Below are 71,701 nucleotides of genomic sequence, written 5' to 3'. Positions count from 1 at the left end.
AGTGTCACTTTTACAGAACCTTTCCCACAATAGAAGTACGTATTAGCGGCTGAAAGCTGAGCATCTCTTGTCTCTTATGATGAGGTGTATCGGCGCAGCACATATTAAACCGACCAAATTCAACAGCAACTGCAAATGTAGTATCTCTCCCGCATTAAATGCAAATCGTTAATGCTTTTCCATCTCATGGAAATATGAACTCCAGCACAACCTACATACATGGAGCAGCTTTAAACATTGCTTGGCATCCTTAGACCTCGCATCCCTCAAGTTCTTCTGCCCCCCCACAACCCCATTATAAAAAAACTGCTGATTGTTGAACGATTTACCGATCATGAGCCATATTCAAAGATTTCGGAGCCCTAAAACCATGAAATGGCAACAGGTATAACCGGACTACCACAGGACTGCTGCCTTCCCTTATATAATAAAACATTACGTTCGCCTTGACTGCTGGGAATGGCACCTTTAAAAAAAGATCTCATTGCAACAAACTGTGTTTTTCATGTATTTTTGCTTGAAATATTGTTTATAATTATTTAATTTCCTATTTTTAATATATAATTTCCATTAATAACAAAGAGATTTATTTCAGGTTATCCCCTGAATTGCTACCAATGCACATCTGACTCCAATGGACAATGCACACAGACTACAGTGAGTCCATCCTGTCCAAACACTTGTCAAAGTACAACAATGACTCTCTACGGAGGTAGTACTGCAGTGTGACACTGAGGGTGAAAAAGGGCAGTGAAAAGGGAATGCTCAAGTAAAGAAAGCACAATTGGTAACTGCTTGGAAACATTATGTGACAAATTTGTAAAATTTATGTTTATATTTATTAATATATATTTGTATGTTGCCTAGACTTTGAAAACAGTAGCTAGGAAAATCAAAGCCATTATATTTTTGTTTAATCAACCTTTTAACATGGTTACTCCATATAATAATTAATAGCATGTAGAAACTGATTGTAGTCCTTCATTATTTAATGTCAGCCCTTACAGTAACTTAAAATTAATATTTTCTTTTTCATCTAATTTTGCCTTTTTCAATCTGACAAACACAACTGTAGTGATCTGTGTGTTTGATTTTCAGGAAATTCTGTGCTGACTGAAACATCAGCAAAGTCCTGCACAACACCCCAACTGTGTATCTCTGATTCCATTAATTTTGGAATTGACAGGACAACAGTTAACACCAAGTGCTGTAGCACTGACCTTTGCAACAGTCAAAGCGCTCCTCGTATTTGTGTGCTTATGCAGACAAAAATCGGTCATATACATTTTATAGTGTACATGCCACGCCCACACCTCCGGGCCAACACGGAACACCTGTGACCCAACGCAGACCGCAGCATAAAAGGCTGCGTTGGACAACCAGCTGATGCGGAACCTTGATCTGCCTCCTCGTTAGCGACCTTCTCCAGCCATTTCCTGTTCCTGAACGCCTTCCCCGAACCCGTCCCTTGTTCCCCCGATCTACTGCCTCCTTCGGATTATCGACCTCTTGCCTGCACACTGACCTCGCCTTTTGGATCCTCCTTGTTACGACGTTCGCACCTCAAAGACCCTTTGCCCGTCCTCTGACCTCCTCTCTTGGATTTCCCCGAAGACACCACGATTACTGCTCTGCACTTGGGTCCGCCGCTTCCCTCTGACGCGACCATGACAGAAGGTTCCGCCTGTTATATGGATCCAGCGGAGCTGAACCATCTCCAAGCGGAGTTGGACTCGCGTGAAGCACGCTTGGCAGGTACGGAACAGACGCTGCACAACCTCATCGCCTCTTACAAGCAGGTGGTAAGCGTGCTGAATACGTCGCGTGCGCCCACACAACCCATTGAGAAACGCGCAGCCGGTCCTGCAGCGCCTGACTCGTCGAACGCCACTCCTTCTCCTTCACGCGGTTTCCACTTGTCTCCCCCGACCCGCTTTGACGGGACCCCAGCACAATGTGAAGGCTTCTTGCTTCTATGTGAGCTCATTTTTTCCAGTATGCCCCCAGTTTACAGCACAGAACAAAGCCGGATCGCCTACGTCCTCTCTCTGCTCACGGGCAAAGCACTTGAGTGGGCGACAGCAGTCTGGACAAATGGCCTCCCCAGCACTTATGCGCAGTTCAAGAGCCGGTTCCTCGCCGTTTTCGGACTGGCTCAACCGGAGGAACAGCTAAGTGAAAGACTCCTGAATCTACAGCAAGGTAACCGACCCGTGGCAGATTACGCCCTAGAATTTCGTGTTCTCGCAGCACGCAGCGATTGGGGAGAGAAAGCCTTGTTGGCTAGTTTTCGCCGTGGTCTAAACCCATGCATCCGTGGTGAAATGGTGTTCCGAGGAGAAAGTTGGACCCTTGATCGGTTCATAGAAACCGCGGTAACCTTAGATAATCAGATCAGAACCCAGGGACCAGCCTCCGAACCGGCTCCAGAAAGATGCGGTCCCAAACAGGAGGAAGTAAAACCGATGCAGCTGGGGCTGGGGCGCCTGCCCCTCCCCGAACGACAGCGAAGACTACAAAATCGCCTTTGTCTTTACTGTGGTGACCCTAGTCACTTCCGTCTCCAGTGCCCGGTCCGCCCTGAGATCAAGGTGAGTGGCACCCTCTGTTGTAACCGCCTCGCGGTACCTGTAATGTTATCCTGGGGAGCAGGACAGGTACAGACGCAAGCACTGGTGGATTCGGGAGCAGCAGGGTGCTTCATGGACATTGGGTTTGCTCGGTCTCATAGCATTCCCTCCAAACCCATTGGGGGGCGTCCTAGATGGCCAGCCCCTCGGTAAGGGTTTTGTGGACCACCAGACAGCCCCTGTAACTGTGAGAGTAGGTGTATGTCACCAGGAAATGTTGAGTTTTTATTTGATTTCGTCTCCGGAGTTGCCCCTGATTCTCGGGTTCCCTTGGCTCTCCAAGCATGACCCAGTGTTTCAGTGGAGTACTGGGGAGTTGGTGGCTTGGGGACCCCAATGTGAGAGAACCTGCTTACAGCTACCCTGTCGAGCTACGTCTATAGAAGGCTCAGAATCGGCACTGCAGGTGCCAGTTCCTCCCGAGTATCAGGATCTAGCGGAGGTTTTTAGCAAGAAACGCGCATCCGAGCTCCCACCGCATCGCCCGTGGGACTGTGCAATTGATCTCTTGCCGGGTACCACGCCTCCACGTAGTCGCATTTACCCGTTGTCCAGACCCGAACAATCCGCCCTCCAGACTTATATCACCGAAGCCTTAAAGACAGGAATTATTCGACCATCCACGTCCCCCGCGTCTGCCGGGTTTTTTTTCATTGAGAAAAAGGATGGGGGGTTACGCCCCTGTATTGACTATCGGGGGTTGAATAATATTTGTGTGAAATATCCACATCCTCTGCCCTTGATCTCAGCCGCGCTTGAGAACATTCAGCAGGCGCAATGGTTCACAAAGCTAGACCTGAGAAGTGCGTACAATCTAGTCCGTATCCGGCAGGGTGATGAATGGAAGACTGCTTTCAGTACCACCCTGGGTCATTACGAATACCTGGTTATGCCTTTTGGTCTTGCGAACGCACCCAGTGTATTCCAGGCGTTTGTGAATCATGTGCTCGGGGACATGATCCACAAAGGCGTCCTGGTATATCTTGACGATATCCTGATTTATTCTGATACGTTGGCCAAGCATGTATTGACTGTCCGACAGGTGCTCCAGAGACTGTTGCAGAACAGATTATATGTGAAGTTGGAGAAATGTGAATTCCACAAGCAGAAGGTCTCCTTCTTGGGGTTCATACTTACCCGAGACGGCATTGCTATGGATCCGGGTAAGGTCCAGACCATCCAGCAATGGCCTCGCCCAACCACCACTAAGGCTCTCCAGCGATTTTTGGGGTTCTCCAATTTTTACCGCCGATTCATCAGGAACTTCAGCACGATCGTCGCACCATTGACAGCACTTACAGCGAGTAAAACCCCTCGTCTCCCGTGGAACCCAGAAGCCCAACGAGCCTTCGAGAACCTCAAATCCAAGTTCTCTACAGCCCCCATTCTGCATCAACCCGACCCTGAGTTGCCATTCGTGGTGGAGGTTGACGCCTCTGAGTCAGGGGTAGGCGCTGTCCTTTCTCAGAGGCAAGGTAAGCCCGTGAAATTATACCCTTGCGCATTCTTTTCCAGGAAACTGTCTGAGGCTGAACGAAACTACGATATAGGAAATAGAGAGCTCCTGGCAATTAAGTTAGCCCTAGAAGAGTGGAGGCATTGGCTAGAAGGGGCACAACACCCTTTTTTGGTATTCACGGATCATAAGAATTTACAATATCTGCAGACAGCCCGGCGCCTCAACGCGCGTCAGGCCAGGTGGGCGCTGTTCTTTTCTCGGTTCAACTTTACTGTCACTTACAGACCAGGTCCCAAGAACATCAAAGCGGACGCCCTTTCCCGGCTGCATGACGAAACGCAGGAGGTAACGGAAGCGGACTACATCCTGCCCAGGTCCTGCTTTGTAGCACCCGTTCAGTGGGACTTCACCCAGGACCTGGCCCAAGCCCAACAAGGGGACCCCGAACCACCAGGTAAACCTTCTGGAAAACAATATGTTCCACCAGGTCTGAGGACGACTCTCCTACAATGGGCCCATGACCATCCAGCGGCAGGGCACCCAGGGTTTGGGAAGACTCAGGCTAGGATCCAGCAGCTCTACTGGTGGCCGTCCCTCCGGGAGGACGTACAGGACTACATCCGGGCGTGTCCAGTCTGTGCTCAGTCCAAGGCTTCAAATCAGAGTCCAGCCAGGCTCCTGGAACCCCTGCCGGTACCCAACCGTCCCTGGACGCACATAGCGTTAGATTTCTTAGTGGACCTCCCACTGTCAGATGGTAAGACCACCATCTTGACCGTGATCGATCGTTTTTCCAAGGGCTGTCGCTTGATTCCTTTGCCCAAGCTCCCCTCTGCCTTGGAGACAGCAGAGTTGCTGTTTCAGCATGTATTCCGGCTCTACGGTATACCCGAAGACATAGTGTCCGACAGGGGTCCTCAGTTCACATCGCTTGTGTGGAGGGCCTTTTGGAAGAAACTCGGGGTCACAGTGAGTATGACATCGGGGTACCACCCTCAAGCCAATGGACAGGTTGAACGGCTACAGCAAGACATCGGTCGGTACCTCAGAAGCTATTGTCTTGAACACCCAACTCACTGGGTTCGATACCTTCCGTGGGCAGAGTACGCCCACAATACGCTCACCCATACCTCTACAGGTGTCTCTCCTTTTCAGTGCATCTTGGGGTACCAGCCACCATTGTTCCCATGGCAACCAGGATCCAGCGATGTGCCGGCTGTGGACTCTTGGTACCGAACCAGCGGCGAGGTATGGGCAGCTGTCAGACGACATCTCCAAGAATCACAAACCCGTATCAAACGTCAAGCCGATCGACATCGGCGGCACCTCTCCCTTGCACCCGGACAGAGGGTGTGGCTGTCAACCCGGGGTCTCCAAGGACCGTATATGTCTAAGAAACTCAGCCCAAGGTACATAGGACCCTTTAAGATTATCCGCAGAGTTACCCCGGTCTCTTATCGCCTGCAACTGCCCCAACACCTACGCACACACCCGACGTTCCACGTATCCTTCCTCAAACCCTTGGCCACCTCCCTACACCAGCCCGCAAGCACGCCTCCAGACCCAATTCTCCTGCCTGACGGTGGTGCACCAGCGTATGCGGTACGGGCGCTCCTGGATTCCCGCCGTCGTGGAGGGGTACTCCAGTATCTGGTGGATTGGGAAGGATACGGACCTGAGGAACGGTGCTGGGTAGCGGCACGAGACATCCTTGATCCAAGCCTCATTGCCGACTTCCACAGCAGTCATCCGGATCGGCCCGCACCTCGGCCTCGAGGCCGTCCCCCTGGTCGCCCTCGAGTGTTCGGGACCGATCCTCGGGGGGGGGGGTACTGCCACGCCCACACCTTCGGACCAACATGGAACACCTGTGACCCAACGCAGACCGCAGCATAAAAGGCTGCGTCGGACAACCAGCTGATGCGGAACCTTGATCTGCCTCCTCGTTAGCGACCTTCTCCAGCCATTTCCTGTTCCTGAACGCCTTCCCCGAACCCGTCCCTTGTTCCTCCGATCTACTGCCTCCTTCGGATTATCGACCTCTTGCCTGCACACTGACCTCACCTTTTGGATCCTCCTTGTTACGACGTTCGCACCTCGAAGATCCTTTGCCCGTCCTCTGACCTCCTCTCTTGGATTTCCCCGAAGACACCACGATTACCGCTCTGCACTTGGGTCCGCCGCTTCCCTCTGACGCGACCATGACAGTACATCATCTCGTCTGACACATAAATAGCTTGAACATGTCTACATTCAGCATTATTGCAGATGATAATTAATCCTCCATGTTGGAGATTCTATTCAGTATGCTCTCATGTTGGTGAAGTATCGATCACATGACCTTTGTTGTACGTGATGTGTTCTGATGAAGCACGTATGTAAATGAATGTTCTTCTCTTCCGGTTTAAGCAAACCGATGGTGTGAGCGTGTACTTTGTTACCTCCGTTAAGTATAATGCATTTATCACTTCTCTAACGCAGAGATGGCTGCGCCAACAGGTTATGGGCCCAGGAGAGAAGTTGGTAATAGACTGAGTAGACTGTGTTTCGACGGAGATGAAAAGAATTACGAACTTTGGGAGACAAAGTTTTTGGGGCACCTGCGTTTGCTGGGACTGAAAGAGACCATATTGAAAGTCCCCACACCGAGCGATAGAGAAAGCGCGGACGAAGATGAGATTGACGACACTGATAAAAATGAAGAAGTCTATGCGGAATTGATTCAGTTTTTGGATGATAAAAGTCTTTCCCTTGTAATGAGAGAAGCCGCAGATGACGGAAGAAAGGCGCTGCAGATACTGAGGGGCTACTATGCAGGAAAAGGGAAGCCGCGAATTATTAACCTGTACACAGAATTAACATCCCTTCAGAAAACTGCAAAGGAAAGTGTTACGGATTACATTATTCGGGCAGAAACGGCCATTACAGCTCTGAGGAATGCTGAGGAGACGCTCAGTGACGGACTGTTGATTGCAATGATTCTTAAATGTTTGCCAGAATCGTTTAAACCATTCGCAGTTCATGTAACACAGAGTGATGAAACTATGACTTTTGCAGAATTTAAGACAAAGCTTAGAAGTTTTGAAAACACTGAAAAGTATGCTAGGTCAAATGACGACAACATTATGAAAGCGCGTGAGAGAAGAGGAGGGAGAGAGAGAAACGCAGACCCTGATAATATTACATGTTATAGTTGCAGTCAAAAAGGACATAAAGCCCGGAGATGTCCAAATGCACGTCGTAAAAGTCAAACACACTGGTGTAGCTATTGCAAAAGCTCAACACACAAAGACGCATCTTGCAGACGCAAAAGAAGAGACGACGTAAAACAAGCGACGCATGAAGAGGACGCAGATAAACATGCATTTGTCTTCAAAACGTGTGATTATCAACTAGACGGGCTGAAACATAAAGGGCTAATGGTTGACACGGGGGCAACATCACACATAATTACCGACATCGGAAAGTTTAAGAAATTTGACGAGACTTTCCAAACGGGCAAACATTTCATTGAGCTTGCGGACGGGACAAGAGCGAGTGGCGTTGCGCTGAAGAGAGGTGACGCGGAGATATGTTTGATTGACAGTGAAGGAAAGCAAGTGAGCACAACGCTAAAGAAAGCACTGTACATTCCTTCATATCCACAAGACATATTCTCTGTTAAAGCAGCGACTGCCAACGGGGCTTCTGTTCGTTTTCGACAAGGACATGACGAGCTCATCCACAAGGATGGCACGAGATTTGAAATAAAAGAGTATAATAGACTGTACTATCTAAACACTATAGATAAGGGAGGAGATTATTGTAACGGCTGTTACGACATTCAAACTTGGCACGAAATCCTCGGCCACTGCAACTATGATGATGTTTCCAAGTTGCCAGATATTGTGGAAGGAATGGAAATCAAAGGAAAGATTGACAAGTCCAAACTGCACTGTGAAGTCTGCACACAAGGCAAATTTGCGCAAAGCAGGAACGGAGAACCCGATGCACGTGCCAAAGTCCCACTTGAACTTGTGCACACAGACTTGGCTGGTCCTGTTCAACCAGAGGCTAAAGACGGTCACAGGTATGCACTTGTATTTGTTGATGATTTCTCAGGCACAATATTTGTTTACTTCCTGAAAGCGAAAAGTGGCACTGTAAAGGCTACGGAAAAATTCTTAGCAGACACTGCTCCTTATGGTGCTGAAAAGTGCATTAGGTCAGATAATGGCACTGAATTCACAGCAACAGATTTTCGGTCATTGCTAAGCAGAAATCGCATTAAACATGAGACCTCTGCACCATATTCACCCCACCAAAACGGTACTGCTGAAAGAAGTTGGCGAACATTGTTTGAAATGGCCAGATGCATGCTCCTTGAGAGTAAATTACCAAAAGAGTTATGGACTTACGCTGTGATGACTGCTGCAGTAATTCGCAACAGATGCATTAATAACAGAGTAAAGCAGACTCCATACTACATGTTGACAGGAAGAAAACCGGATCTTTCAAAGATGAGAGTTTTTGGATCCATGTGCTATGCATACAAACACGACAGAAAGAAGCTAGATTCATGTTGTGAGAAGGGAATATTTGTTGGGTATGACAAGAATAGCCCTTCATACCTAGTGTATTACACAGACACTGGAAGAGTCCTTAAACACAGGCTTGTCAAATTCTTCAAGAAATGTGCTGTCGAGCAGCAAACTCAAACTGACCCACAAATACCAGATGAGGATGTTTATGGGGGAAGTTGTTTGCCATCTAAGGTAACAACAAACATCACTGAACAGAGTTCAGGGAAGTGTCAAGATAGTGGAGACAAAACAGATCTTCAAAATGATGATCAGACTGAAAATATTCAGAATAGATGCAACCCCAAAAGGAACAGGAAAGCTCCCCAATACTTATCTGACTACGTAACTGATATTGAAGATGATGATCAGATACTTACTAATATTGACTACTGTTACAGAATGTGTAATGTACCACAAACCTTCAAGGAAGCCATGAGTTCAACCAAATCACAGGTCTGGATTAAAGCCATGGAAGAAGAGATGGATTCTCTAAAAGAAAATGGAACTTTTACATTGATGGCTCTACCCGAAGGCAAACATGCAGTGGGGGGTAGATGGGTCTATGCAATCAAGAACAATGCAGATAACAATGAAACGTATAAGGCTAGATATGTTGCTAAGGGATATCACATCAGTTCGTGTCTTGATGCAAATGGCAGCACAGTATGACCTTGTTCTACATCAGATGGATGTGAAAACGGCTTACTTACATGCTCCAATTGATTGTGAGATCTATGTGGAACAGCCAGAAGGTTTTGAGGTAAAGTCAGATACTGGTGAAAAACCTGTGAGTAAATTGTCTCAATCTATGTCAAAACCAAATGAGCAACACTGGTGTACAGTGAAGCATGTGATGAGGTATGTGAAAGGTACAGTAAACCAAGAACTGATGTACAAGAAGAGTAACGAGAAGCTGAAACTTACGGCATACAGCGATGCTGACTGGGCATCAGATCCAAATGACAGACGAAGTACGACTGGATACTGTTTTAGTCTAACCAAAAATGGTCCCCTCATTTCCTGGAAGTCAAAGAAGCAGCCTACAGTTGCTTTGTCAACATGCGAGGCGGAATATATGGCACTGGCTGCGACCACACAAGAAAGTCTGTACCTTGTACAACTGATGAATGGACTGGAAAATGGATGTCAGTATGCACCGGTAAAAATCTTTGAGGATAACCAAGGTGCAATTGCTCTTTCCAAAAACCCTGTTTGTCGACAAAGATGTAAACACGTTGACGTTAGGTACCACTTTATTCGATCAGCAATTAGTGATGGTAAAATAACAATTGAGTACTGTCCAACAACAGAAATGGTTGCTGATGTGATGACTAAACCAATGACGAAGTATAAGAAAGAAAAGTTTGAAAGCTTTATGTTTGGGGCATAAATGTTGCTGATACAGGAATGTAACTGTGTGTTGTATTGTAATTAGGCTTGTAGAGAATGAGAGCAAGTGGGGGTGTTGGAGATTCTATTCAGTATGCTCTCATGTTGGTGAAGTATCGATCACATGACCTTTGTTGTACGTGATGTGTTCTGATGAAGCACGTATGTAAATGAATGTTCTTCTCTTCCGGTTTAAGCAAACCAATGGTGTGAGCGTGTACTTTGTTACCTCCGTTAAGTATAATGCATTTATCTCTTCTCTAACGCAGAGATGGCTGCGCCAACACTCCAGGTCGACTTAAAGCCAAGAGAACATAATTATTAGGTAAATGTTTGATGAAACATGAGAGCATGTGTGTCACGTCCCTCGCAGCCGGCACATGGGTGACACATGCTGTTTCCTAATGGAAACGACTATAAAGAGGGACGCCGAGGAAGCCTGGATGCGGAATCTTATTTTGCTTCCTTTGTTTCTTCTCCGCCAGTGTTACAGTGAACCTTTCCGACATCGAGCTTTGCCTGTGTATTTCCTGACCACATTCTTTGTCTAGTCCTCTGTACTACGTTTGCTGATTGCCTGACCTTCGCCTGTCCCACTACTTTGTTTTTGGATTCCGTTTTGGCTTTATTAAACGTCTTTTTTAAGAAATTCTGCACTTGAGTCCGTCCTCGTGAAGCGCAACCATTACAGCATGGGCTTTAAGGGGTGACAAAAGTGACAGTTTAAAGAGAACTAGTCACATGAGATAAGCTCATATGACATTGTATTTCATAAAATCTACAGATACGGCACAAGAAAAAATTTTTTTGGTTCACCCTGTTAGGTGACGATAGTGTTCCCTCAACTTCCCAGAAGCCTTGAAGACACAGATTATTATAGCCAAACTGTAACGACAAACCCACCAGGAACAGAAAAAAGAATGGTAAAATTTCACGTAATCTTTGCCTTACTTCTGGTATTTTTGCCATGTCACAGTTTCAGTAGTGACAGTTACCGCTGTTGTCCTTTTCGGTTCAGTACTTATCACTGCACTTTATTATAGCATTGGCACAAAATTCCCCAAATGGGAAACAGTGCTTCAGCTGTGACCTCAGTGGCTGCACATCAGTTATTAACTGCCTGGGAAATGAAAACAGTTGCATCAAGACTACAGGTACACGACTACACGACTTTGAATCTTTTAAGAATCTTTTGAAAAGCAATGCAAGTTAAATGCTTACAAAATGGGGGGAAAATTATGTAGCAATATATGAAGTGTGGCTAAAATCAGACCAAGATTTCAGTTAAGAATAGATGACTCACGTGTAAAAATCACACCTCTGCCATTTTTCCGCATCCTTTCGTATGCAGAGCAAAAAGTCCACCAACTTAAGTCAAATGCTCTGTTAATCCTTTCCAGCTACTTCACAAAATGTTTTAAAGTAGGAGTAAAACTGAAGAAATGCATCTTTTACAGTACATCCAGTTATGCCATCATGTCTGGTATATAGAGTGTAAGGTTTGTAAGGTGCTGCAAACTTTTCACATGAGCAGTATTTTTTGTTAGAAACTTTGCTGCTGAGTTGTGCAAAAATAGTGCGAAGAACAAATGCGGAAAGTAAAAGCACACACACACACACACACACACTTTCTGACCTGCTTGTCCCCTACGGGTCATGGGGAACCGGAGCCTAACCCGGCAACACAGGGCGTAAGGCCGGAGGGGGAGGGGACACACCCAGGATGGGACACCAGTCCATCGCAAGGCACCCCCAGCGGGACTCAAACCCCAGACCCACCAGAGAGCAGGACCCAGTCCAACCCCCCCCCCCCAAAAGTAAAAGCAGATCCTGAAAATCTTAGAGACTACACTGTGATTAAATCTGCTTCAGAAGCCACAGCTGAGATTTAGGCTTTTTTACATTTGAGTAATACTTCTCCCATTCCACATACATGAGGTCAGGGTGTGTAGGGGTTATAACTTTTGCCTTCCACTCGATGGACCCTGGCTATAATCCTGTCCCTGCAGTAGCCATAAGCAGGGTACTTAACCTGAATTCTCCAATAAACATTACCCAGCTGTATAAATAGCTGAACAGTTGAAAGTATAGCTTAGTGTACAAATGCAACAATACAAGTTACACTTAATTAGTTGTTCATTAATTGTTGTAGGACTATGTGTCGGACTAAGTGTAGGACTTTTAAATCACTGCAAGTACAATACAATCTGCAAGTACTTGTAGTAAAAAAATTGCTAATCAGTTTAAATCATTTTAGTGTTGACTGAACCCGCTTACTCTTAGTTGCTCCAGTATAACATCACCAAGCTTTATGCCAGTAGTAAGTTGCTTAGTGCAAAGACCAATTAATGTAAGATGCCTTATGTTGATAGGACACAATAACAGAACAATCAGAATCATAACTTTGCCACAATAATGATTTACAGGGATTATAGCACCTTTTAACTGTCTTGGGGCAAACAAAAACTTACTGACTTTATTCATATATATTCTGATTTAAGTTACCATACAGGGCATGCAGAAGACCCTGAAAGGCTGTGCTTCCTCAAATATTTGTGCTGCTGCTGGTAACGTGTCAGCTCAACGGGGTCTTGGTGGCAACATAAAGTGTTGTGATGGAAACCTATGCAACAACGCTCAGCGCATCATGGAAAGCATCCTCCTCTTACTGCTGACTCTGGCCTCCACTGTCCTCATCTGTTAAAAATGTGGAGCTCATCTGCATTGTTCTACACCTTCTTTCTTCTCATCAAACCCTGTCCACAGGCCAGGCTGCACAGTGTTTGCATACATTCAGGATCTTGTTCTTTTACACCAACAGAATTAAATTCAGAATGTATATTTTTCAAAACATTTAAATTGTTTCAGGCATTTAACTATATACATTTTTCCACCTCCCCTATGTTAGATATTGCTTAAAATACAGATTGTATTGCTGTAAAACTGCTTCTCATTGTCTATACCTGTATTTTAAATCACTAGTACATGGGATGATTGATTGCATTTTTATCTGTTATTATGTTATTTGACTGTCTCCACAGCAAATAATTTGTACTTTCTCTGTTTTTACTGATCATAGATGTTTGTCTTGAGAATTTTGAACTTCTGGTGAGATTTTTAATTTGCATTGTTGAATATTTTGTCTGAATTTTCCTAAATTAAAATTAGTATCTTTGATGTGTCATAAACCCTGGAAAGAAATAAATTTGCAATAAAGGCTCAACAGCTCATCTATTTTGAGATGCAATAAGGAAGGAGAAACAAGGTAAACATTGTAGCAGCAGTTACATATTTAATCAGTATATTTGTAACATGATATTTTATCTTGTCTTCAATGTTATATATTCATTCATTCACTTAGCAGACACTTGTCTCCAAAGAAACTGCATTAGCTCAACGGAAGGAGTGAATATATCCACTTGTCCAACACCCAGATATGATGTCACAGTGGCACAGTGTCATGAGCACACCCACTCCTCAGCCACAAGCACATGGCTTCAGTTAGAGCACCTGGCTATATAGAGCACCATTCTACCACTTCCCAGTTGTGGAATCTCACTTGAAACAACTGTACCCTCTGTACTCTTGAACCTACCTCGTCCCATGTCCTGTTCCTCTTCACTCCCTAGTCCAGTTTCATGTCTCCCTGGTCACGACTGCTCGCTTCATCCCTCGACTCCCGACACTGGATCGTTGCTCCAGCCCTGTTTGCCAATTTACAGAGCATCATGGACTTGGGCCTAGCCTCCTCCATGTCCTCTGCTTGCCATGATACACAGCGTATAACACTGTCACCTCGCAGTATTTGAGCATATATTTAGATCTGCTCACTCTGTGTGGAGTTTGCTTGTCTTCATTTCTGTGTGGGTTTCCTGCCACAATTTAAAGACATGCAGTTCAAGTGTTGATAAAATAGCTTGTGCTGTGGGAATGGCTGAGTGAATATGTGTGTGTGTGTGTGTGTGTGTGTGTGTGTGTGTGTGTGTGTGTGGCTTTCCTTCACGGGACTGGCATCTCATCCAGGGTGTACCTGCCCAGTGATTCCGTAAGAGGGTCGCAGTAGTCTGGAGAATGACTTGGACAGTTGGATGTTTTAAGCACTGTTTGAATGCTACTTGAGGAAATGTACAGAGTTTTTCTGTTTTGGGAAAGGGTTAGGGTTAGTTAAGACCCTAACCACAAACAGCCACCTCAACTCAACAGCATTTCAACAAGGATCAGAAATCTACAAGCCTTAGTATATTTGAAATTAAAAACTCTTTCACTTCAATTTATTTTAAAGTTGGACTCTTCATAATGACAAGAAGGAACCTCAATAGCAGTTTGTGGTGAAAAAAACTCCTTTGCCTCAGAACTGTTGAATCCGCCCAGCACCGAAGAAATGTGTCACTGGGCAAACCTCCTGGCAGGGAGTATGTGCCAAGTCGACTGAGGGCTTCCTTGCTGAGTTGTGCCCACGATGCCCCTGAAGCGAGGCATCCGGGCACACTTTCCTTGTTGCAGGGATGATTCTGGTGGCCCTTGATTGCTGATGACGTCAAAGACTACGTGCAGGCATGCTCGACATGTATCCAAACCCGGACACTCTCGGAGAAGCCAGCCGGCCTCCTAGAACCTCTCCCTGTGCTATCCCGACCATGGACCCACGTTGCCATGGACTTCCTGGTCAACCTGCCCACATCGGAGGGTAAGACTGTGGTGTTCACGGTGATTGACCATTTCTTTAAGGCGTGCCAGTTGATTCCATTACCCAAACTCCCTACTGCCTTGGAGGCTGCTGAGGTCCTCTTTCAGCAGGTCTTTCGACTGTACGGACTCCCGGAAGACATTGTGTCAGATCGGGGACTGCAGTTCATCTCCCGGGTTTGGAGCGCCTTCTGGGGATGACTGGGAGTCAAGGTAAGCCTGACGTCGGGAAACCACCCACAGGCTAATGGTCAAGTTAAACGGCTCTAGCAAGATGTTTTGAGGTATCTCCATTTGTACTGCTCCCAGAGACAACACCAGTGGGCTAGGTCTCTGCCCTGGGAAGAGTATGCACATAACCCTGCTACGCACTCTGCCACCGGACTTTCCCCGTTTCAGTGTGTCTTAGGGTACCAGCTGGTCCTGTTTCCCAGTGAGACTCCCCAGAGCCAGATCCCGGCGGTGGAGGCTTGGCACCAAGAAAGCGAGAGGGTATGGAGGACGGTGAGGAATCACCTGCACCAGAGTTGTACCCGGATAGGTACAAGACACAGGTGGATCGCCACCGTTGCACCTTCTCCTTCCTGCCGGGACGATGTAGCTCTTGACCCGGGACCTCCGCCTTCATCGAAGAAACTGGGGCCCCGATTTATTGGTCCGCCTTTGGGCTTTGGTTTCCAGGCAGTAAATATGAGTCAACAGCAGTGCAAAACCTGTTTAGTGTGTTAAAACTATATGCATCACTAAAAGGAAAATTGAACATTTTTGTGTTTGAAGTCACTGAAAATGGCAATCATTTTAGGGTTCTTTTTTCAATCTTTATTTTTCCTAAAAAGTCTGGAACTTGTTGGTGTTCCAAGAATGCCAATGGACAATGTATGTCATTAATGCCAAGATAATGTGTGTAATATGGTTTTATAATAGGGTGTATAGCAATATTTGGATGATTACTCATGGTAAATATATATTTCATTGTAAAATATGTTTGATCCCTTCTTGCTGAAGGTATGCTGCAAATGCACAAGAGTTCTCCTTTACCGTAATGAAATTAAGAACAAGTAATAAAAAAACCTGACAAGAGCAAAGGGAGACCTTTCTATCTCATGGTTGCGCGTAGCGAGGACGGACTCAAGTGCAGAGTTCTCGTACCGATGTTTAATGAAGCCGAATCAGAATCCAAAAAGCAAAGTCGAGAGGCAGGCGTGGGCCAGGCGATCAGCAAACGTAGTACAAAGGGCCAGGCCAAGAACGTGGTCGGGAAAATACAGGCAAAGGGCCGATGTTGGAGTAGGTTCTCTGAAACACTGCTCGCAGGGAACCAAGGAGGCAAAACAAAGTTCCGCGTCTGGGCTTCCTCGGCTTCCCTCTTTATTGCCGTTCCCATTAGGAAACGGCAGGTGTCGCCGATGTGCCGGCTGCGGGGGACATGACACTATAACTCACCAAATATATAGACATGTGGATTGTTTAAGATGAAGGTCATAGTGGATGCTAAAAGGAATTAGTCAATTTTCGGATTTCTTTTTCGATTTACCTACATGTGGGATTTTGGTCCTGCATAAAGCACAGGGGAGACTGAATTCTAACTGAAATGATTTATTAGGCATTATGCCATGTTCACTTTCAGTGAAAGGAAGCTTTCATTTAGGTTTTTTATTGTGCCACATCACCAAATAGTCTTTTAGTAGACCTTTCTATAACTCACCAAATATAGACACATGGATTGTTCAAGATGAAGGTCAGAGCGGGTACTAAAAGGAATTAGTCGAGATTTATTTTTTGATTTACCGACATATATGTAGTATGTAGGATTTGGGTCCCGCATAAATCAGAGGGGAAACTGAATTCTAGCTGAAATTACTTATTACACATTACGTGTGTTCACTTTTGATTAAAAAAAGCTTTAACTTAGTCCTTTTATCATGCCACATCACCAAATAATCTTTTAGTAGGCGTTACTCAAAGAACTATTGATAAGAACAAGTTTGTAAACGCTACGGTTTCCAGTAAAACGAAACTGAAGATGTGCTGCTTCCTATCACGCCATTTCATTACTCTTTATGCTTTTATTTACATTAACATTAAACGGGATCCGATTCTCCATGTTGCATGTAAAGTTATCTATTTGGTCATTTAAATGTATGTTTGGTATACATATTGTCATGCTGGGGACAGGTAAGTAGTGGATCCAATTGCGGGTTGGTTTTAATCTTTTAATGAGGTTCGTAGGACTGGACACAATCGAAATCAGGGACAGGCAAAGGTCTTTCAAGGCATGAATGTAGTAGCACAGGCAATCCGGAGCCAGTAGTTGAGGAGAACAGGTGAGAGTCATAAACCAGGAACAAGCAAGACAAAGACACTGAGACTGCAAAACCACGAAAGTACCTGTGAGAATCCGCGTCGACGGGTGGACATGGATCTCCTTTTATTTGTGTTCTGTTAATTGGGTGCAGGTGTTGCCGCTCTGCTCGTTCCCGGTGGCGTGACAGTAGCCCGCCCCTCCACAGGTGGCATCTGCCGCCCACCGAGGCCGGGGAGGATGCCCCCTATGCTGAAGTTCTTTGACCCTGGCCGGTAGGTCACTGTGAATCTGAACCTGGTGAAAAACAAGGCCCAGCATGCCTGCTGAGGGTTCAGACGCCACGCTTTCTGCAGATATTCTAGATTTTGATAGTCAGTTAGAATCAGGAACGGGTGCGCAGTTCCCTCCAGCCAATGTCGCCATTCCTCTAAAGCTAGTTTGATTGCCAGAAGTTCTCGATTTCCAATGTCATAATTCCGCTCAGCAGGTGTTAGTTTTCGTGAAAAGAACACGCAAGGGTGGAGCTTCAGGGGAGTGCCCTGTCTCTGGGACAGGACTGCACTGATCCCGAACTCCGAGGCATCCGCCTCTACCATGAACGGTAATGAGGGGTCGGGGTGTCTCAAGATCAGAGCCGTGGTGAACCTGTCCTTAAAGGTCTGAAACGTTGTCTGGGCCTCCTCGGTCCACTTCAACTTCTTCCCCTCACCCCGTAAGAAGCTTGTAAGCGGAGCCGCCACCGAGCTGAAACTCCTTTTGAATCTTCGGTAAAAGTTAGCAAAGCCCAGAAACCTCTGCAGGGCCTTGACTGACGTGGGCCGGGGCCAGTCTAACACTGCCTGCACCTTCTTCGGGTCCATAGCTCCCCCGTCAGCACTCAGGATGAAGCCAAGGAAGGAGACCCGCGTCTGGTGGAATAAACATTTGTGGAGTTTGCATGTACTCCCTGTGTCTGCGTGGGTTTCCTCCCACAGTCCAAAGACATGCTGTTACAGGTTCATTCATAGTGTGTGAGTGACAAAAGAGAGTGTGTTTCACTGATGTATTGATGAGTGACCCATTGTAAGCACTGTATGTACCAGCATAAGTCACCTTGGTGAATAAGGTGTGTGGGCTGATACTACATACGGTCTAAATACATCAAGGTAATGCTTTATAAACATTTACACTTGCATTTATTCATTTAACACTAGATAAGGTTCACTGGAAGTTGCTTTAGACAACAGCATCTGATAAATAAATGTAAACTAGAACTTCATGGTGCTTTTAATACCTGCGCTTAGTTAGTAATAAGATTCTTAAGAAGTAGCACCTGAAAAATCCGGCAGATTTTCTCGGTGGACATGTCATCCTCCCTTATTGTCACTCTCTTGCTGCTTTTAAAAAGCACCTAGTGAACCATATTACCTTAAGTATAACTTGGAGCAAAGCCAGCATGTTTGATGAAGCCACTGCTGGTTTATGCGTAGTTTCAATTACTTTACATTCCAGTAGTTCAAGAATACCACAAAACGAAATAACTCAAAGTCAAAAAAATAAGACGGCAAGAAACTATAAATGAGGCATATTTTACATTTTGAGCAAAAATTGCTTTTTAAACAGTTAATTCATAATTTGTTTTCATTTTCAAAACAAAAAACGAGCGAAGGCATCGTAATTATCATTTTGCGTTTCAATTTCTGTCATGGTGACCGGGCGGAACAGAGCGGTGGACTCAAGAGCAGTGCTTGTTTTCTTGGTGTTTATAAATCAGATGAAAAAAGAGTGGTCAATAAACAGGCAAGGGTTAGGCGATCAGCAAACAGTGTCCAGAGGGAGAAAAAAGAATTGTCAGAACAAACAGGCGAAGGGTCCTGGAATACCAGGGAAGCAGGCACAGGGAACACAGAACATGTTTGAGGGAGGAGCGCAGAGTTTCCGCATTAAAGGTCTTCTGGGGCTACCTTTTATCTGTTGTTCACCTAAATTAGCAGCACGTGTTGCAGATATGCCAGTCAGTAGGGGTGTGACAGTTACCCCCCCAGGGGCAGCACATGATGCCCTATGCCGAGAGGGAAGACGCCACCGGGGCGCAGTGCCGGTCACTCCAGATGGTCCCTGTGGAAAGTAGCAATTAGATCTGGGTCGAGAATGTCACGAGTGTCCACCCAAGACCGTTCCTCTGGGCCGTAGCCCTTCCAATCGACCAGATACTGAAGTCCCCCACGCCGCCTGTGAGAGTCCACCAAGGACCAGAAGGTATATGCTGGACCCCGTCAATCTGTACTGGAGGTGGGGGATTGTTCAGGACGGCTGGCTGATGGAGAGAGGTCCCACAGGGCTTAAGGAGGGAGAGGTGGAAGGTAGGATGTACCCGCATGTCAGGAGGCAATTGTAGTCGGTACGTGAATGGTGTGACTCACCGCAATACCTTGGATGGGCCAATGTAGCAGGGGCATAACTTTCTTGAGGGCAGTATCAACTGAAGGTCTCAAGCGAAGAGCCAGACGTGTTGTCCAGGTACAAAAGAAAGGGTCCATCAGTGGCAATCTGCCTCTTACTTATATCGCTCCATGTGCGCTCACAGGTGGTCTTGCATGGACTGCCATGTCTCGCGCTGTCCCGGTGCCAGTCCTCCACGGCTGGTACCTGACTGGGAGTGGTCTGCCAAGGGAACACAGCAGGCTGATATCCCAGCACGCATTGAAAAGGAGACAAACCCGGTGATGGTATGGAGTGCTGCGTTGTGTGTATACCCAGCCAGTACCTGACCCACTGATGGTGTTTTTGCGAACAATAGGAATGTAGATACCTGGCAATATCCTGCTGGAGATGTTCCACTTGACCATTGACTTGAGGATGATAGCCAAAGGTAAGGCTCACATTAACTCCCAAACGTCCCCAGAAAGCCTTCCACAACCTCTAAATGAAATGAGATCCCTGGTCTGAAACTATGTCCTCCAGCAGCCTGAACAGCTGAAACACCTGGTTGAACAGGACCTCGGCCATCTCCAAGGTGGTTGGTAGCTTGGGGAGAAGGATCAGACGGCAAGTTTTTGAAAACTGGTCTGATAACATCACAATCACCATCTTACCCTCCGAGGCGGGGGGAATCCACCAGGAAGTCGATGGGTCCAGGGACATGAAGAAGCAGGCAGTGGTTCCAGAAGACCTGCGGGCTTCAGAGCTGAGCTCCAGGCTTGGGAACACGTACCACAGAGCCACCATGTAATCCTGGACATCGTCAGACATGGACGGCCACCAGAACTGTCCCTGCAAAAGGGAGAGTCTGCCGGATGCTGGGGTGTCCTGAGGAAGGAGAATTGTGTGTCCACTGCATTAGAGTGGAGCGCAGGCAGGTGGGCACGTATTCCTTTCCGTTGTGTTTGTCTGGTGGCGCTGTCTCTGAGGCCTGCGCAGCCTGCAGCTCTTGGTACAACTGGCAGCGCACTGGGGCTACAAAGTTTTAATCCAGCTCTCACTGTACAGTTTGCACATTCTTCTCAGTTTTCAGTGAATTTGCTCCCACAGTGAAAAGACAGGTTTCAGATGAACTAGGGAATTTAAAATTGCCCGTTGTCTGTGTGTGCTGTATAAATGGGGGAATGATTGTAAGTACCTTAGTGTACAGTGTCAGGCACTGTAGCACTCACTGGAGCCAAGTCCAAAGGGTTCTTGACATGATCTTACATAAATTCAGCATTGCATAGCTTAAGCTGATATTCACAATGGATGATATAATCATACACGGAAGATCGAAAGAACAATATAATAACAGTTTGAGAAAGGTATTAGAAACATTAATAATGGCAAACTTTAAATAATTAACAAAGGAAAATGTCAGCACGGAGCAACTAAATTGCTGGATACAACATTAGCAGTGAAGGTATTACACGCAAAAACGAGTTCAGTTGTAGAAAACATGTCCAAGCTATGGAGGAAAAAGATGTTCAAAGGTTCAATGGAATGGTGAGCTACAAGATAAAGTTCATATCTGAAAAATCTGAGAAAATAGCTCCACTCTGAAGACAGAATGAAAAGAAAGGAGAATGGAAATGAAACCATAAATATGAGACAGCATAGAATCAACTGAAAAAACAGCTGACAGAAGAACCGGCACAATTTTTTTATCCTGTAAGACCAGTCAAGGCTCCAGAAAACATTCCATCAGCTCAAGCAGGCACACCTGCATCAGATCAAGGCATAAAACCAGCTTCACCACCCACATCACTTGTAGAATCTCATTGAGGCTCATGTGATTTCAGAGTTGCCTCACTGATCAAGGCAACCACCTCGGCTTCGACATGGACCTCGACAACAGCTCTTCTTCATCACCTTGCCCAAAGAACCACTGCCCTCATTCTCTTCAATAAAACCTGCCCTTGGGTCCAATCTCTCATCTTCCTGTGTCCTCAGACTATTAAAGAAGGTTTCATCATATGTGTTAGAATGGATTCCTATGCATATATCTTTTGAAGCTATATGGTGGAAACTCACACCTATGAAAGACTTCATCAGTTTGTGCTAGGATCGGAAAAGTACTATATATATATATATATATATATATACACACACACACACACACACACACACACACACACACACATATATTGTGATGAAAAATAAAGGTGGACATACGAAGTATTGAAAAAAATTAAACATTTGAATCTCAGTAATGAAAATTGTAGCGACTTCTGTTGCATTGAGTTCCTACTGTGGGGCCTGTATTTAAGATAGTAAATCTAAACTGTTTTTATTTCTACATAAGAGCAAATACCTTACTTAACTTAGAAATGATTAATTCTTGTCTGGTGAACGTTCGGTGTATCAGTAATGCCTTACTTTCAGATGGGTGCAGAGAAAGGGGACAGCTTTTGACTGCTGCATTAAGCTGTAATGTCTCAAAGTCCTTTTAAAAAATTATATTCCTCTACAGTCCTTGAAATTTTTGACCCAAGAATGGAGTAATTTTATGCCAAGCTGGATAGACGGGCGTTTCTCAGTTGGCCGGTGCAATTTTGACGTACCGAGCAGACTGAAAAGTTGCAGGCCGCTACAATCAACAGACCTGCGCAAGACTTGCTGGTTTTCACACACAGCCTCTGTGCTGAGAGACACAGATACACACGAGCTCTTCACAACCAAAAGTTATCCCCTGTATATATGAAAGGTATAATACTTTTTATATGATTAAAGCAAAAATTAGTTTACAGTAAACTCAACAAAAGAATATGTAAATACACTTGAGAAATAACAAAACATTTTAATGAAATAAATCACAATACTTTCTACACGAGTTATTTATCATATCAAAACTAGTTGCACAGTGGTGGGGAGAGTAACGTAAACAGTACTCAAGTAAAAGTACAGTACTGTTACGTGAAAACATAGTAAACAAGTCGTCGTTGTTAATTAGAGGAAAAAAGTCAGGTCATACATTTATTCTACGTACGTGTTGCTTTGTGCGGCGTAAATAAGAATTTTGTGCGTGTTGTCTGTAAGATATGAGCAGCAGTTTCTTTCCCCCAGACCATGACGGCACCAGCCCCCCTGCAGCGACACTGGCGCTGGAATTCGGGCGCGTGCTGTTGCGTTTATACAGGTAAAACCAGGATACTTTATCTTGTACTTTTCCAAAAGTAAACGGCCGTTCATGTCACTCATGCCTCTCATAACCCCACACCCTACCCCACAAAGGTGGCGACACCGGGACTCGGCGCATTTGATTTAGTGCTGTGTGTGCTCGTTCCGTTGAAAGCATATCTTTTTTAGCTTTTTAGATATTACCGATTATTTGACACATGACGTCACCCAGTCCGCGAAGCTGGTTCCCCTTCAAAGAGAAAAAACAAAGAAATCCCTCATGCTTTATTAGTGCTGCGTTTGCGCCGTTTCAAAAACCCTTCTCTGTCCCTGTTCGAGATACTTATTTTTATTATGATTTCCAGACTGATTTCACAGCTCTCTTTTACAGGTTCTCTCACTTCTCTAAACACTTGACTAAACACTCAACTGTGTTTTATTAACTAACGGTCTGTACACATAATTTTTTGTCCATTCATAAACCCTGAAATTAGCTACTGGCACTTGGACCCCCAGAGCAGAGGTGTTTTTTTTTCTCCCTTTACTTTCAGTTGGGAGTTTTTTGATTCCTTTCCTCCGTCCGTGGCCGGTAGGAATACTTTAGCTTTAATAAATGCATTGGTAGTGTTTAACGCTCGTCTGTAACCGAGTTTTATTTTCCATGCATATGTATTTCTTTCTTTGCCCTTTTGCCTTTGTTCAGCGCCCTGTGTCACATTAATTGTAAGAAGTAGCCCCCCTCCGGCCTTACGCCCTATGTTGCCGGGTAGGCTCAGGTTCCCCGCGACCCCGTATGGGACAAGCGGTTCTGAAAATGTGTGTGTGTGTGTGTGTGTGTATATAGTAGCATGATAAAATTATAAATTTACGCTGACAAAACTGAAACTACCGCTGTTAAACTGATGGTATTTGCCTACAAACAGCACAAACAACAAACCTCAGCTCATGATCCCAGTCCAGATTAATTCAGTTCAATTTATAAGGCGCTCATATGCTTTATCATATATGCTACTATATATTATATGCTAATTTTATCATATATGCTTTATCATATGTCTTATATAAGTCTGTTAATTACGCTATATTAATATCAATGAAATTAACTTCTCTATATATTTTATTTTATACTATTGATTTTGGTTTAAACAATATCGCATACAATTATTTCTTTCCACTTCACAGCAAATTGGAGAGAGAGGTATGAACGTCCCACAAAATTTAAATAGTTTTTTTAAACATTAACATTTACTTTCCATTATTTTTTAACTGATCAGTTACAAGAAATTAGACCTTGATTAACTTAAGTTAGTCTGTCAGAAAACGCGCCCCTTCTGCGTCACTCCTCGGATAGGTATAAAAACGGAAAACGACTCACTTATGCACCACACGAACAACTCAAGATGAAGCTTCTCCTCCAGCTCATCCTCACCTGTGCGACCTTCTCTAAAGGTACAGTACCATAGAACAGTTTGCTTCCGATTGTATACAAAGTAATGCGCGTTTTGTAACTAAACTTAAAGTTACACGGAAGATGCAACAAAGCAGGCTACATTAAACAGTTGCAAGTTTATTATTAATTATTATGAAAATGCTTGTTTTCACTTCACTCGGTACTTAAAATTGAATACAATTAACTGCAGTAACCCAAAAAGAAACTAAATTTAAAAACAAGGGCTCACAGCGACGACGTTTTCATGACTGTTGCCCTTTTAACTTGCTCAACCTGGATAGCTTCAGTAACAAAAATCACAAATCACTGATTTATTACCCGTATCCTGTCTTACCCCGAATGCTGTGCTCGATTTTAAATTTACATTTATTTATTTAACATATGCTTTTCTCAAAGAAACTTCCAAAAAACTCTTCTTGTGTAGTGTTACCAACCCACACACCTTATAATAAGTGATAAGGGTTATTCACCAAGGTGACTTACCCCGCTACACTACTAATGGGTCACTCATCCATAGATCAGTGGAACACACTCTCTCTGTCACTCACGCACACTATGGGGGACCTGAACAGCATTATCTTTGGATTGTGCGTTGTGGGAGGAAACTGGAGGACCCGGAGGAAACCCACGCAGATACGGGGAGACCATTCAAACTCCACACACACTGAGCAGGGATCGAACCCACATCCTTCAGGCGTTGCTGTCTCACAGCGTGTTTGCAGTGTTGTGAAAACCTGAGCCTACAGAACATCATAGATGATGTAAAAATATAAATCATGACTCTGAGTCACACTTACATCCACACGGACAAGTTTAAGAATATTTCCACACACATTTTCTGAACCGCTTGCCCCATACGGGGTCGCGGAGCCTACCCGGGAACTCAGGGAGTAAGGGGGAGGGGACACACCCAGGACAGGACACCAGTCCGCCGCAAGGCACCCCTGGCGGGACTCGAACCCCAGACCCACTACAGGAAAACCCGGTCCAACCCACTGCGCCACCGTTTTACAGAACCCTTTGACCCACAATAGAAGTACCTATTAGCGGGCGAAAGCTGAGCTCCTTGTCTCTTGTGAGGTGTATCGGCTCAGCACATACTTACCGACCAAATGCAGCAGCAACTACAAATTAATGCAGTATCTCTCCCGCATTAAATTCAAATCATAAATACTTTTCCATCTCATGCCAATATGAACTCCAGCACAACCTATGGAGCAGCTTTACCATAGCTTGGCACCCTTGACCCCCCCCACAACCCCATTATAAAATAATCGCTGACTGTTGAACGATCTACCGATCATAAGCCATATTCAAAGATTTTGGAGCCCTTAACCATGAAATGGCAAAAGGTATACCGCCGGACTGCCAGGACTGCCGCCTTCCTTAGAATAAACAATTATATTTAGTCTAGTCAGCCTTGTCTGTTAGGAAAGGCACCTTAAAACATGATTTCCATTCCAACAAACAGTCACAGTGTTTTTCATATATTTTGCTTTAATATTGATTGATTGTACTTCATTTATTAATCATTAATAAATTAATTTTGTAGCGTCAGGACGAGAGTCCGACGCGGATGCGCGTTGCTGTTAGGTCCGAACACGGACGAAAAGAAGACTGATACCACGTGCAGAGTGATATTAGAAGTGCACTGTGCAGACTGTAATTAAGCACTCGATGGAGGTGAAACAAGAAGCACAGGACAAGGAAACACAATGTGTTCGAAAAAGGTGAACAGTGAAACGCGAATCTGTGCGTATGACTTGATCCCAGAAGCGTGACGAAATACCGGACTGGAACACTGGACCAGGACTGAGGTTGACGAGACGGGCACTCGGGACTGGAACTGGAACATAAACACACACAATTTTCAGAACCGCTTGTCCCATACGGGGTCGCGGGGAACCGGAGCCAACCCAGTAACACAGGGCGTAAGGCCGGAGGGGGAGGGGACACACCCAGGAGGGGAAGCCAGTCCGTCACAAGGCACCCCAAGCAGGACTCGAACCCTAGACTCACCGAAGAGCAGGACTGTGGTCCAACCCACTGCGCCACCGCACCCCCCACTGGAACATAAACACCTATGGAACAAACTGAGGAAACAGGAGACTGCTAATCGCAAGGAAATCACAATGAAAATGCTGATTAAGAAAGAATCCGCAATCGGTCATCCACCGCTTGCTCCTTTTGTACCTCGGCAGACTATGAGATTGTGAACAGATACATGGGTCTGGGCCAGGGGCACTGAGTGGCGCCTCCTCTGGCCAGGAGCGGTATTATCACCGTGAGTCGTGACAATATAATTTCTATTAATAACAGATATTTATTTTAGGTTATCCACTGAATTGCTACCAATGCACATCTGACTCCAATGGACAATGCACACAGACTACAGTGTGTCCATCCTATGCAAACACTTGTCAAAGTTCAACAATTACTACTGTCTTCCAAGGTAGGACTGCAATGTGACACTGTCCATGAGGGTGAAACAGAGGAGTAAATAAAGGAAATACTCAAGTAAAGAAAATACAATTGGTAACTGCTTGGAAACATTATGTGACAAGTTTATAAAATATATGTTTATATTTGTAAATATATATTTGTATGTTGCCTAGACTTTGTAAACAGTAGCTAGGAAAATCAAAGACATGTTTTTGTTTTTTCAACCTTTCAACATGGTTACTCCAAATAATAATTAATAGCATGTAGCAATTTATTGTATTCCTTCATTATTTAATGTCAGCCCTTACAGTAACTTAATATTAATATGATATTTTCTTTTTCATGTAATTTAGCATTTTTAAATCTAACAAACACAATTGTAGTGATTTTCTTGGTTTCCAGGAAGTTCTGTGCTGAATGAAACATCGGTAAAGTCCTGCACAATACCTCAACGATGTATCTCTGGTTCCATTAATTTTGGAATCCTCAGGGCAACAGTGAACACCAAGTGCTGTAGCACTGATCTCTGCAACAATCAAAGCACTCCTGGTATTTGTTATTCAAATATTAATCTGCGATATACATTTATAGTGTACGTCTGACACATAAATGGCTTGATCATGTCTACAGTCAGTATTAAAATTGCAGCTGATAATTAATCCTCCCCATAGACTTAAAGCCAAGGGAACATTATTGTGTAGTAAATGTTAGGTAAAACATGTAGAGCTTGTGGAGCTTTATTACAGCGGGTGACTTCAAGGTGACAGTTTAAAGAGAACTAGTCTCATGAGATAAGCTCATATAACATTGTATTTTATAAAATCTAAAGATACGGCACAGGAAAAACAATTTTTGGTTGTCCCTGTGTTAGGTAACATGTAGGATAGTGTTCCCTCAACTTCACAAGCTTTGAAGACACAAATTATAGGCAAACTGTAATAACAAATATAACCCATGAAGGACAGAAAAAAAGAATGGTAAAATTTAATGTAATCTTTGCCTTACGTTTCTGGTGTTTATGCCATGTCAGTATTTCAGTAGTGGAAGTTACCACTGTTATCTTTTTGTTTCAGTACTTGTTACTTATTATTGCACTTTATTATAGCATTGGCACAAAATTCCCCAAATGGGAAACAGTGCTTCAGCTGTGACCTCAATAATGACTGCACGTCAGTTATTAACTGTCTGGGAAATGAAAACAATTGCATCACGGCTACAGGTAAGAATCTTTTGAGTAGCAAAGCAAGTTAAATGCATACAAAATAGGGGGAAATGGGGAAAAAAATGATGTAGCAATATATGAAGTGCAACTAAAATCAGACCAAGATTTCTGTTAAGAATAGATGATTCATTGGTAAAAATCACATCTCTGCTATTTTCCCACATCTTTTCATATGCAGAGCAAAAGGTCCACCAACTTAAGTCAAATGCTCTGTTAATTCTTTTCAGCTACTTCATAAAATGTTTTAAAGTAGGAGTAAAACTGAAGAAATGCATCTTCTACAGTACTTCCAGTTATGCCATTATGTCCGGTATAGAGAGTGTAAGGTTTGTGCTGCAAATTTTTCACGAGTAGTGTTTTTTGTTATAAACTTTGATGGCGAGTTGTGCAGAAATTGTGCGAAGAACAAATGCGGAAAGTAAAAGCCGAGTCTGAATATCGTAGAGGCTAAACTATGATTAAACCTCATTCAAAAGCCACAGCTGAGATTTAGGCTTTTTTTACATTTGAGTAACACTTCTCCCATTCCACATACATGGGGTCAGGAAGTGTAGGGGTTACAACTTTTGCCTTCCACTCAACGGACCCTGACTAGAATCCTGTCCCTGTAAAGCCATAAGCAGGGTACTTAACCTGAATTCTCCAGTAAAAATTACCCAGCTGTATAAATACCTGGACAGTTGAAAGTATAGCTTAGTGTACAAATGTAACGATGCAAGTTACATTTAATTAATTGTTTGTTAATTGTTGTAAGACTATGTGTTTCCCTTTTAAATCACTGCAAATACAGTACAATCTGCAAGTAAAAAACTGCTAATCAGTTTAAATAATTTTAGTGTTGACTGAACCCACTTGTGATTCTTGCCAAAAACTTATCGAAAGCCTTTCACATTTAAAAATTCTTTACTTGAGTAAATACACATTTTGTCCTCGGCTGCAGTGAAAGTAGTTTCACTCAGTAGTAGCTTATTATTATTAAGCACTCACTCATTATATTTCTGAAATATTTGCTTGACGTGCTGTGTTTAACTTATTGAAACAAGTAGTGGCATAGTGGTCACGTTTATTGTCTTGATATTGGAAAGTGCTGCTCTCACTGTAACACCCAGGAGAAAGGTACTTACTCTTAGTTGCTCCAGTATAACATGCAACAACAAGCTTTATGCCAGTAGTAAGTTGCTTAGAGTACAGACCAATTAATGTAAGCTGCCTTACGTTGACAGTACACAATAAAAGAACAATCAGAATCATAACTTTGCCACAATAATGATTTACAGGCATTATAGCACCTTTTCACTGTCTCGGGGCAAACGAAATCTTCTTGTTTTTATTAATACATATTGTGATTTGTTTAAGTTGCACAGCGGACCACGAAAGGCTGCATTTCCTCAAATATTTGTGCTGCTGCTAACGTCTCAGCTCAACTTGGCCTGAATCTTGGTGTCAACATAAACTGCTGTGATGGAAACCTGTGCAACAATGCTCAGCGCATCATGGAAAGCATCTTCCTCCTACTGGTGCCTCTGGCCTCCACTTTCCTCCTCTATTGAAAATGTAGAGCTAGTCCAGACTGTTCTGCACCTTCTTTCTTCTTTTCAAACCCTGTCCACAGGCCGTGCTGTGCAGTGATTTTACATACAATTCCCATTGTCTATACTTTCATTTAAAATCACTTATATATATGGGATGATTGTATTTTTATTTATTACATTCTCCAATGGTATTGAGAGAAAATATGGTGTACTTTTTTTCTTAGTGATAATAGGTTTTAGTCTTGAGTATATTGAACTTTTGGTGAGATTTTTAATTTGCATTGCTGACTACTTTGTGTCTGAATTTTCTCAAATGGAAAATTGTTTTAGTATCTCTGATCTATCATATATTATGGAAATAAGTAAATTTACAATCCAGGCTCAATCTTATTCTCAACTATTGTGAGATGCAGTAAGGAAGGAGAGACAAAGCAAACATTGTAGCAGCAGTTATAAATCCAATCATTATATTTGTAACTATATTTGAAACATTATATTTTGTCTTTAATGTCACACTTTCATCCACTCATTTATCAGATGCTTGTCCCCATATCAATGTACATTTCAGAAAACAATACAAAAAGACATCAATGGAAGGAGTGAGTTTCTCTGCTTGTCCAGTATCCATTGATTATTCAGCACAGAGTTTTATAATATTGCAACGACCCACATTACTGTGTTTGAGCGGGAAATGTGTTTATTGTAATTAGTTAGCTTTTGGTGACGTACGGGGAATATAAGGGGTGATTGTGTCTGCCAGGAGGAGAAAAGGGAGAGAGCCTGGGGGCGGTAAGAAGGCTGGGAAGGCTGGCTAGAAGTGCAGGTCCTGGAGGAAACGGGGTCCTCGGACCGAGAGCATTATTTCCCTGTGCGCCGGTGTTCAATTAAACATTCGAAATGAACACTGCCTCTGTGTCCTTCTTCGCCCCATCCAAACCCACAGCGCTGCGCGCTACAGTATAGTGTCACAGTAGCACAGCTTGTAACACTGTTGCCTCACAAGTTTGGGCATATGTTTGGATCTGCTTAGTCTGTGTGGAGTTTGCTTGCGCTTCTCATGTCTGTGTGGGTTTCCTGCCACAATCAAAAGACATACAGTACAGGTGAATTGGTGATGATAAAATTGCCTGTGGTGTGGGAATGGCTGAGTGAGTGTGTGCGTGAGTGAGACAGTGAAAGGGACCAGATAGTGAAAGTGAGTTTTATATTTTAAGCACTGTTTAAATATCACTTGAGGAAACACATACAGGGCTTTTCTGTATACCATGCTAACAGCCACATAAACTCAACAGCATTTAAACAAGTATCAGACATCTACAAGCCTTAATATATTTGAAATGAAAAATCTTTCACTTCTCTTTATTTAAAAGTGGACTCTAAATAATGAAAAGTAGGAACCTCAATAATAGTTTGTGGTGAAACAAACTCCCTCTCTGCCTCACAGCTGTTGAATCCTCCCAGCACTGAAGAAATGTTTCAAAAGCACTCAATGTTAGGTTAATTTCTCTGTCAATCTCCTGACACATTGGTAAATTAGGCCAATATGCTCCTTTATTTCTTACTGATGACTGATGACCCATGACTCACTGATGCCGTGGGTGGAAAATCCATCAGATTAGTGGCAAAAGACAAAAATACTGACCGGTCAACATTGCAAAGGTACATTAAAAAGAAGGAGGTAAAGGAAGTAAAAACTTTAGGGTCAAGTGGAACAGCAGAAACAAAGAGGGTCTTCACAGAGGAGACAGAGAGGGAGCATGTAAACCATATCAAAAATCTTGTTGACCATAAAAACAAGGATACTGACTGTTACACCTGAAAAACAGGAAACTGAAGGGGCTCAGCAAGAGAGGAAAAATAAACAGAACGGGAAAAAAGAAAGTCATCAAAGAACAAGGAAAGCTCAAGAAGAAATCAAAGAAGAAAAAAAATTCTGTGTACAGCAGCTCTGAGGACTGTGATGTTCCTATCCCACTTGATGACACTGAGTATGAGAACTTTGAGGATGAGAGAAGTGAACCTGATAGCTCAGATCTGTCAGGAGACTTTGTAATAGTCAATTTTGCGACCAAATCTAGGAGCTACCATTACATTAGCTTGGTTGAGAGCCTTGAGTTTGACGAAGTGAGTGCAAGATTTCTGAGATAAATCCAGAGTAGCACTGGCAGTGAGAAACCCACCATTGCGTTCAGTTTAAATGATGAGGCATCTTTTCCACTGAGTGATGTGCTAATGAAGCTACCTCAACCTCAAAAGACTGGAGGAAGTTCAAGGAGGGAGCAACAATTCATATTTCCTTGTAACCTTGATAAATGGAATGAATAGTTGTTTCTGTTGTGCAGTGGTCTTGAAGCTCTAACTGTGGCATGTTTGTTTGTTAAGCTCTGGTGGTTTTTCACAAGTTCAAAACTGTGAAGCTACACACACACACACACACACACACACACACACACACACACACACACACACACACACATTGTCTGAACTGCTTATCCCATACGGTGTCGCAGGGAGCCGGAGCCTAACCCAGCAACACAGGGCGTAAGGCTGGAGGGGGAGGGGACACACTCAGGACGGGACGCCAGTCTGTTCTGTGAAGCTGCTTCTTTAATTAAATTATGCTCAAGTTTAAACTTAAAAAGACTGATTGTCAATTTACACCCAGATGGCTCAATTTACCTAGTGGCTTGGATCAACTTACCCCTAACCTGGGGCAAGCTGAGCAACATGACCACTTGATTTTTTTTCTTGAGAAGTCATATTTCCAAGGCTGTTTGCCATAAATGCATTCTTATAATTTAGTTGATAGCAGACATCCTGAAATATAAGTAGATGTTTTCATTTTACTTCTTTCTCATTTGTCCTTGCTTAGAGGACAAGATAAGTAAAAATTAGCTTATCTTACCCCACTATTTTAGTGCATATTTCAGTTACAAGAATGCAACCTTTTCTTTATCCCCATCAACACCCATTGCTACACACACTGTCTGAACCACTTGTCCCATACAGGGTCACGGAGCTGAACCCAGTAACACAGGGCATACGGCTGGAGGGGGAGGGGACACACCCAGGATGGGTCACCAGTCCATCGTAAATCAATCAGTAAAAACAAATGATTCACATGAATAAAAATCACTGGTCCTATTTTCCAACTTCTTTCACCTCTCAGTACACTGAACAGCAATGACCCCTGGAAACCTCACTGAAACTGTTGCATTTTTATAACAGGAGATATCATTCTTTAATAGCAAAAAAAGGCATTAAAGCATATTTCAACTATTTCATAGTGAGAGAAAAAAAAAAAAAAAAAAAATCACCATTTTTCAAGTCCCTCTATTCATTTAGTTGTTTTCTTTTTCAGTTGCTGCACAGGGTGTGGAAATGACCATGAAAGGCTGTGTCCTCTCAAATATTTGTGCTGCTGCCAGTGACTTGTCAGCACAACTTGGCCTCGGCGTTGGTGTCAGCATGAACTGCTGTGAAGGAAACCTGTGCAATGATGCTCGGCGCATCATGCAGAGCATCCTCCTCATGCTAGTGCCTCTGGTCTCTATTGTCCTCATCCAGTGAAAATGATTCCACTGAAATCTGGTCTTTGGTATTTTTCCATACACAAAATGCATACAAATCTCCTGTGTTCAACACTGTTTACAAAGTACAGGTCAGGTCATTGTAAAACAGCTTTGCATTGTCTACATATTCTTATTGTATTTTAATTGGTCTATATGGGAAAATTATAGTTTTTTTCTAATCACAAAATACAGTATACTTGCACTTTTTTTCTTACTGCTCATATATTTCAGCTTAAATGCAGATTTTCAGGTTGTTTCAAGTTTTGACAAAATATTTGTTGTGGACTGCTTACTATTTTTGAGAGTCAAATGGAATAAAATTTCCTTCCTGAAAAGTCATTTTGGTATTGTTTTTTGTCTAATATCCTAGTGGGAAGTACAGTGGACCCCCCTTATCCACTGGGGATATGTTCCAAGACTCCCAGCGGATGCCTGAAAGCACTGATAGTACCGAACCCTATGTATACACACACACATTGTCTGAACCGCTCGTCTCATACGGGATCGCGGGGAGCCTAACCCGGCAACACAGGGCGTAAGACTGAAGGGGAAGGGGACACACCCAGGACGAGACGTCAGTCCGTCACAAGGCACCCCAAGCAGGATTTGAACCCCAGACCCACCAGGGAACAGAACTCGGTCCAACCCATTGCGCCACCACGCCCCCCCGAAGTGACTATCCATCCATCCATCCAGAAGTCCCCAGAGCCAACCAGCCACTTCTTCAGCTTGACGGCTTCCCTCACCACCGGTGTCCACCAGCAGGTTCTTGGGTTGCCGCCCTGGCTGGCACCAACAAGCTTTTGGCCACAGCTGTGCCTGGCTGCTTCCACAATGGAGGTTTTGAACAGGGTCCATTCAGACTCCATGTTCCCTACCTTCTCCAGGACATGGGAGAAGCTCTCCCGGAGGTGTGAGTTAAAATCATTCTGGACAGGGTCCTCCAACAGTCGTTCCCAGCATACCCTCATTAAACGCCTAGGCCTACCAGGTCTGTCCATCAGTTTTCCCCGCCATCTAATCCAACTCACCACCAGATGGTGATCGGTTGACAGCTCAGCACCTCTCTTCACCCAAGTGTCCAGAACATGTGGCCTCAAGTCAGATGAAACGACTACAAAGTCAATCATTGACCTTTGGCCCAAGGAGCTCTGGTACCAAGTACACTTATGAGCATCCTTGTGTTCGAACATGGTGTTTGTTACGGACAAACCATGGCTAGCACAGAAGTCCAATAACATTTCACCATTCGGGTTCAGATCAGGGAAGCCATTCTTCCCAATCTCCCCGCCAGATTTCCCAGTCATTGCCAACGTGAGTGTTGAAGTCCCCCAGCAGGACTATGGAGTCTGCAGGTGGGGCCCTGTCCAGAACCCCACCCACCCTCTCCAAGAAGACCAAATACTCTGAACTGCTGTTTGGTGCATAAGCACACACAACAGTCAAAGTTTTCCTCTCTGCGACCCTAAGTCGCATTGAGGTGATCCTCTCATCCACCCGGACAAACTCCAACTTTATGGCAGCCAACCGGGGGCTTGTGAGTATCCCCACACCCGCCCGGTGCCTCTCACCCCGTGCAACTTCTGAGTAGGAGAGGGACCACCCCCTATCGAGGAGTTTGGTTCCAGAGGCAACACTGTGAGTGGAGGTGAGCCCAACTATAACTAGTTGGTATTTCTCAACCTCCCGCACTAGTTCTGGCTCCTTCCTCCCCCAGTGAGGTAACATTCCACGTACCAAGAGCCTGTTTCTGTCGCGAGGGGCCGCGACACCATGCGCCACCCAACCCCCTCCCGCCGCCTGGTACACATTGCACCCGACCCCCATGTTGGACATTGCAGGTGGTGGGCCCACATGGCCCCCCCATGATGCCTTTTCGAGCTGAACCCGGCCAGGTTACATAGGCTGCCTAGCCACCAGGCACTCGCCTAGGAACACTACCCCCAGGCCTGGCTCCAGGGGCACGTCCCGGTGACCCTATTCCGGGCAGGGTAAACGTTCTTTTGTTTCCGTTTTCCATAAGGGTTTTTTGGACAGAATCCAAAAAAGCGACCAATGAAATGCTAATCTGTGAGTACGACTTGAACCCAGAGACGTGACAAAACACCGGACTGGAACACTGGACCGGAACACTGGACCAGGACTAGAGAACAAGAGGCAGGAGTTGACAAGACGGGTACTTGAGACCGGAACATAAACACCTATGAAACAAACTGAGGAAACAAGAGACTACTGATTGCAAGCCCAGCACAATGTAAACACTGATTAAGAATCCACAATCGGTCCTTCACCGCTTGCTCCTTGTATGCCTCAGCAACTATGAGATTGCAAACAGGTGCTCTGTTCTGGGTCAGTGGCAGGGAGTGGCGCCTCCTCTGGCCTGTAGGGGTATTACCCCTGGGGGTCGTGACAGTTACTGTGTTTTAGCAGGAAATGTGTTTATTGTAATTGGTTGGATTTGGGTGACACACAGGGGGAAATTGCAGCTGCTAATAAGAGAAAAAGAGAAGAGAGCCTGGGGGCGCTAAGCAGGTTGGGAAGGCTGGCTAGACGCGCAGGTCATGGAGGAAACGGGGCCCTCAGACCGAGACCGTTCAATAAATGTTTGAATGTTTCCCCGTGTTCAATAAAACATTTGAGATTAATGCTTGCATCCTTCTTCGCCCCATTCAAACCAACGGCGCTGCGCGCCACAGTATAAACAATGGAGAATACAAGTAACTACATACTTGAGTAGAATTTATTTTTGACTATCCAACTGACTGACTGACCTCTCACAAAGTAGCATCCCTATTATAATGTGCCTTTATCAGAGAAAAGCATTCAGTGTTTTATATTATGCCCATATTCATTTCGGGGAAAATTCTTTAGAAAACATTACTGATATATCAATTTTCTTGGTCTATTTAAAGGGAACAGTGTCTGGAACATTACACAATTCAAATTTAAAATCTCAAAAAATATTTCATAAGTTTTTTTTAAAAAAAAGAACAAAGTAACAATTATGAATACAGGAGATATTTTTACTGGATTCTGAATGCTGGCTTCTGTATGATGGGAGTTTAAAGGCTTTCTTAAAATGATTAGAAAATTTAAATTGATAATGTTCGTGAAAGCAATCTGTTTTGCTTAAGGTGGCACAGTGAGTAATACTGCTGTCTCACAGCGCCTGGGTGGTGCGAGAAGACGTGGGTTTGATGGGTTTGACCCCTGCTCAGTCTGTGTGGAGTTTGCATGTTCTCTCCGTGTCTGCGTGGGTTTCCTCCCACAGTCCAAAGACAGGCTGTTCAGGTTCACCCGTAGTGTGTGAGTGACAGAGAGTGTGGTCCACTGATGTATGGATGAGTGAGCCATTGTAAGCAGGTGTATCCAGCAGCATAAGTCACCTTGGTGAATAAGGTGAGTGGGCTGATAACACTACACAGAGTTCACTGGAAGTTGCTTTGGACAAAAGCATCAGCTAAATACATAAAGGTAATGCTGTATAAACATTTACACTTACCTTTATTCATTTAGCAGATGCTTTTCTCCAAAGTGATGCACATCTCATCAAAAATACAATTTGTGCCTTACATTAAGAGAAAGAGACATGTCCGCAGTCTTGATCCTTAAGTAAACCTAGTTTGTTACTATCCACTTGATGAGCCCATGTTAATCCATCGAGTAGGTGCATAAAATGGAGGATAGATGAGTGTGTGTCACAGAGAGAGTGTGTTTTACTGATGTACGGAAGAGTGACGCAGTGTAAGTAGTGTATCTAGCAGTGTTAAGTCACTTTGGTAAATAAGGTGTGTGGGCTAGTAGCACTACATAGTATCCATTGTAAGTTGTAAGAAAAGTGTCTGCTAAGTGAATAAATGTAATGTAAATGTAGATGAATCCTGATGACCTCCAACCAAAAATTTTTTTTTTTGTTAAAGAGTAAGGTACACAAACAATCACATACAATGTGGCAGTAGTGGCTGTGTAAAGGCCTATCTGGGGAAGATCATAAAGTTACTGTGCATAACTTTTAGACCGCACATGAGCTGGAGAGATCTTTTGCGAAATGGGTCTGGAAAAGGTGAGTTTTCAGACCCTTCTTGAATGTAGACAGTGTTTCTACAGTTCAGAATGAGAGGGGAAGGTCATTCCACCACAACGGAGTCAGAAACAAGAACCTCTGTGTTTTACCTTTCATGCGCAAGACCACCAATCAAGCAGAAGTATACCAGCGAAGGGGTCGGGCTGGGGTGTAGCGGTTGATCAAATCTTGTAAATAGCCGGGAGCAGTTCTATTGATGCATTTTTAGACAATAACCAGGGTCTTGAATTGGATTCGGGCAGCTATAGGAAGCCAGTGCAGAGAAATGAGTAGAGGAGATACATGGGAATGCTTTAGCAAATCAAACAACTTGTGCAGCAGCATTCTGAATTGGCTGCAGAGGTCTGATGGTAGTAGAAGGGAGGCCACACAGGAGAGAGTTGCAGTAGTCCAGACCGAAAGTGACCCGGGCCTGGACAGTAGTTGGGCCGAGTCAGTTGTGAGGTAGGGACGGAGCCTAGGAATATTATGGAGGATGTATCGGCAGGACAGGGTTGTGGCTTCGATGTGCCAAGAGAAAGGCAGACTTGAGTCAATCGTTATTCCCATACTCTTGGCCGAGGAGTTAGACAAAATGAGTGAGTTGGCCAGTTTGATTGATAGATCGTGACAGGAGGACAGGCCAGCTAGGAGGTGAAGAATCTCTACTTTGGAGAGGCAGAGCTGGAAGTGGTGATCAAACATCCATGCAGAGATGTCCGACAGGCAGGCAGCAATGCATGTGAAAATGTCTGACGCTCCAGGTGGAAAGGAAGAGATTGGTATCATCAGAATATCAGTGATATTTGAATCTATGTGAGGCTATGACCGGTCTGAGGGAGGAGGTGTAGATCGAGAAGAGAAGAGGACCCAATACTGAGCCCTCTGGGACACCGGTTGAGAGAGGAAGAAGGAGAGCTCCGCCAGACCACTTGATAGGATCTGTCAGATAGGTAGGACTCAAACCATCTTAGTGCTGCTCCCTTGATCCCAAGCTGACTAAGAGAGGAACACTGTATTGCATTACATAAAACATTCTATTTCAAGACTGCAGTGTTACAATTTAGATTTCATGCATTAAAACCTTAACTTTAATGTTCACTTGACATCTAGAACTTACCTAAGTCTTATTTTGACAAAGCTGGACTCAGTATGAGGCTTCTGAAACTTGAATGGGGTTACCTTTATTAGTGTTTAAAAACAGTTCTGAAATTTCCATAGAGATGGGTGAAAGGATTTTTTTTTTTTTAAAAAAAAAAAACCATTAGAATAAGCCTTCCACTAAACAAGTGATCTCAAGCTCTTATGATACTACAGACCAGGGATGCCAACTCTTTTCCTTGAAGATTACAATTTTAAAAGAAATTCTGAGCTTACGATGGCTAAAACCCATCAACCCTTCTCACTCTCTCAGACAAAGGCGGAGAAACCCTGCAAAACAAGTTGTAGACTTAAGAAAGGAATATTTCTATGTACAAGTTGTAGTTTTTCATTTGGTCAGTGCTATAATGCAATCAGAATTTTTCTCTTGAAGTTTCCTTAACTGAGAACTTTTCAGACAGAAGTACCTTTTTTCTGCTTCATGTTTTTTTCACCTTCAGTCCCTGAGGCAGCCTTTGAAGAACTTGTCTGTTTAGGGCCTTGGTTAGTGTTCCCTTGACTTTGTTGTCTTGGCTCTGGACCCCCCTGAGCCTTCAAATGATTCTTGGATAAGTCAGGGCCATGTGGACTACCTTGAAAGTTGGAGTTTTCACCCCTTCTGCTGAAATGTGGCCTACTCTGATACATGTTAAACTTCACCTGGTCTTGTTGGGCGAGCAGTTTGCGCTGCTCACGGATTTTCTTATACTCCAAGTAGTGGTTGACCCCCTCAGAGATGACAGAGGTAACATTCTTAATCAATTCAACACGATCCATTTCTTGTCTCTCCTTGGCCTCTTTCATCTCTTCTTGAAGCTTCTGGATCTCCTCCAGCATGACTGCCTGTTTTTCTTGAAAACCTCTGCTCATGAGCTGCTCCTGTTCCTGCAGCTTGCTTTGCAAGGCACACGCCATCTCTTGCTCAGCTAGAGTTGTCTCATGTACCATCTTCTCCTAAGAAAGACCAAGCAGCAAACAATTGTTTTTATCATTTGGAGTTAAACTAAATGGGCATATTCATCAATAACCACCCATCTTAAGGCTTTATAAATACCACTCGCAACACAATCCAAAACTATCAAATAACTCATCACAGCATTCACAGGACATCACTGAAATAATGTCGGTGAGTATCAGCATACTGAGGAATATTAAAAGTTTCAGTCCAGTTCCAGTCCAAGAGACTGGACATTCATGTTATTGCTGGGCTATGTCAATGTTTCAGCTGGTGTTCAATACCACACCATTTAGCAGGTTAAAACTGGCATCGTGACTATGTTACAGTAAAAATTCCCTTGCAGTCTTCAGGACAGAACTTGAGTAACAGCGTATAGAATCGTAGAGAGGTTAACAGTAATTCAGGAAAGAGAGAGAAAAAAAAAACAGAAGTTGATTTTATTTAATTTTTTTTAGATATCTTTAAAGAAAAAAAATTTAATAAAGCACTATACCCGACGTGCAACTAAAAATTAGAAATATTTCATGTTTTACAGAAGTGCATACTGTGATGTGAAAAAGTATTCCAATTATCATTATACATGCATCTTTTTTTTTGTTAAAAATTATCTTTGTCAGGTCTAGTAGTATATTAAAAGAGCCTGAGAAAGTAACAAAAAATTAAACCAGAAGTGATGTTACATTATTTCCTTTGTGTAGAATGAAATGTGCATGTTCTGCTGAGAAAATGGTCTGGCTTTACCTCCAGAGCGTGAATGTTCTCTTCGAAACGTATCTTCTCATCCTCCAGCTGTTTTTCTGCCTGCTGCCGTTGCTCTGATTCTCTCCTCATTTTCTGCTCAAACACAGCTGCTCTCTGCGTCTCTTCTGTGACAACAGACACAAGGACTGGAAATGATATCTCCCACCTCGCACAGTTCTTTCCAGAATCCCTAGTTTGGTGGTCAGTGTTGACCTCGGATTTGTTCACCTTGAAAATTAAACCCTCTGTAAGAATGTAATAAAAAGCAGTAATGCTGGAGAGCAAAATGTATATTGGTTATTAAAAAAAAAAAAAAAAAAAAATCAAGCAATGGAAACATCAGTTAAGACTTTGCTGAGGATAATTTAAGAATCACTAAGAGTTTAACATTGATGTTTCAGAAACTTAAATGTATTATAAATTAAATAAGGCAAATTAACATTGAGTACACCATATTTATTGATACAATTTGATAACATATACATAGAATCTCAGTTTTTCCAATTTACAATTGTTTCCGAGTTACACCTTTTGATGCCATAAATGCAGAAAAGCAGGGAACACAGCTGCTTTCAAAACCCTAACCCTTTCTTCAGGGCTTTGTATTGATAGACAGTGGACAATGCCTGGAGCCCATGACCTATCAGCGGAAAGAGATGGTTTGTAAAAAAATTGCCCGACTTGTCTTCTTTGGGTCTCTCTGCCTTAAGATTTTCAATTTCCTGACTCATCATTTCAGCCTTGTCCTTGAAACCCTTCTCCAGGAGATCCCTTTGCTCTTTGAGCTTGCATTCCACGGCTCTCTCAGCCTCCTTCCTTTGGCTCTTCAAATCTTCCTCCATCTTCTCTCTCATCATTTGCAATTTTTCCTCCTGACTCCTACGTTCGTCCTGGAGGGTCCTTTCCAACTCTAGCCTTTTCTGTTCTTCAGCTTTCTTCTCCTGTTCCAACATGGCAGCTTTCACCTTTTCTTCTGTTTATTCAGTTATAATAATGGGAGGAAAGGAGAGAGAAAAGTGGAGTAGGAAGAAAACAACTTTACCTGCGATTTTAGAAAGTAGAGTCTGCAGTTTTTATTTAAAAACTCTACTGGCAATTTAATTACTGACATTTTATTGTAAATTCAATCAGTTCTGAGTTTTGTATTATTCAGCTGAGATTTGAATGATGATAAATTATGCCACAGAATTTAAAGCCTGCTGCTGAAATAGTGACTGTTTAACTTGTATAATACTCCTGGAGGAATGATGACTCACCATGAGCACAGTGATAACATTCCTTTATCTGTTGCAATAGAACAGTGAGTGAGCCAATAAAATATAATTGTGAAAAGTTGCTCAACTAGATGTTAGCCAACAGCTAGGAATTTCAGATTTCCAGTAAGCAGAGAATTAAATTGTTACACACAAAGGTGTGTGTCAACTAAAGAATTTCCCCTTTCAAATACACGAGATATTCCCTGCAACCTCGTCCCCATTTCAACAGTTTCAAAAAGTCTCTTCTCATTCCACCACCATTTTGTTCCTTGTCACAATCAAAAGCTCACATCTGAACTGTGACCTTTGGCTTACTGTGGTACCAGACAGCATAACAAGGACACACACCCAATATATTTTCACAAACTACATTCCATATGTATTTTCTCTTGCTTTTTTTCCTATTGTCACCGGTGTCACCTGTAAGGTAAGCGTTAGTCTCATCAAGTTCAGATGGAGTGTATGGAACTAGTCTACCACTGAATTCTTCCTTGCAGGCCTTTGTGTTGTGAACATGGTACAATATTCGAACTCCACACACCCCGAGCTGGACTCTGGCCAAATGTGCAGCTCAGGAGCTTGAGACTTCCACTTTACCTGTTGCACCACCATGCCGCTTGTGACAACCAAACGTGTTTTATTTTTTGTGCTCTGCTCTGTGTAACTTTGCTGAGAAGAGTTCTAGATTAAAACTGAATTGAATGGAATAGTAACTAACTACATTCTCATATCCAAAAGGAGCTCTGCAGCCAGTTGACCATTAAGCCCAAGATCCAACCTTGGGAATTTTAATGCTCTGTCATCTACTACACCACACTTTTTAGGCTGCAGCCAAGATTAATTGTTTTACATTACTCAATGATCAGCATACAGAACTATTGCTTCTCAAAAAGAGACTGTGTAAAAATAAATTAACTTCATGCATTTTGACTTTATGAAGAGACATGGAACAGTATTTCTTTAAAAAGCATAAAGTTTTAAACAAAATTTTGAATTACAGGCACCACATGATTTAATGTTGTTGTCGGTGACATGCAAAAAATCCATCTCCCATTATGAATAAACTGGCATGGGTATGTTATTCTGAAGATCTGCATGAAAGAATTGGCAGTTACCTGCAGATCAGTCACTTCAGCCAAATTCCAGAGATGTACATCCTCAGTAACAAAGGTTTTAAAACAAAGTGTAGATCAATTCAGTAAACAATTAATACTTGCAAAGGCACTTACCATGTATTTTCCTCTCCTTTTCACTGATGTTCTTGTCAGCCTGAAGAACTGAATTTGATTCCACACTTTTTTCCTTCAGGAAGTTCTCCAAGACCTCCTCTGCCTGTAAAACAGATTTATTATTTTGTAGTAATTAGTGTGTGTATTCTCATATGAGTTTCCTGGAGTTAGATTCATTCTCAATGTTGTAGGAGGATGACAAAGTACTTACACTAGAGATTCTCCTAATTGGACTTAGAGGAAAAAAAACAAGTTACCTCTATAGAAATATGAAAGCTTGTTTGTAAAAATGCATTAAAGTACTTTAATTGCTTCAAAATGATCACAAAGGCCAACAAGACATCACACAATTAGTAGCATTCTTTACCAATATACAGTAAATGCAGTGTACTATGAGTTTGACCTTGCATTCAGACATAAAACTGTAGCCAACTGGAATTTGAAAGTAGACCAAATACTGATTTTAACAATTTTATACAATGTATGTAATAAAGAAACTTATATGGGTGCATATAAGGAGGGGGGGGGGCGTGGTGGTGCAGTGGGTTGGACCGGGTCCTGCTCTCCGGTAGGTCTGGGGTTCGAGTCCCGCTTGGGGTGCCTTGTGACAGACTGGCGTCCCGTCCTGGGCGCGTCCCCTCCCCTTATGGCCATACGCCCTGTGTTACCGGGTAGGCTCCGGTTCCCCGCGACCCCGTATGGAACAAGCGATTCCGAAAATGTGTGTGTGTGTGTGCGCAACAGTTTGTTCTCATATGTTCAGCTGGATTTTTTAATATTAACAGGCCATCCACTTATATGAGTGATGCAACAGCGGTTCCTGATTCTGAGAATTCAACGAACAGCCTAGGTGTGAGCACCTAAACATTCTCCCTTAGGCTGACTTGCACATTCATATATGTGGGTCTAGGTGACAGTTGCTAAAGTCATAATTAATTGAGCAACCACAGGAAATTATTTATCCATAATACCTACCTTAACGCCCTTTTTTGGCCTTTTGCGATACTCAGCAACAAGGTTGTCATGATCTGAACAATAAAGTTCATATCCACCAGGTTTAGCATAAAACCCATTTTTCAGCTTGTTGGCCATATCCTCAGACAACTCTGATAGTAGCTGCCTGCAAACTTTCTCAGACATGTCCTCATTTTTGAGGAGAAAAGAAGCATACTCTTTATTGATGGCATCCTGCAAGACCAACACAACAATGAATTAGTGGGGATTTGCATTACGTCACAGGTAGTGATGTAGTGAGAAGCCGGATGGGCTTCAAACCTACCGCTAGAGTTTTCAAGTACTCGCCACTGTCATCGTTGAAGGATCGACTCATGAAGGTTTTGGTGGCCTGAGAATCCCAGTTTCTATGCTCATTTGACATCTCCTCCATGCTTACTGGAAAGGTCAGGCCCTGCATGCCCCTCTGATAGACCTGCAAGCCTTCCTCAACAGCCGCTTGGTTTTCAATCTGGGCCATTGTGAGCACAGCATTTTCCAAGCAAGGCACACCACCACTAGCAATAGTCTCCACATAGGTCTTGGCCAGGTGGCTAAGCACTGAAACATGTTGAAACCATATGAACAACTCATGTATGTAAACATAAGGGGGGGGGGGGGAATAATGTCCTGGGTGTAAAATACTGTTAAAACAAATCACTACTTTACATATTTACAGAAAAGAGCACTTATGAATACATACTTTGACTATAAAAGTAAATGTCAAAAGTTTGTCTCAACAAAAGCCCTGTTATTTAATATGACAAGTCATATTACATTTACATGGATTCATTTAGCAGACGCTTTTCTCCAAAGCACATATATCTCATAGAAAATACACTGTGCGCATTACATTAGCAGAAAGAGACACTTTAGATGCAAACGTGTGATTTTTAAGTGCAGTTCCTTCCCACCATATGAACCAATTTCATCACATACAACTTTACCAGATTAGCCACGATTCCTAATCACCTTCCTCGTAATTTTTTTAAAATATAGAAAAATTTGTTACATTACTGGTACAAATTAAAAGTCAAACACCACACAAAGTACAAGTATTCATTTGAAAACTGTGGACTCACTTCTTCCTGTAACGGGAAGCCCTCCTTTCACTTTTTTCACGCTGCTTTCCTTGAAGATGTAGTTACAGAAGTCAAAAGCAACTGCTTGAAATGATGGACTCAATTCACTTTCCGTCATAGACTCGAGGTGTGCCATTTTCTCTGGGGGTGCAGGGGTTTCAAATATAAAACATTTCCTGGTTGGGAAGTAATTACGAATACACTCCCGTGGCAGATTGTAATCAACTGTCCTCCTGTCCCTGCCTATGGTAAAAGAAAAAAGTGGTGGTCATTGTTAGAACAAAGAAAAATGTGGGTCTAACTGAAATGCTTACTCAAACGTAATACGCAGGTACTTAGAATAATAAAATCATAATGTAGACATGACTGCAGTAGAAAAAAAAACTACTCTTCTAAATTCTCCACAGATCTTGTAATCCTTTCCACTCTTCAGAATTATGCATAAGAGCACTTTTGAGAGAAACTGAAAGTATGACATTAGGAACATTAAAATTTAAAATTCTGCATCACTCTATATTAAAGACAGTTAAGATGGAATGTTTTGGTTCTACAATATTGTCAACTATGTATATATTATACAGTATATGAGGTAGTGGTGTAAGAATGTTATCCTTACATCAGCCAGTGGGGGGCAGGAATAGCTACTGTATCAAACGTTGCCGGGGTCTGTTCTTTTTCAGTGTTAATTTATGAAACTTAAACAAGCCAATGGACTAGTGTAGCACTAACATCACCGATGTATAATCACGTGTAGCATGATTCTTACCTTTTTTAAGAGTCAGTGCATGTTCAAGATACTGATCTTCATTCACCTGCCTCCCATCTATCTCCAGTAGCAAAGTGAAGTCCCGCACGGCCCACACAAAACTGGGGAAGAACTGAACAAACTGGGCGTCTTCGGCATCATCATCCTCGGCAGATGAAGCACTGGGGGCTTTGACCTTAATCCGTTCTGTCAACTCTGTGACGTATCTGCAGAGGTTGAGGAACGATGGCCTGCTGGAGATTTTGGGTTCAACTTACAGCCACTAAAATGTCTTCACGCTTCCTGGTTGTGACTCAAAACACAGTATGTTGTTCCACACATAGCGCTAAACAGTATCACCCACTCTTGTTCTATTTCAGCGTTTTAACGCAAAAGATCAAAGTAAATTACTACATCACAATGAGCAAATCCCACATTCTTTAAAGCCCTTTTACACAAACTACAACCAGAAACTGTGACTAGTGACCTATAAAAGCAGTTTTCTTGAAGTAAGCTTGTCTGGGATGGATACAGCTGTCATCAGCCAACCCTTCTTTGAGTTGAGCACACATTTTATTGTACTATAACTCAACAAAAGGATACTGGAGGTTTTCCACAGCTTGGTTGTCTATAGTGCCTCGACTGTTGTACACAAGAGTGCTGCTCAGCAAGATGGCAAGAGAGAAAATCCAGGCATCATTCTTCTGGTCACCCTGAAGAAGTTAGCCCACATCACCAGGTTAAATAAATTTAAATTTTATTAATTACAGTTAGAGTCCAGTCTGTTCATCTTTTGGTGTTCCCTGGAAACATGCAGATGACAATGTAAAAGAATAAAAAACAAAGTTCTTAAATGACACCAAAAACACTGGTTGCAAATAATACAAAATATAGAAAAATATGCAAGTTAAATTTTGGTAATACTTTGAATTCAAAACTGTTTCATTGCTTCTTGGAACAGTGTCTTGAAAGTGTTGAACTACTTGCAGGTGGATACTGCAGCACTGGTCAAGCAAAGACTCTAGTTTATAAAGAAACTGAGGTGTTGAAGGTCTATGTGAAAGGCAGATTTTCAACACCTTGTCCAAATGATCAACGATATTCACATTTGGCAACTTGCCGTGACATGGAAGGTATGCAACTTCATGCTGGTATTCATGAGAAATAAATTCTGAACCACCTGAAGTGCATGTATGGAGCCACTGTTGCTTTGGTATGAAAACGCAGTAAAGAAACAATGTTTGCACTTATACAAAGATAAACTCTTTGACATACACAGATTCCCATAGGATGGACACACAAACAAATACAGAAGACAAACTATATATAGGAAGTTTGCAACAGATGTTGTGGCATTAAGAAACTCTCTGGTTTCAATCCAAAAACTAACTTGTCCTGATCTCTGCAAGTGTAGAATACAACTCATTACACCATACTGCTTTGTTCTCCTGCTTGGACCTCCAATTCTCATGTGTTTGCTTCAGAATGGGTTTTATAAATTTATCAGAAGTTCAAGAAATTTCCAAATGACAGCCCTGCCTAGATTTTGGGAAGCGCGTGACATCTGCCTTCCGTTTTTCTACTGCGACATTTCCTCATTTGAAATAGACAGTCATCGTTTTCATCATTGCTTCCCTGGCAAAATTCAAACAGTAATCAGCCACCCATTAATTTTGAAACTTGTACAGTTATTGCCACCATGTTACTGAGTACAGAGATTAGTGACACCATGTGATCTTTACAGTTACACTTTGGCTGATGCTACATTATGTTCTGAACCTCCACTGCCCCTTGTTTGCTAAAGCCACTTGTTTCCTGATACTGTAACATGGCTCCATTAGTATAAATAGGTGTCAGCTTTGAGGCTACGGAATGTATCATATTTAACCATTGAAACGAATGGTAATGTCCTAGACTGATGAGAAGTCAATTTACAAATGGAACGTATTATTCTCGCAAGATGACGAAAGACTACAAAAAGGTGTTGTTTGTCAGACCTCTTTCACAGCTGACACACTGATAAGTGTCCTTCATCTTAAATGTGACATGCATGTAGGTGGATTTGTAATCAATACTCCCCCCCTATTATTTTTGTAGCTTCTGTGCTTTTGTTTTTATTTCTTTTGTTCGGTATTTCACGACTGCCCATGTGTCAGAAAAGTGTTTCTTGGAGATTTCGAGCAGAAACTGGTTGTGTGTAGTCTGACATGTATAGATTACTAACTTATTTTTATTTTTGATTTAATGTTTACTAAAAAATATATTATGATCAGTTCCTCACCTTCTCCACATCTCCTAGTCCCTCAGTGTCCAACAGCACCAGAGTGTGGCCCTCTTTCACTGGATGAGGCACACACCACATCCAGATGCCTTTGGTCTTGGACTGTACGGTGGCTCCCAGGGCAAATCCTGGTGGGAACAAAGAGACTCTTCAGAACAGAGGAATAATCACTGTAGAACAAGAAAAGGCATGGGTATACCCATGTTCATAGTTTTACGAGCGGAAATCAGTCCCACCTTTCCTCTTGCCAGCCAGCTTGTTCATAAGGTAAGACTTGCCAGTGCGGTACAGTCCTACCACTGCCACAACCACCACTGGCTGATTGATCCTCATGAGATACTCTGTCGCTTCTTGAACCACTCTGAGGGTCCCATCAATGTTTTCAATCAGACACACTGGGGACTCCATGACTGTCACTATTGGCGCCCGCTATCTTGACCTGCAGTGACTGAACCATAAAATGGCATCTTTATTTTTAAGAATCAAGGGAACAATGCAATAGATGATGTGATGGACTATCATTTGGAAGACCTTTGGATAAATTCTTATTTCCTCAGTATAAAACATTTCCCACACCCCTTCCAAGTTTTGTCATTTAACCACTAAATGTGGATTTTAGAATTGCATAGCAGGACACACTAATACAGTCTAGTCCAAGTCATCAAGTTTGTCCACCAGTCTTTATTCCGCAAGACAAAAACTACCACTTGACCTACATTCCACCCGCTCTTACTCTATAAATTACACTATCCACTTCCTATCACTGAACCCCAAAATTAAGAAAAGTTCCTCTTTATACAATGACATGGTCATGGCCTGTAAGGTGGTTTAGCTTAAATATTATTTTGTATATATTTTTAATTGCAAGGGGGTGCGGTGGTGCAGTGGGTTGGACCACGGTCCTGCTCTTCAGTGGGTCTGGGGTTCGAATCCCACTTGGGGTGCCTTGCGATGGACTGGCGTTCCGTCCTGGGTGTGTCCCCTCCCCCTCTGGCCTTACGCCCTGTGTTGCCGGGTAGGCTCCGGTTCCCCGCGACCCCGTATGGGACAAGCGGTTCCGAAAATGTGTGTGTGTGTATTTTTAATTGCTTAAGATAGGTCTTGATTAAAATTTTAAATAAGCTGTCATTTTCCTTTCTCTTGGATTTGGGACTTTTTTTTGAAGTTCAGTTTCCGCCATTTTAACTGAGATGCGGAAGGAAAAATGTTTCTTAGCAGCAGCAACGTGTTAAGTTCCACAAAATCCGGTAGTTGATATAATAAATCACTGCCAAGTTGCAAGCACTTTAGTAAACAAAAGCTGCCGTGTTGACGTAGTGGGGAAAATGGATAAAAATGTGTCTGCTTAAGAAATCATGTAACGAACATCATCATGATGATGATCATCACGATGTTAGTGAAACCGAAAGCGAAGGCTTGGCGCAGCCGAAACAGAAGACAGCTCAGATGAGGGCTAAATTATTTACGCGGTGATTGATTTTACATATATACTTAAACTCGTCTTTTTTAAGATCTATTGTATTGTTGCCTCAGAGACGCTCCGTTTCATTAACCTTAACAGTCAAATTAAATAATTCAATCACGTGCCCAAAAATTTGTTCTTGCGGCGCGCGAACCAAAACAACTTCTTGTTCTTCGCTGTTCCTTCCGCGCTCAAGAAATGTACTTGTTTTATCATGTCTTTAAGACAAAATCGCAATACGTGCACAAACACACCAGTACACTTACCTCGGTAAAACGTCCTGTACTGTAAACTTGTGCTACCGCAACAGCTTTTATAAGGCGTTTAGACTGTAGGCGCGATAAATGTACTGGGAAAGTGAAACCAAAGAAAGGAAGGAGCCAATCCCATCCGCCGAGCGCTCCTCCTGTGCCTCCGAAAATAAACTTTTCAACATGGTGCAATAAGACTAGTGACTTCTGGTTTTCGACAAGTATGGTGGCTTGGAGTGCGGGTTGCTCTACGACTGTGACGTCACGCGTAATTTAACATTTTACGTCCTGAATACAGTAAAAGAAACGACAGAAATGCTCATTTTCACTGCACAAAACGGCACAAACAAAACATCAGGAGTTTCCGTTGGGGGGCAGCTTCCTCTAGCTAGGAGCTCTACCTTAGTTGGTTTCCTCGCGATTAATTTCACTGAACTGATTCTTCTTGTCACCAAAAAAATTTTACTATGCTAATGACAGGTTGTGTCAGTATAATCAGGTACAACACTGATTTACAACGGGGTATCCTGAGACAAGGATATTTACAATATGTAATTTATTTTTGACTCATGACATTCTGCCAATGAGATAGTTATTAATATTAAGTTCAGGTTTAATTATGTGTGTAAATAATAGTGACATTCATACACCAGAATAGATTAATTACAACTAGTCATCATTTGTTTCATTTTTGCAAAAAATTAGGATGCAAAAGCAATTATTATTTATTTCCTCATTTGTGTGCTTACGTTTTAAGTAAAGAAGGAAGTTATTTTGGGTCCTATCTTACTGGTGTCCTTTTGAGAGTGAAAAGTCGTTATACCTGTTGTATTATGTAAAAATCAAGGCCTAAGCAATGTTCTGCAGATAGCTGCTAATGTTTGAAAGGTTATGTTGGAACTTGTAGAGCTGTTACCCCGGAGGACTGAGTTCTCCACCCTTGTTTACATAGATAGTACACCGCCAGCCTCTGTTTGTACAGCGTATAAGCGCTGACGGTAATTACACAGATAAGATACAAGGAGTTGTTATGTCTACATCTAAACTTTGGTCAGATTATCACATATGTTCACACAGATCCCTTTGAGGTAGTCATGTAGCCTAACAGAGCACATCCATGCAATGGTGTTTAACCGTGGTAATTTAATCTGTTCTGCTTTTTGCTTGACTGTGTAGGTTACAGTGGGATAGGATGGCACAGCAGTGCAGTGTCTAGCACTGGCGCCTCACAGCACCTAGGCCTTGCGATCAAACCCACCTTCAGTCTTGCTCAGTCTATGTGCAGTTTGCCTCTTGTTACCGTGTCAGAAAATTGAAAAACTATTTTCAAAGTAATTTTTGTCTGACTGATGCACAAGCACCTCCAAACTGCCCTATGCAGGATCTGTTGCACAATGAAATTTGACAGCATCTGAGAGCTGAGTGTTCTTTTTCTCCCAATGATTCTCACAGCGGGGGGGTGCGGTGGCGCAGTGGGTTGGACCGGGTCCTGCTCTCCAGTGGGTCTGGGGTTTGAGTCCCGCTTGGGGTGCCTTGCGGCGGACTGGCGTCCTGTCCTGGGTGTATCCCTCCGGCCCTACGCCCTGCGTTGCCAGGTAGGTTCTGGTTCCCCGCGACCCCGTATGGGACAAGCGGTTCTGAAAATGTGTGTGTGTGTGTGATTCTCACAGCATATGCAAAGAAAAAGACTATATAATAAGATATCACTGACTGGGATTGAAAGGTAGAACAGATTTAAAGCAAATGCATTTCCTTATCCCTTTCCAGCTGCTGTTCTACTGTACCCTAATATTTGCACAATGAAACAGACCAGCCATGAGGGTTAGTCAAGCTCATTTCTATTGCTTCTTTATCTTGAGGGCTAATAATGTAACACGCCAAAGATATTCTTTTAGAGCTTTTATAAAATACTTTTTTTTTTTTTTTTTTTTAAGTATTTTTTGCTTCTTTCAAAACAACCTTATTTCAGATTAGGCACCTTTATCGGAAATAAGGTTGTTTACCAGAACAGAAGAAGAGAAACCGAAAATGACAGCAAAGGCTAAGGTGCTTTTGCTTTCGAAATGAGTCATTTGCTGGAAGTGTCTCGGTTGCGATCGCACTGAAAAGCACCGCTCAGCAGTCCGACGACGACTTGCAGCAAGCAAGGAGCCCACAAGGTTGATAGCACGGGTAGGGTCCACTTACTTGTTCATTTTAATGCTGTTAAGTGTTGTGCTGATGGCGATCGTCAAAAGTACGCTTCAAAAATATCTGAAGAGCGCATGCTTGTTCGGTACGTGCTGAACGGGTAATCATTAATACGGGCGGATTTCCAAAGCGGCTGTAAGTGATAAAAATAGCTATGCTGCGATGGCTGTTCAATAAGTGCATCCGGGTACTGAAGTGGTTTTTAAACAGCGCCAGCAGTACGTGTGTGTTTTGTTACACGCTGCCAGTCGAAAGTTTGAGAACAGACGCTGGAAACCGCTTGTAAAACGTGCTGGTTTGAATGGATGTTTACCGCTGTCTTCAACGTCACATAATATCCAGTGCAGAAAAGTTGAGCTTTCAAAAAGTCATTAGTTGTAAATTGAATTAAAAGTCTTGTTTATTCTGGAATCCCCAGGAGGGGTGGGGCAGCCACTGACACTTAGACCCCCAGAAGTTTTGTCTCTCCCTTCACTTTCACTTGGGAGTTGTTTTGTTCTTTTACCCCATGGTCAGTGGGCATACTTAGTTTTAATAACTGCATGGATACTGTAGTATTTTAATACATAGCCAACTATCTGTTTATTTCTTTTGCCTTTGTTCAGTGCTCTGTGTCACTATTTGAGAAGAGCGCTCTCTAAAAATAAATTGACAAGTCATTCACTTGATGGAAACAAGCTTTTGTTCCTTCTTCAGCCGTGTCCTGCTGTATCTTATTTTCAGAGTCAGAGTTGTTTGCCATTTGTGCAGTTATAATGGGTACACTGGGCATTAAAATCCTTGTAACGAGGCTCATAGCGATGTGAATAGACATCAACAAAAGAATGTGCTAATAAGGCAGTACAAATACAAGTATAAAAGGGCAAGTACAAACAAATACAAGTACACACACACATTTTCAGAACCGCTTGTCCCATACGGGGTCGCGGGGAACCGGACCCTACCCGACAACACAGGGCGTAAGGCCAGAGGGGGAGGGGACACACCCAGGAGAGGACGCCAGTCCGTCGCAAGGCACCCCAAGCAGGACTCGAACCCCAGACCCAGCGGAGAGCAGGACCCGGTCCAACCCACTGCGCTACCGCGCCCCCCAGTACAAGTACAATAAATAGTAAATAGTGAATACTGAGTAGTAATGTCCAGGGGTCTGGAAGAGAAGTAATAAAGTGTCGCAGTGCAGGATTACTCACTGCTAAGTAGTCTGATGGCCTGTAGGTAAAACCTGTTCTTAGAAAATTGGATAGAAAGGGCAAAGCAAAGGGTAATCGAAAAACTACACACACCCTTATAGACAAACCACTTTCTAACTCCAAACAAGAAACAAAAAGGGGGTCAAAACAAAGTCTTCTGTCACCTTTCTAATTGCACTGTTTTTACACTGTCTAAAGAAATAAAACAAACAAGTGTACAAGCAGTAGAAAGGCGATACAAAGAAAGAAAGAAGCCAAAATATCAAAATACCAGCATGAAGGTCAGCAGAAGGACAAATAGCACTATAAATACACACACACACATTTTCAGAACCGCATGTCCCATACGGGGTCGCGGGGAACCGGAGCCTACCCGGCAACACAGGGCGTAAGGCCGGAGGGGGAGGGGACACACCCAGGAGGGGACGCCAGTCCGTCGCAAGGCACCCCAAGCGGGACTCGAACCCCAGACCCACTGGAGAGCAGGACCTGGTCCAACCCACTGCGCCACCACGCCCCCTGCACTATAAATAACATAATAAAAATAATCACACAAGAATGGTTTGTTAATCCATGAGCAAGTTTTCCATTGGCTGCCCTCAAGTGTCTTTTCAGTATCTGGGAAGTCACACCTTTCCTGGTCCAGTGATTCAGTCCAAGCCAGGGGGAAGGGAACACCAAAACAGAAAACTTCTCTCTCTCTGCTAATGTAATGCGCATATTGTGTTTTCTTTGAGATATATGTCATTTTGGAGAAAAGCATTTGCTAAATGAATAAATGTAAATTTAAAACAAAATTGTCCTCCTGTGGATGTAACAATGGGGAACACTTAAGGTGTTATAACATTTTGCCAGCGAGCTACCAAAATTCAAAAGGCCATTATATTGCAAAATGTCTGAGTGTTCTGGGAAACATAACAATTTATCAAAGGCTATAACAGTGGTGCATTCTCACATTTGCCTCCATCATGAAGTGAATCATGCTTGGACAGCATGTAGCTGTTAGAGCTAGTCCCTTACCCAAAGGTCACCTGTTCAGGTTTCCTCCTCTGGCTGTAGTACCCTTGAGCAAGGTACTTACCCTGAATTGCTGTATTACAAAAATTACTCAGCTGTATAAATTGGGAAATAATGGTGAATACTTTAACGTTGTAAAGTGCTTTGAAGAAAACCATTATAAATGTAATGCTTGCCAAAAGTCATTTCAGGTTTGAAGATTACATGCAAGTATTCAAAATGTTGCAGTAAATCTATTCATTTTTGAAAAACAAACATGAATTGCATTTAACTTTGTAAAAGTTTAATTGGTTATTAAAGATATTGTGATGTAAAATCTACAGTATTGGGTTTTTTGGTCATTGTGTCAACTAAATGGAAGCAATACCATTAAATGAACTGCAGTCGTTTTACAATTATCTTAGATGTCGCCATTTCCGTTATTAAAAAAAGAAGGAGTGTGAGGTTTCTCTGTGTACAGGGTGTCAATCGACAGTAACAGCAGGGCGGTGTTGGGCCAGCTTTCAGGAGTCCAGTTTTATGGAGCACTAGGACCACTTGTGGGTTGCTTTGCTTTCACTCTTCAGTCCCGTTTGTCCCACACAAGTATTGCCCAGGTATACAGATACTTTTTTCTTCTTTTGTGTGTTTAGGGAAAGCAATTGCTTTATACAGAAAATGTCTCAGGAAATGCAGCAGATTTTGGCCATTGTTATTTCACCCAAAAAGAAATGGTGGTTCTACAGTATTACATTATTGAATCTGAAAAAATTATCAACAGAACAGGGACTCTCTGTATCAGAGGATCTATTGTAGCTCTTTTAAACCGTAATTTACTGCATATTAAAATATTAATCCATCTACTTAAGACGTTTGCTATGTTGAAGAATGTCTCCGCTGGAGAGAAAAGCTCTAAGCTGTGAGTAGGAATGCATTGTAAGTGTTTGCATTCCAGGGGGGGTGGGGAGAACATGACTCACACACACAAGGTGTCTCCACCCTGTCAAACCCTACTTTTTCTCTTTGTTATCCACCCATTTTTACATATTTTGTGGCTTGGCTTAAGTTTCAGCCAAAGACGCAATATGTCACATTATGGTATGCCACTGCCAAAGGATGTGCAGAGTTACATGATAAACTCAAAAGCTGGTTATGCCACAGGCATATTCATACTTTTCGTCAAAACTGATAGGAATTCTTTCAGGAGCTGACGTCAATCAGGGTCTGGGAAAAATGGTTCTGCCTGGTTTCTGTTTTCCATTTCTTTGAAACACATAGTGACCAGTGAGTAGACAAACGTGTTAGATAAGAGGCTTCAATAATAATTTAAACATTAGAGCATTATAAACATAATGTAAATTAAAGAATGACCGTATATAGTATTTTCACCAAGAATCTTTAGGCCTCATATATACATTGTATCAGATAATCTGAGAAGGGCCACTAATGTCCTGGTTAGAGCTTTCATTTTACATTCTGAATGTTATCAGCTCAAATCTTATGTTCCAGCCATATTAAAGGGTAAACAATTGTAAGTAGTTTGGGAACAAGACCTAATAGCAGCCCCCGTCTACATAAATAATAAGGAATATTTTTTTTAACTACATAAGTACTCACCACTGAAATATAGCTAATATTTTGATAAACTGATAATTCATTAATGATTAACTAGTCTGCTAAAGGTGTTAAGTCTAGGGATATTTTCAAAACAGTCTGAGCTAATAATGTTGTCCTTGACATGAAGGTCTGACTGAATAATGTCAAATATTAATATGCAACAAAAATCCTTCATTTTGTAATTACCCTAATTTGCATAAATGAATATTTTTACAGTGTTGCCGGGTAGGCTCTGGTTCCCCACAACCCCATATGGGACAAGCGGTTCAGAAAATGTGTGTGTGTGTGTGTAAATTGTTTCTAAAGCTACAATATTGGTATTATTGCTGTCATAAAATAGAATTCGAGTTTTACTAAATAATTTCTAATACACAGCTTTGTCTGTGTAAATACCTTTACACAGCTACTCCTGTAATGTAATACAAATGTTCATACATATCACAAGAAAAAAATTATCACTAGTACGTCAATTTGGAATTGTGGATATTCAGATAAAGTTTTATGCAGCTACTCGCATGATGAACATTGGTTCATATGGTGGAAAGAGACTAAGTGTATTAAACAATCACGGGTCTGCATCTAAGTCTCGCTTTCTCTTAATGTAATGCACACATTGTATTTTCTATGAGATGTACGTCACTTTGAAAAAACCGTCTGCTAAATGAATAAATGTAAATGTAATACAGGGTTTTGCTTTTGATGCATTTCATGGTTATGTAAAAAAAGCCTTTTTCATTTAGCTCTTCTGAGGTGTTCTGTGTATCTTTTGTTTGTTTATGAGCAGTGCCAAACCAAGGATGACACTCACAATGGCGGAGCCAATGTGCCTCATTGAAAATGGCAACGACGGCAAACTACAGGTCATCCCACAGGCTCTTAAGGCCTTGGCGCAGATTGACCAGCGTGTTGTGGTGGTTGCAGTGGTAGGACTGTACCGCACTGGCAAGTCTTACCTTATGAACAAGCTGGCTGGCAAGAGGAAAGGTGGGGCTGATTTCCACTCGTCAAACTATGAACATGGGTACACCCATGCCTTTTCTTGTTCTACTAGTAATTAATCCTCTGTTCTGAAGAGTCTCTTTGTTCCCACCAGGATTTGCCCTGGGAGCCACCGTACAGTCCAAGACCAAAGGCATCTGGATGTGGTGTGTGCCTCACCCAGTGAAAGAGGGCCACACTCTGGTGCTGCTGGATACCGAGGGTCTAGGAGATGTGGAGAAGGTGATATTTGAATTCTGATCATCTGTATTACATCATATATTTTTGGCCTTTTTCATGAACAGTCAGTCAGTCATAGAATTGACTTTGAAAAGCTGCCAGTTATTGTAATTTTATGCCTTTTTTAACCATGGAGTAATTCATTTCATATTAGATACATTTCTATTTTTATTTCAGTGAAACGTATAAATGTTGACTTATAAAATATACGTATAACTTTCTCTTTCACCCACTCTCTCTAAATATGTATGTATGCATTTATTCATTTAGATGATGCTTTTCTCCAAAGCAACTTACAGTGTTAAGCTATTCACAGTTATTTATCCATTTATACAACTGGGTAATTTTACTTTAGCATGACCTTGCTCAAGGGTACTACATCTAGTAGTGGGATTTTAACTTGTGACCTTTGGGTCCAAAGACTTCAGCTCTTACCACTATGCTATAGACATACAAAAGACATAAAAGTTGATGAAATCTTGTTCTATTCAGGGCACTGCACTATAAATTATACTCCCATAAACATTAATTCAGGGTAATTTAGCAGTTTAAGTACCTTACTCGTGGTTACTATAGGAGAGAGAGGTGGAATGAGCACCGGAGACCTTCAGCCTGCAATAATGGTCCTAACCACTACACCCTCTTCTGGCCAGTTACAGTGTCAGTTTACCCATTTTTTATCAAATAATGAAATTAAGGTCACACTTTAGTTTTTGTCTTTAATTATTTAAACAATGAGGTTTTTACTAATGTTTTTCACTAATGTTCTTCTTGAATAAAAATAGAGCACAATCTGTCGCATAAATCCTCTCTGCTGCCTGAATGCTGACATTGGCATTTTCACACAAGTAAAAAGTAAAAACAAAAGATTCTTCCAGTTTTGTTTGCATTTTTCCAAATGTATTAAATTCAACTCTAGTTTTACCATGTCATTGAAACTGAAAGAGATAAGGTCCTTCTTTATATTGATTTCATGTGTAATACTATACAAATTTACTGATGTGTCTTCACAGGGAGATGCAAAAAATGACATCTGGATATTTTCACTTGCTGTACTGTTAAGCAGCACGTTAGTGTATAACAGTATGGGAACCATTGACAATGATGCAATACAACGACTGCAGTATCCTTTCAAAGGACCACATCTCATTCCCCAGTTGTCATAATGTTGACATGACCTGCAATGACTTTACATTATTGCTTATGTTAGCATAAATTTTACCATTTGACTTCAGGTTTGTCTATTTATGCTTATTTATGTGTGCATTATGGTATTATATTTGTCAAACATACTTCAGACAAGTTCTTTGAAATATTCTCCTGAATGGTGAGGTCATCAGCTATGTGACAGAGTTGACAGAGCACATAAAGGTGAAGTCAAAGGCAGACAATGAGGATGAATCCATTGAGTTTGTCCGAATCTTTCCTTCCTTTGTATGGACCGTCCGAGATTTCACCCTCACCTTGGAATTTGATGGAAAGCCAGTCACTGCTGATGAGTACCTGGACAAATCTCTGCAGCTAAAAAATGGTAAGAATACCAGCGTAGACTAAAGTCAGGGAACCTAACACTTAAGATTTATGTTTCTGTCAGGATTCCAGGTTGACTGAATGGAGGAATGATGAAACTACACACACACACACACACACACACACACACACACACACACACAGAAACCGCTTGTCCCGAGTGGGGTCATGGTGAGCCAGAGTCTAGCCTGACAGCCAGGGGTGCAGGGCCAGATGGAGAGGGGCACACCCAGAGCAGGATGCCAGTCTGTCGCAGGGCACCCCAAGCGGGACTTCAACCCCGGACCCACCAGAGAACAGGCACAGGCCAAACCCGCTGCGCCGCCGAGCCCCCCATGATGAAACTACTCTATTTCATAAACTAAGATACTTGACACATCCTCAGAATTGCTTTTTCTGTAGGGGCAAAGGAGGAGCTAGTGCACTGTGCATTTATTGGGTGCAAATTTCTTTTTCCTTTTTGTGTCTTTATGCAGTTGCAGATTATTTTTTGAATATGGCCAGCTCCCCGCGACCCCGTATGGGACAAGCGGTTCGGACAATGTGTGTGTGTGTGTGTGTGTGTGTGTGTGTGTGTGTGTGTATTTAATCAGATGTCTTAATCTGCCTTTTGTGCACGCAGTATAAGTGTTGTTATATTTTGAATATATCCTTGGTCTTTTCTATTCAGGACTAAAATTGTTAAACCTGTGTTGTCTTAAAATGTTGTTCCCTCTATATTGTACCAACAAAATGTTGGTTCAGGCAGAATTACCTAAAAGTCAGCTGCTGTAATTTCATTAACAGATGCTCTGGTCAGTTTTATGAAAATAGATTACATAGACTATACTTCCTGTTACTAAAATTGACTGACCATAACTCCTGTCTTCCTTACAAGGACATTCAAAAAAAGTCCAGGAATACAACATGCCCCGCAGCTGCTTGCGAAATTTTTTCCCCAGCCGGAAGTGCTTTGTGTTTGAACGCCCAGCAGCAACGGAGAAAATGAAAGAGCTAAGTGAGCTGAGCGATCGGGAGTTAGAGCCCTCCTTTGTGGAGCAGGCTAATGAATTCTGCGATTACATTTACAACAAGGCTGAAATCAAAACTTTGAAAGGGGGGATCCCTGTGACTGGCAGATGTGAGTATTAAGACTTTATACCTCAATCTTCAGCATCCTACTATTGCAGTAGCTTGCATTTTTAGTGTTTAATACTTTTAATATATTCCTGCTTCTGCTTGACAATACTAAATTATCAAAATTCAGCAGCAAGTTATCATCTCTGCCCAGTGTTAAAATTAATTACTGAATTAATTTGAAAAAATTAAGGCACAAGGAGTCTTATTTGTGAGCAACTAAACTGAAGACATGCACTATATCTATCCCTAAGTGCTGGGGAACCTGGCCAAGGTGTATGTAGACACAATCTGCAGCAACCAGGTGCCTTGCCTGGAGAATGCAGTCCAGGCCCTGTCTCAGATTGAGAATGCCAATGCGGTGCAACGGGCTGTGGCTCACTATAGAGCCAAAATGGGAGAGTGGGTTGTCTTCCCAACGGAAACTCAGGAAGAGCTCTCCCAGATTCATGGTACAATGGTGAAAGAGGCGCTGAAGATCTTCATTGAAAACTCCTTCAAGGACGAGGATCAGAAGCACCAACTTGAGCTCATGGTATGTGTTTACATCAGTCGTACCTGGTATGGTATGCTTATCAGATGTGAAATATTAAAGTGTAACAGTTGAATAAATGAATATAACATATGCACATATCAATGAGTAAAGATTTATATAGTGAAGATATCTTCATTTCTCACTGTGAGCTGCTTTTCACATTCACTTCATAGTCCCAAATCTTGCTTGTGTTTTTGAACACATGTGTTAGGGTGGCATAGATCTCGGCGTCCACTCTTCTCTGCCACAAATTTCAAGTCTTTGATTAAATGTTTATTGAATGTTTGTATCCTGTAGTGACAAATATATTGACTCTATTTTAGAAAGTTCTGCAGAAAGAGTATGAGGCTATTTGTGACAAGAACATACAGGAGTCCAAGAAGGTCTGTCAGTCAATCATCAAACGTGTGTTCCAACCTCTGGAGGACAGACTCAGTTCTGGGTCTTACATGTCTCCTGGAGGGTATAGGAAATACAGCCAAGACATCCAGAATTACATCAGGAAGTACAGATCAGAGCATGGACGAGGAGTGATGGTATGATGTTTGTTAATATGTGAACTTGATCTTTAGCCTTTTAAAATGAATTGGAGATTATGTTGCAGCATATACTGAATTGTAGAGAAATTGTAACTGTATATAACTCATCACTTATTAACCTGATGCCTTCGTTCAAGGCAACTTACACCATTTAGTTTTTGTATAATACCTAAGAACTTAAAGCTTTTCTATTTGCTGATACAGGCTGAGGAAACACTGAAGGAATACTTGGAAGGGAAAAAGAAAACTGGAGAAACGATATTAGCTGCTGACCAGTCCCTGACTGAAGCAGAACACCAAATGGAAGGTGAAGCACTGTGTGTACGTTGCATTGTTTGTGTTTACTTCACGCCTCAGGGACTCATTTTGTCCCTATTTCCAAATCATAGTGGAGCGAGCACGCACTCGTGCCCTTGAGCAAGAGAAGCAAGCTGCCAAGGAGAAGGCTGAGATCTACGAGAGAATGATGAAGGACCAGCAGCACACCTACAATGAGAATGTGGAGCAGCTGTTGAAGAAGATGGAGGAGGAGCGGATAAGTGCCATGAGAGAGCATGAAAGGGTCGTAGAAGCAAAACTAAAGGTAAAAATCATTAGGAGCTCTAGAAGCCTAAGTTCCTGTTTTTTTCCCCTTTACTGTTGTTTTATGTCACTTTATCCATAGCAACCATGCAATTTAACAGTCTATACAGCTTTTATTGCAGCAATTTAAGCATCTTTAAGGGGACTACAGAACTGAAGTCAGTGTATCGCGCTGATAATCCTTACCACATAGTACTGTGTTGGTATTAGGTATTAGTTTAATGATATATCATAATCTTTACTAAATACTCTGGTGAAGCCCAAGACTCCAAATCTTGCTAAGTGGGAGCATAATCCTCTTTTAACACACCTAATATCAAATTAGGTAACAAGGACATCACTTTCAGTTGAACTGTGATTTTTGGAATGCATTGATGTGTTTGGTATCAGTGTTTCTCAACACACATTAAGAACAAATTAGTATACAGGTGGTCCCTGATTTATGATGGGGTAACATTCCTCAAAACCCATTATAAGTCGGAAATATCATAAGTCGAAAATGCATTTAATACACACCTCTGTGTGACAGACTGGGAGATGAGGATCGCTGCTGCTGCCCAGCATCGTGAGAGAGTATCCCACCACATATCGCTTGCCTGGGAAAAACACACACACACACACACACACACAGAGAGTCTGACACCGCTTGTTCCAAGCAAACTACAGCCTTACCCAGCAACACAGGGCGCAAGGTTGGAGGGGGAGGGGACACACCCAGGACGGGACGCTAGTCTATCGCAAGGCACCCCAAGCGGGACTCGAACCCCAGACCCACCAGAGCAGGACCCAGCCAAGCCCGCTGTGCCACTGTGTCCCCCCCAGGAAAAAATCATAATTCAAAATTCAAAGTACAGTTTCTACTCCGTGTCTATTGCCAGTTCACCATCGTAAAGTCAAAACAATCTTAAGTTGAACCATCGTAAATCGGGGACCACCTGTATGCAGGAGAATCTGCCCAAAAATTTAGCCCCCTTCCACATATTCTACTTTTCTGTTGATCTTTTCTTACTCACTGCCTTCCGATCATGTACAACCTCACAGTGGTGTGTAGTACTTCAACTGAGATGCTGAGCCTGACACAGCATGTTTATTATTTCAGGAGCAACATGACCTCTTGAAGGAGGGCTTTAAAGAGAAAGCAGAACTTTTACAAAAAGAAATTGATGGTCTTAATCGGCAGAGGGAGAAGGAGCAGGTTGAGTCTCCTTCATTATTTTCCACCATTCTGGATAATGTGGGACAAGCTGCAAGTCTCTTCTTACCAGGGATTCTTCCAAAAGTTGGCGGAATGGCTGTGTCCTATATGTCACGCTTCTTTAAATGATGGTACCAGACAGATCACAGGTGAAAGATGATATGATGAGATATAGCAGACTTAAAAGACATCTCTAGCCTTAAAGTTATACAGTCAACATTTTTCTTCAATTTCTTACTTGAGAAACAGAAACATTTACGTTAACTCTTACTCTAACTTCTTTTAGACTGATGTATGCAGTGTGAAGCACAACAAATTTCTCATCATTAGCGAGTGAAGGATCGACTTGATGGACACAACAGAAAAACGTTTGTATGTATAATTTCAAACGTAATCATTTCTGTAGTAATTCATACTTGACCAGGATGTGTACATGGGTCAAAGTGCTCAAAATGAATACCATTTCAAAAATGTTGCAACAAGTTTCTCTTCACAGCTGTTGTACAAATGGTTGGACAGCAAGAGATTTCTTAAAGCAAACCTTTTAATAATGGCCCACATCAGCAGAAGATTTTCTATTTGACACATTCTCTTTGCATGATGAGTGAGAAACAACAATTAAGTGTTATATCATGAGCACATTGACGGTATGACGGTAACATGACAGAAAATCGCAAGCTCACTGAGATCTTAGCCCAAGAGACATCACTACCTCTAGCCCTACAATTCATACCAAAAAAAGGCTGTGGAAATGTGTCCTTTAAAACACTGAACTATTGACATCCACCCTGTGAAAACTGTATATCCTGTAGTTTGTATTAAGAAGATGAGGAAAAGTGGTAATGAGATGTTCAGTCACATGATGAGGCTCCAATAATAAATGAAATAAGGTGGGCATTGAGCATCGTGTCCTGCTACTTTTTTGTTTTCACCACAGCAGCTGTGGTCTAGTATTGTTTTAGGCTCCAGTAATTACCTGATGCATTCATCATTCCTCCAGGCTTAAATTAAGATACTTTCACTTAGATATTTCTAACTTTTTCTGCCATTTCTGCAGATAGATATTCCATTAGCTGTATCCAGAGAAATTATTTATGAGTGACAAGAACCAACTTCCATTTCTCCTATCACCTCAGGTTTTTTTAATGTAACATTAAAGTATTGCATTATTATTTGATTATATTATAACTGTAATTACAATATTAAGCAATCAAGGAAGCAATCAGACTACAGGTTTCAGTGCCAGCTTCTGAGACTTGAGAATTGCTGCTTTTGCTTCCTCAACTGATCAGGCCCCCTTCTGAAGCAAAAGCGTGAACCGAGTTATGTGCACACAAAGGGATACCCAGAGATTATGTATTCATAGCAGAACTTTTAGCTGATGCACAAAAAAGCTACGTGGAGGAGCAGCAGTACCTGCAGAGCAAAGGGTCTCTGCCTCCCTATCCAGGCAGCATTACAGAGGTTCCCCTCACAGCAAGAGACGCTGCCTACCAAAACTGGTCCTAGCAGTTCTGAGATGTTCACACCAAGCTTGCATGCACTCTGTGTGGCACACCCCTTGATGACCATGATGTTTCCTGCAACTTGCTCTGTAAGAGAACCATGCAGAATAGATGAAACTAAGGTTCTGTTAATAGCGAGTGTGGAAAAAGCCAAGCAATGGCGGAACAGCTACCGGAGGACAACACTGTAAGAACTGGCTTGCGATTAAAAGGGTCCAAGTCCATCTCCTAGGAAGGACCAGAGCACAGAGCACCATGTTCTAAACCGATGTAGTGCTAAACTGCCGACCATTTGGCATATACCCAATGATCAAAGGGAATGCATAAGTATAAAATGGTCACTTATAGTCTGGGTAACTGTGTTAGTAAGAAAGTGCTATCAGTATTCTTGACCCAAATTTGTAACTTGTCTAGACTCTCTAGGCTAAAACAAGTTTTGTAAGGAGTTTTGTAACTTTTGGAGGAAATACATGATATATGACACAAGGATGATAACATAGACCCGTGCTGTCACCTCACCTCTAGCAGAAATGCACATGTCTTCCTTGCCCCGGCACTCCACTGTTTTGGTGCACTGGGATGGTGCAGCAATGCAGCCGATGCACTTGCGGCCATTCGCAGGAGCCTCCTCTGCCACTGTGACTGGTACATGGGAAAGTGAAGAAGATGAGTGACAGCCATGCTGATTGCAGCATGTTACAGTATGTTACAGTGTTCCAGCATTATTTTCCCAGGTTAAAACATGGACAAAGGAGACCAAAGATAGTCTGGAACATCTAAATAACTGGGCCACCTATTTCCTTGTATTCTTTCATTATATGTAAGCTTACTGTGTACTTGATCACTCAAGCATGTTGTCCTTATCTTCCATACAGCATATTTGAAGTTCATGGATAAATCTGCATCACAAAAGTCAGGACTTGCGCAATTCCGTGCAACTTTTTTGGTGATTTTCTTTACTTCTATATCTCGAAGAAGAAAAATATATTTCATTTAAGTTTTCAAAGACAGGCAATAACTCTCTGTGCATTTAATGGCTTTCTAATTTGTGGAAATATTAATGTCATATACAAAAAGAAAAAAATACTCCTACCGTCTTTATCTTCCAAGACATTTTCTATTGACTCGGATGCAACTGAAACACACTTCTGTTGCGCAACACATATTTTTTCTGTTCCATTGCAACCAGCCCAGCTTTCACCTGCGCACTGCTTGCAGTTTTGTGCATCCCCTGGGGAATAAAAATACAAATCATAAAATTCAATAATAAACTAAAGAAATCATACCCCGTGTGAACCGTTAAAATGAAATATCAAAGTTTACAGTGAATATGTTGAGATTAAATAATGATAATGCATGTTCATAAACAGTTTCTGTCAACAGCGGCCTCTGGCTTCCATATGCAGTGCGCACACGCACGCACACTGTCTGAACCGCTTGTGCCATACAGGGGTCACGGGGAGCCAGAGCCTAACCCGGCAACACAGGGTGTAAGGCTGGAGGGGGAGGGGACACACCCAGGACAGGACGCCAGTCTGTCGCAAGGCACCCCAAGCAGGACTCCAACCCACTGCGCTACCACACCCCCCACCACACAGAGAACAGCAATTACATAATTGAATAACTGGAAGACACACCTTAAATGAATTTAATCTAAAGCTGTAAATCTGCAGTCCTTACTAATGGAGTTTTTACAGATCGCATGGTAAACACTGTATTACATTTATTCATTTAGCAGACGCTTCTGTCCAAAGCAACGTACATCTCAGCAAAAGTACAATTTATGCATTACATTATTGAGAGAAAGAGACATAGCTGCAGACATGAAGGTCTCAAGCAAACTGAGTTTGTTCCCTACCACTTGCTACACCGTGGTTCATCGTTCAAGTAGCTGCATAAGACACAGACAAATCCTGATACCAACACCAATTTTTTTTTTTTACATTTTTTTTAATTAAATATTATAAGATACACAAATGAGCAGTACAATACCAGAGTAATGGCTGAATAAAGGTTGTATCTGGGGATGCTTCTGAAGTTACGATGCATGAACAGTCACACCATAGATGATCTGAAGAGATCTTGGGCAAAGTGGATCTGGAGAAGGTGGGTTTTTAGACCCTTCTTGAAAACAGACGGAGTTTCTGCAGTTCTGAGTGACATGGGAAGGTCATTCCACCACAGCGGACCCAGAACTGAGAACCTCAGAGTTTTGCCTGTCGTGCACGGGACCACCAAGCGAGCAGCAGTAGATGCGCGAAGGGGCCTGGCTGGGGTGGACCGATTGATCAAGTCCTGTATGTAGCCGGGAGCAGTTCTATTGATGGATTTGTACACAGTAACCAGGGTTTTGAATTTTATACGGGCAGCTATAGGAAGCCAGCGCAGAGAGATGAGTAGAGGAGATACATGGGAGCGCTTTGGAAAATCAAACACAACTCGTGCAGCAGCATTCTGTAAAAGCTGCAGAGGTTTGATGGCATTAGCAGGAAGGCCACACAGGAGAAGGTTGCAGTAGTCCAGACGGGAAGTCACTATGGCCTGGACAAGTAGTTGGGCGGAGTCAGTAGTGAGGTAGGGACGGATCCTACGAATATTATGCAGGATGTATCTGCAGGACTGGGTTGTGGCTTCAATATGTTGAGAGAATGACAGACTCGTGTCAATCACTACTTCCAGACTCTTAGTGAAGGAGCTAGGCGAAATGAGTGAGTTGTCCAGTTTGATCAAAAGGTAGTGACAGGAGGACAGGCCAGCTGGGAGGTAAAGAATCTATGTTTTGGAGAGGTTGAGTTGGAGGTGGTGATTATACATCCATGAAGAGATGTCCGACACGCAGGCAGCAATGCGTACGGAGATGTCTGATGCACCAGGTGGAAAGGAGAGGAAGAGCTGGGTATCATCAGCATAGCAGTGGTATTTGAATCCATGGGAGGCTATGACTGGACCGAGGGAGGAGGTGTAGATGGAGAAAAGAAGAGGACCCAATACCGAGCCCTGCGGAACACTGGTTGAGAGAGGCAGAGGAGAAGAACGAGAGCTCCGCCAGACCACTTGATAGGATCTGTCAGATAGGTAGGACTCAAACCATCTGAGTGCCGCACCTGGTTAAGAGAGGAGAGTAGAATCCAGTGATTTATAGTGTTGAACGCTGCAGACAGATCGAGGAGGATGAGGACCGAGGAGAGGGAGGCAGCTCTAGCAGCTTGGAGAGCGTCAGATACCGCCAGAAGGGAGGTCTCAGTGGAGTGACCAACTTTGAAACCAGACTGATAACCATCAAGGAGATGGTTCCAGGTGAGGAAATCGGACAGTTGATCACAGGCTGTTCGCTCAAGGGTTTTGGACAGGAAGGAGATGAAAGAGACCGGTGTGTAATTTTCAACCAGATTGGGGTCCAGGGAGGATTTTTTTAACATAGGTGAAATTAGAGCAGTTTTGAAGGCAGCTGGGAAACAGCCAGAGGGGAGTGAGGAGTTAATGATAGAAGAGATGGAGGAGGAGAGTTGCGGGGAAATGTTCTGAAGGAGTGATGATGGGATCGGATTAAGTGAGCAGGTGGTGGCTGTGTGCAACATCAGGAGGTCAGCAACTTCAGATTCGGAGAGCGGCTTGAAGTTGGAGAGGATAGTTTTACAGGGAGGTCCAGCTCAAACCGGGCAGGTTGATGGTGAAAATTAATCAGTGATCGCTTTGACTTTGTCTCTGAAAAACAGAGCAAAGTGTTCAGCAGTGAGAGAAGAGGGAGGAGGAGGTGGCAGGGGACACAGAAGGGATGGGAAGGTGGCAAAGAGACTGTGGTTTTTTGGATGCAGACTGTATTTTATTGTGGAAGAAGGAGGTTTTAGCTGAAGAGACAGCAGACTGAAAAGCAGCTAAGAGCGACTGGTAAGCATCCAGGTGCGATCTTCACTCTGCCACCCGCAGTTTAGTCCTGTTAGCCCGTAATGTATCAGATAGCCATGGGGTAGCAATGGGGTGTGCTGGTCTAGAAGACAGAGGGCAGAGAGAGTCAAGGGTGGAAGACGGGGCAGAAAGGAAAGTGTTAGTGGCATCATCTGTCGATAGACCTGAGAATTGTGGAGCAGAAGGGAGAGTGGCCAGAGTAGCAGAGGCAAAGCAGGAAGGCAAGAGAGATTTTAAATTGCAGCAAAAGGCGACAACGGGTACAGGAAGAGACGAGGAGTTAGTGGTGAGGGAGGGTTGAAAGGAAATGAAGAAGTGGTCAGAGACATGCAGAGGCATGACAGAGAGAACGGGATAGCCATGGTTGTGGGAAAATACAAGGTCAAGACAGTTGCCTGCTTTGTGAGTAGCAGGGGATTGGGACAGGGAGAGATCAAATGACTGTAGGAGCAACAGAAGGCCACTTGCATGAATGTCATTGACATGCAGGTTGAAGTCACCCAGGAGAATCAGCAGAGAGTTGTCCCCTGGCAGAGAGCTCAACAAGATGTCAAGGTCATTCAGGAAGCAGCCAAGAGGGCCAGGAGAGAGATAAAGGACAACCACAATAAGAGTGATTGTAGCAGTGATAGAGACAGCATGCCATTCAAAGGAAGACAGATCATGCAGGTGAAGAGAGAGAACAGAATATTCCCACCAGGGAGAGATGAGCAGGCCTGTGTCCTCTACCTCTGCCAGAGGAACGAGAGGTGTGAGAGAAGGAGTAGTTAGTAGAGAGTGCTGCAGGTGTGGCTGAGTTGTCTGGGGTGATCCAGGTTTCAGTTAAGGCCAGGAGGTCCAGTGAGAGATGGGAGGCATAGGCTGGTATGAAGTCAGCTTTTCTCACAGCAGACTGGAAGTTCAGAACAGCAGAACAGCAGAACAGCTACACTTACCAGAAACACCACGAACAGCAGCGAGGCACCTCCAACGCATTTCCCTCATACGCGACTGTAACAAACTCTGACATCCTATCATTGTAAAATATGTCACCTGTCACTTTAAAATTGTGCAGTTATATGTTATAATATGATAAGAAATTAGTGTCGATATTAATTTATATTCAATATATAAAACAAATCTTTAATGTTGTATAATAATGCCTTTTTTTCCTTTTTTTTTTTGCACAAGCATTTCGTCTCAAGTCAAGGGTCCTGCAGAACACCTGGCTGAAGTTACAACACAAATGCAAAAAAACATTAATTTACATATATACACAGTGAAAATTAATTTTAAAACCAGACAGACTTACTTTTTGAGAAAGCCAAGCAAAACAGAAGTGATGCAACAAGAGACCCAAGAAGACCACGATCGTACCTCATCTTAATAGGCTCAGATGCTCTACCGTTGTCACGCTCGGTTACTGTGGCACGAAAGCAGACTTCCTGGGTCATAACTGTGGTAAATTCAGTTGCGCGCGAGCTGTTATTTCCCGACCGCTTGAAGAAAGAAATGCGGTGTGCGCAACCCCGGGGTTTTCGAAATTCTGGAGCGATTCTATGGCAGTCTATGATATTTGATTGCATGAAATAGGTAGTGCAAAAAAGAAAGGAAGGAAGGAAGGAAAAGAAAACCACCCATTGTTGTAACCTAACGTATAACTGATTTAAGGAAACATCCTAATCTCGGATCCATTGTAGTAGTGGACGGGAACAATAAAATAGCATCTTATCATCATGTTCTGCATCACAATAGCCTATGTCTTAACACACACACACACACACACACACACACAGTCTGAACTGGTTGTCCATATGGGGTCACGGGGAGCCGGAGCCTAACCCAGCAACATGGCGCAAGGCTGGAGAGGGAGGGGACGCACCCAGGACAGGACACCAGTCCCTTACAAGGCAACCCCAGCGGGACTTGAACCCCAGACCCACCGGATAGCAGGACCTGGTTCAGCCCACTGCACCACAGCACCCCCTATGTCTTAACAGCAATTTATAATTTATATGCATACTGTACACACCCCTTTTATCCCTAGGAACACAAGCAGTCAACAGAACAGTCCAGATGTACTTTCTATGCAGTCACCAGGAGTCAACATTGCCTCAGTGGTACTTAACAATAGCAGATGTCATCATGCAGCACTAGACAAGAGTCTGTGCAAAGAAACACCACCATTTCCACAGGCCTTTTGTTTTGGCTTACATGTGACACCTGGTCACCTTCAGAACCGCTTGTCCCATACGGGGTCACGGGGAACCGGAGCCTACCCGGTAACACAGGGCGTAAGGCTGGAGGGGACACACCCAGGACGGGACGCCAGTCCATCGCAAGGCACCCCAAGCAGGACTCGAACCCCAGACCCACCGGAGAGCAGAACTGTGGTCCAACCCACTGCGCTACCACACCCCCCACTACATGTGACACTTTATTCCCAAATTTTAAGAAACTGGCTGACACTCTCAACAAAAAGCAACTCTGAAGGAAGCTCTGTGAACACTGGGAATGAAATATGTAATTTATTGAGAAATAAAAACCTGATCAGTTATAGCTGGCCACGCTTGCATCTGCAGAAAAGCTCATTAACATGAATTTCAGCACTTACCCCACTCACACTATTACAGATGCTGAAAAAATTGGTTAAGATCTGATGTTACAAGTGTTTCCCTTGCAAAATGCATGTGTGGTGTTTCAAGAAAAGAAATACAAATATTAACTTGTTCAGTCAATATGTAATACTGTCTTCTTGCAGTTCTGGAGTTGCAGTCATTTTTGTTCTTCTATAAAAATAATGCATTTTTTTTCTATATGTGTTAGAATACCCAATGTACCTTCCAAAATGAAAACAAAACATTTTCTTTGCCACGCCCACACCTCCGGGCCAACACGGAACACCTGGGACGCAACGCAGACTACAGCATAAAAGGCTGCGTCGGACAACCAGCTGATGCGGAACCTTGATCTGCCTCCTCGTTAGCGACCTTCTCCAGCCATTTCCTGTTCCCGAACGCCTTCCCCAAACCCGTCCCTTGTTCCCCCGATCTCCTGCCTCTTTCTGATCATCAACCTCTTGCCTGTGTACTGACCTTGCCTTCTGGATCCTCCCTGTTACGACGTTCGCACCTCGAAGACCCTTTGCCCGTCCTCTGACCTCCTCTCTTGGATTTCCCCGAAGACACCACCACGAGTACCGCTCTGCACTTGGGTCCGCCGCTACCCTTAGACTCGAACATCACATTCTTCATGATCTTCTGAACAGTTAAATGGCCATCATTTGGTACATTTATCTATTTAGCTTATGCTTTTCTCCAAAGCAACTTATAATATTAAGGTTACAATTATATACCCATTTACACAGCTCTGTAATTTTAATGGAGCAATTTATTACTATTATTCTTATTATTATTTTATTTTTTATAGAGCGCTCTTCTCATGCAGTGACACAGAGCGCTTTAACACAGACATAAGGCAAGAAAAACAGATACAAACAAAGAAGACGGTCAACTAATGGCTACCATAATGAAGAACTTATTATAGAGCTATAAGTATACCTACTGGCCATCAGAGAAAGGAACAAAAACTCCCAACTGAAAGTTGAGGGAGAAAAAAAACCTCTGGGGGTCCATGGGCCAGTGGTAGCCCACCCCTCCTGGGCATTCTAGAACATAACAATTTGTAAGCCAGTGTTTAACCACTAATTATTGGTTAATGGCATCTTGGATCCCTGACTCGGAATGGAACGTCTCGATCTTCATGGCAGATGGACATCATCCTCTGTCAGCATGGGATTCGTCTGTCACCACTGGCCAGCCTCCTCAGGTCTTATGTAGAGAGGTAGTGCTCAACGAGAAGATAGGGCAGACTTAGTAATTTGTTACTTAAGTAAATTTAAAATGCATTTTTGTAAAGGTGATAAAATAAATAACCAAGGCAGGTTGAATTACATTACGAGGTGGAATGAACATATAAGTCTTAAGTCGGGATTTGAAAACAGAAACAGACGGGGCATTTCTGACAGTAACTGGTAGACTATTCCACAGTTTAGGTGCTCTATAACTAAAGGCGCGACCTCCTACTGAGGTCTTATTGATCACAGGTACTTTAAGGTAACCTGCATCTAATAAACGGAGATATCGTCCTGGGATATAAAGATTAATGATCTCACAAAGGTAAGCCGGAGCAATGCCATGTATTGCCTTATAGGTCAAACGTAGGATTTTATAATCAACTCTATAAGAGACCGGGAGCCAATGCAAGGATTTAAGTACCGGTGTACTATGGTCATACTTCCTAGTTCTAGTAACAATTCTCACAGCAGCATTTTGTACCAACTGTAGCCTGGATACAGTCTGGTACGGACAACCCAACAATAAAGCATTACAGTAATCTAGCCTGCTGGAAACAAAAGCATGAACCAGTTTCTCAGAATCCCGTCTACAAAGGAATCGCCGCATTTTAGCTATGCTACTTAATTGAAGGAAGCACGACTCAGTCAAAGCATTTACATGCGATACAAATGACAGCTTTCCATCCAGCAGGACACCCAAATCCTTGACACAATCGGTACGCTTGAAGGTAATAC

The 71,701-nt window shown here is 42.9% G+C and overlaps 3 protein-coding genes across 5 annotated transcripts; 1 reads left to right on the top strand and 2 right to left on the bottom strand.

Moving 5' to 3' along the window:
- Positions 1–38,036: 38,036 nt before the first annotated feature.
- On the bottom strand, positions 38,037–49,348 carry LOC108934728 (guanylate-binding protein 1-like). 2 transcript variants are annotated; one of them, XM_029249545.1, is made up of 11 exons: positions 49,028–49,348; positions 47,536–47,747; positions 47,300–47,427; positions 45,622–45,731; positions 45,040–45,245; positions 44,274–44,516; positions 43,478–43,752; positions 43,174–43,386; positions 42,199–42,301; positions 39,714–39,838; positions 38,037–38,968 (listed from the first exon to the last, which is right to left on the bottom strand). In XM_029249545.1, exons 2-11 carry the CDS (start codon positions 47,705–47,707, stop codon positions 38,429–38,431), a joined length of 2,115 nt encoding a protein of 704 aa, XP_029105378.1. In that variant the 5' UTR covers positions 47,708–47,747; positions 49,028–49,348; the 3' UTR covers positions 38,037–38,428. The 2 variants fall into 2 exon arrangements, with proteins under 2 accessions (XP_029105378.1, XP_029105380.1); XM_029249547.1 differs by lacking the exons at positions 38,037–38,968; positions 39,714–39,838 and adding an exon at positions 40,151–40,686.
- Positions 49,349–51,057: 1,709 nt separating this feature from the next.
- Positions 51,058–62,839, top strand: LOC108930298 (guanylate-binding protein 1-like). 2 transcript variants are annotated; one of them, XM_018745492.2, is made up of 12 exons: positions 51,058–51,184; positions 55,790–55,989; positions 56,099–56,226; positions 57,237–57,346; positions 57,564–57,754; positions 58,631–58,873; positions 59,124–59,404; positions 59,728–59,940; positions 60,148–60,250; positions 60,333–60,526; positions 61,625–61,869; positions 62,007–62,839. In XM_018745492.2, the coding sequence occupies exons 2-11, from the start codon at positions 55,803–55,805 to the stop codon at positions 61,847–61,849; spliced, it is 1,875 nt and encodes a 624-aa protein (XP_018601008.1). In that variant the 5' UTR covers positions 51,058–51,184; positions 55,790–55,802; the 3' UTR covers positions 61,850–61,869; positions 62,007–62,839. The 2 variants fall into 2 exon arrangements, with proteins under 2 accessions (XP_018601008.1, XP_018601007.1); XM_018745491.2 differs by having other exon boundaries at positions 61,625–62,839.
- Positions 62,840–63,008: 169 nt separating this feature from the next.
- Positions 63,009–68,492, bottom strand: LOC114909724 (phospholipase A2 inhibitor subunit gamma B-like). The gene is made up of 6 exons (XM_029249532.1): positions 68,423–68,492; positions 64,319–64,456; positions 64,056–64,187; positions 63,745–63,867; positions 63,137–63,312; positions 63,009–63,020 (listed from the first exon to the last, which is right to left on the bottom strand). Exons 1-6 carry the CDS (start codon positions 68,490–68,492, stop codon positions 63,009–63,011), a joined length of 651 nt encoding a protein of 216 aa, XP_029105365.1.
- Between the last annotated feature and the right edge of the window lie 3,209 nt (positions 68,493–71,701).

This window comes from Scleropages formosus, unplaced genomic scaffold (assembly GCF_900964775.1).
Source record: "Scleropages formosus unplaced genomic scaffold, fSclFor1.1, whole genome shotgun sequence".
NCBI classification, from domain to species: Eukaryota; Metazoa; Chordata; class Actinopteri; order Osteoglossiformes; family Osteoglossidae; genus Scleropages; species Scleropages formosus.
The sequence above is the reverse complement of the archived record's forward strand: the minus strand, read 5'-3'. Positions and strand labels throughout refer to the sequence as shown.

What these genes read in the sequence shown, in the direction of transcription:
- LOC108934728 (XM_029249545.1), bottom strand. Translation starts at nt 47,707, where the DNA reads ATGGAGTCCCCAGTGTGTCTGATTGAAAACATTGATGGGACCCTCAGA. An exon ending in AGTACTTGAAAACTCTAGCG is followed by an intron (nt 43,387 to 43,477) that starts GTAGGTTTGAAG and finishes TTGGTCTTGCAG; the next exon opens with GATGCCATCAATAAAGAGTA. An exon ending in GGCCAAAAAAGGGCGTTAAG is followed by an intron (nt 42,302 to 43,173) that starts GTAGGTATTATG and finishes TCTGTTTTACAG; the next exon opens with GCAGAGGAGGTCTTGGAGAA.
- LOC108930298 (XM_018745492.2), top strand. Translation starts at nt 55,803, where the DNA reads ATGACACTCACAATGGCGGAGCCAATGTGCCTCATTGAAAATGGCAAC. An exon ending in GTCTAGGAGATGTGGAGAAG is followed by an intron (nt 56,227 to 57,236) that starts GTGATATTTGAA and finishes GTGTCTTCACAG; the next exon opens with GGAGATGCAAAAAATGACAT. An exon ending in AGCACCAACTTGAGCTCATG is followed by an intron (nt 59,405 to 59,727) that starts GTATGTGTTTAC and finishes ACTCTATTTTAG; the next exon opens with AAAGTTCTGCAGAAAGAGTA.
- LOC114909724 (XM_029249532.1), bottom strand. Translation starts at nt 68,492, where the DNA reads ATGAGGTACGATCGTGGTCTTCTTGGGTCTCTTGTTGCATCACTTCTG. An exon ending in TTGCTTGGCTTTCTCAAAAA is followed by an intron (nt 64,457 to 68,422) that starts GTAAGTCTGTCT and finishes TTTATTCCCCAG; the next exon opens with GGGATGCACAAAACTGCAAG. An exon ending in CATGTGCATTTCTGCTAGAG is followed by an intron (nt 63,313 to 63,744) that starts GTGAGGTGACAG and finishes GTTCTCTTACAG; the next exon opens with AGCAAGTTGCAGGAAACATC.